Source organism: Cupressus sempervirens, chromosome 7, assembly GCF_028749045.1.
Source record: "Cupressus sempervirens isolate cs-2001-9-10 chromosome 7, ASM2874904v1, whole genome shotgun sequence".
Classification (NCBI taxonomy): domain Eukaryota; kingdom Viridiplantae; phylum Streptophyta; class Pinopsida; order Cupressales; family Cupressaceae; genus Cupressus; species Cupressus sempervirens.
Genome location: NC_143124.1, coordinates 124,408,434 through 124,480,522, shown reverse-complemented (window position 1 = coordinate 124,480,522; position 72,089 = coordinate 124,408,434).

Below are 72,089 nucleotides of genomic sequence, written 5' to 3'. Positions count from 1 at the left end.
GAAGACAAGACAAAGCTATCAGTTATGAAGCCTCTAGCAATGAGGGTTTTAAAAGAGGGTCAAGGTTTAATATAGACACAAAAACCCTAGCAGTGTGGTCTATGGCCCCTGACACTAAAAATCCCAAAGTGATGGATATAGAGGAATCTGCACAAGGCAACATGATTGTGTGGACGTTGGAGAAAACTACTGGGAAAGAAATCTTTAGCTTAGTCAAACACTTTGCTCTCATGAATGAGGTAAAGGTGGATGAAATTGAAGCCAAGCTAGCTGCAGTGTATAATGAATGTTTAGATACAAGGAAGTTGTATGAAGAAGAGCTCATGTTGAGCCATGTACAAAAACAAAATATAGAAGAGTTAGACTGGAAGATATAGAATTTAGAAGCAGAAATAGTAGCCCTCAAGTAACAACTCAAGGAAGCTTTCGAAGAAGAACATGCACCAAGGCAAGAAATAGAAGGAAGGCACACTATAGAAGCAGAGGCCCAAATAGAGGAGATACCTATAGAGGTAATAGTGCTAGTGCCTATGGTTAGTGTGGAGACAAGAGCTTCCCAATCTGATAGTGCCACCAAGAAAATTACTTTGATAAATGTATTAAATCATAGAATGAGCACTCTGAAAAGAATATCTCAAGATGCTTATAATGTATTCACCAATCTACAATCTACAAAACAGGTATCCAAGGATGCAATTGGATGGCTTGAGCCTATTTTTCAACAATGGGGGCCATATATGAAATTCTTTGATAGGTTGATACCCTTGTTAGCCAAGAGGCCAGATCTCCCAGATAAAGTTATTACTTTGAAGGAAAGTATGGATAAAGTGATAGACTTATTGCAAATTTTCACAGGGAAGCTGGTAGTAATTCAAAGCAAAATGAAAGTTCTGACAAATGGTTTTTATTCTTTAATTCTTTATGTTACTAATTCTGATGACAAAATGAAGGATTTCAATGAATGGTCTAATTCTTTTGACCATATTGTAGACTTGCCACATATGGCACCCATTTTTCAGAATGATAATGATGATTATGTTTCTAATGAACTAATTGATACCCTATTCAAGGTTGAAACTGAAATGAATAGGTTTTCCATAGAAGGAAGGGTGATTATTGATGCCAGGTGGCAGAAAACTGTTGGTGAACTAACAACAGTCAAGGAATGTGAATGGCCCACCAAAAGAGAAGTATTTTTCTGGGAAGCGATCGTAGAAATCAAAGCTATACCAATAGGGAGTAGTTAAAGAAAAAGAAAAAATTAAAGATTTTATGCTCCAGTTATCATGTGCAACTATTTTTTGTTTCTTTTTGAATTAATGTGTCCACATATTTTTGAAAAAGGTTGATGAACTTATTTTTGTAAAAGGATGCATGTCAATCACATTTGCCCTTAGCTTGTTGCAACTCATGCCTATATAAATGAGTTTTCAAGGCAATGTGAGGGTCTGAATTTTGTATAATTTTTAGTCTTTTGAGAGAATACAGTCGATCCAATAGTGTGTAGTTGTTTTGAGTTTATTTCTAGTTGTACTTTATGATGATATATAGAAATGAGAGAATTAGCAAGGTATTATAGGCTTTCCATTCTATTGGTTATTGTATTAATCATCTAAAAGGGTATTTACACTATATATGTGTCATCAATTTCTATCTCCATTTTGTGGGTTTATCTACTTGGAACTCATTTAAACAAGGTTTAATTTGACTGAATGCAATTTGGATGGTTTTATACTAATTTCATTGTTGCTTTTAATTCAAGGAATTATAGAAATGCTTCAGTGAATCAGTAGGGTTTATGATTTTATGAGAGGGATACTTCATAAGAATGGGAATGGGTGATTACAATTGATTAATTCATTTACAAGTTATTTGAATTAGATCTCCCGCCAATAGTCAATTTTCTACCCAATGGATAAGGCACTAGTCACATAAGTCAAAAGGGAACAAGGATGAATTATGCTGCTACATATCAAACCAATTATAAAATCAAAATCATTTTTTGTTCCATTTTATTCAAAGTTATAAATGATGGTCACTACTTGTTTATATCTATTCTCTAAGTCTTAGGTAGCTACTATTTCCATGAATATTTGTAAATCCTAGGAGAATTATGACCAGATCTACTAATAAGGGATGCATACAGGTTTGAGAACATTAAAAGAAGTGAAGTAAACTACTCATGTGTTAGTGGATAATAGATGAGAATCAAAATGAAACTAAAAGAATCTCTACACAACAGTTTGCATTAGAATCATCCCTAGGTATACCCACCTTGGTTTAGTAGAGCCTAGAAAACCATTTTTGGTTTTGTTGAAGTTCGGTCAAGGTGGTTTATTCATGTAATTGCTACTAGGAATTGGCTAGTCCTTAGATTGTGTGAGTAATGTCACTGTAATATTGAGCATTTTTTTTTCAGTAGTTTTAAACACCAACAAGTTGGATGTGAGCCTTGCTTGATGTGGACTGTAATAGAAATATGTCTATTTAAATGTTGGCCCCACTAGAAATGGGACCTACTAGAGGTGAACCCTTCTTGGAGTGGATCCCACTTGTTGTAGGACATTGTGGGTAGGTAGGCTGCACTAACATAAAAAAATATCTACTTGCACATTGTTCACAAGATCTAAATCCTTCAAAGTATTGTAATCCCTAGGTCAAGAAAATAATAAATATGGAAAAGATATTAATGGGCGTTCATAAATCATTTATGTTTCTCTAGTCCATATAGAAATGCAAGAGAAGGGCATAAGGTACTTTCCAAGACCACCAAAACTAATCTATTCTTTCAATAACTGCACTAATACTATGTTAGAATATGTGAAAACAAATATATAAACTAGAATCTAATGAGAGAGTTAGATCAAACAACAAGAAATGAAATTAACATAATAATTATATGAAACTAATTTCTAATATAAATGCTCAAAGGCATAATTGCATCAATATTTCCTAATGAGTTATATGATATGTTTGACATATATTTGAGATATGAAATACAAAGAGCTAGCCTATTTCTATAGGCATGAGATGATAGAATGCTTGGACAAGGTTGAGACAAGTGTCTCAACTTGGAGAAAGTAGAGTCCTCATGGACTCAGCTAGCTACCATCCATCTACAATCTAGAAGGGTGGTATCGAAATTGGAACTAAACACATGACATTTTACGAGTAGTTGGATTCAAAAGGATGACTCAACAATATCCTACTAATAATAATATCAAAAATATATAATTCCTCCTAATTTATGAGCTCACCTAAGTAAACAAATAGAAGAGTGAAATGGAAAAGAACCATTTACTCTAATAGAAATGAGAGAGGATTTACAATAGAAAGAGATGGAAGAGATTCAAATAGACAAAAGGAATCATCAGATCATATCCATAATTTATTCCTCTTCTATATCTTCTTGTATCTCTCATTATTTACGGTTGGTTCTAGGCTATTGAGAAATTACTCAAGCTATGGTTCCACCATTCTTTAGTATTTTCTTTTTGTATCAACATTAGATATATTTTTTCTTGAGTAAATAATGAATGAATAGTTTTAGTCCTATTTTATTGTGGTGTTTTTGCATGTGTCTTGATTTATTTAGTTTCAAAGAAATGAATATAAAGAAGCATTTATAATATTTTCATTTTGAATCTTGTCTATTGTCTTTGAGTTTTGTAACTTTTTGTATCTTGTGGGAAATTAACAAAGATCTCAATTATAGTATGGTTTGAGTTGCATGCCATAGTAAGTTTTGTTGTTGATTCAAAGAATCAAGTAAATTCTTAACATACTTTGACAAAATTGTAGATCGCATGGAAGGATATTGATGACTAGAGGATTCATAGTGAAAGATGAAGTCTCATTTACAAAGTAAATGGATAGATCATAAGAATTATGATGTATGTTTTTGGTTAATGTAACACCCAATGGATAGGGCACTTATCTCAGCTAAGAGGTTAGATATTTTTGTTTCATATTTTTTTCTTGCTGGATCTTTTAAAATAAAAAATTCATTTGAACCTTTTTATTTGTAGAGATTAAAGGAAGACCTTTACATAGCTTGTGAATCTCTAGGCTATGTAATTAGGTATTCCTTACCCATGTTATTGCATATGAATAGAAGAATCAAGGGTTACTCTACTTTGTTTATATTGATTTCTCTATTTAGCAATGATAATATAGATAAATCTAAGGTCTACCTACCTAGGTTTTGCTAAGCCTAAAGTGTAGAAGGAGTATAGCGTTATAGTTGGCCTAGATTATATTCAAATGCATCCATCATAGTAATTAGCTACCCTTAGATGTATTTTATTTCAGCTCCCTAGATCTTAAATAGCTGTTAAATCAAGAGCCAACAAAATGGTGAGCCTATTGGGGAAAAGCTTGAAGAAAATACTTGCAGCAATGAGATTTTGATGTTCTCCATTATCTTTATGAGTTGTATTTTTCAGAGTGTTTCCTTATTCATGAAAACAAGAATTAGGTAGATCTATAAGTAAATATAACTATAAAACCATATTTGAATTTATTAATTGGTTAGGATTATTGTGAAGTCCTTTTGTCCAATTTCTAGAGTCAAGAAGTATGATGTTTTAGCCATATTAAGAGAGTTAACATCCAGGGATATCAAGAAAGAAATTAGTCTTGATCTACTATAATTTTGGTCCAGCTTGTACCTTGTCTTCAAGTTTATCCTAATTATTTCTTATCAAGTGTGAATGGTGACTCTAATTGTAAATCTCTACACTAGTGCATTTTAAATAATGATTTGATGAGGTTCTAATAGAAGATAGAAGGTAGATTAGAGTTTGAATGTGTTCTTGGAAAGGGTCAAGGAGAAGTTTTTAGTGACTCATGAATTGTGTGGTATGTTATGTAAGAATTTATTAAGTTTTGATGAGATCTAAATCTATTTGTTTTTTTTAGCATTGAAGAAGTTTGCAGCCATCATGCATTAAGGTAACTTTATTTTCATGAATACCTCATTTCATGGAAATTACTTATGTAAGAACTATCTTCTCTATCAAGTAATCAATAGTATACTAGAGAATAATTTTTACAATGTTTCACATGGTTCATTGGAATTAATTTTATTGGTGTTCATTTGTAAGTGTTGGTGTATGTTTGAAGAGTGAATTGGTAGAAGATGATTTGGATATGTTCTATGTTTTAAATCTGAAAGTTATTTTGGTGAATGAGTTTAAAGTTTGTGAAGTATGGAAAATGTTATGTCACCTAGTATGCAACCCATTAAGATTGTTTATAGATCTCTCTCGACCAAGAGGTACTTTCCATTGTGTTTCAATGGTATCCATGGCTTCCCAAATGTTATTCCAAATGATATTAGAGAGAAATTGCCAAAATTTTGTGGGAAACAACATGATTTAGCAAGCTATCATATTCGTTTGTTTGTTAACTTGATGGATGAGTTTGAGATTTCTCATGAGGATGTTCACATGAAGTTGTTTGTTGAGACTTTGAAGGATGATGCTTAGGAGCGGTTTCCTTTTTGGTTAGCCTATTCAATATCTTCTTGAAGTGAGTTGTAGTCAATCTTAATTATGCAATTTGGTGAGAGAGTAAGTGTACAAGATGCATTTACTATTTTGTTGAAAATTAGAATTGGAAGTGAAGAGTTGGTTGCTAATTTAACATGTGATTTGGAAAATATTTAAGTGAAATCCTTGAAAATTGTAGGCTTAGTAATCAAATATGTGTATTCATTTACTTTGATGCATTTGATAGGTGTTGTAATGTGGAGCCTAATCAAACTTGGAGGGTTAAACTCGGTGTAGATTTTCCCAAGATTATTGCTGTGGGGGTTTGGGGGACGTTCCCTTGCGGCGTCCTAGGGCTATTGGATTAAAAATGTGTTAGCTACTATTTTTCTATTTGATGACTTATCCTAGGCCTAATTTTGTAAATGTAAAAAGAGTCTATAAAATGGCATAGGGTTAGGGATTTCATAATGTAATGGTGATAATGCAACTTCTTGCAGTGGTATTGAGCTATAAGAGATTTTGGATTGTAATCACTGGATAATAATAATATTAGACTTGTTGTTGGTGGACGTAGCCCAAAGATTGGATGAACCACATTAAATCTTGGTCTCTTGTGTACTCATTTTTATGTTTTATTATTTTATGGTATTGGTTATATTTCATGTAATTGTTATTTCTATCTATGGTTAATCCTAACAAGTGGTATTAGAGCTAGATGGTCATTGCCATTTTTTTAGCTATCCTCTGTAGGAAGGTCTCATGGTTGAGTGGGAGTATCCTAGTTGACTACAAGGAATGGAAGATAAGGGTAAGCTAAAGGTTGAGAATTTTAATGGGTAAAACTTTTAGTTATGGAAGATGTAAATGGAGGACTATCTTTATCAAAAGGATTTATGGAAGCCAATGGAAGCAAAAACAAAGAAATAGGGAACTGTGATAGACAAGGATTTGGATATTTTAGATAGAAAGGTACTTAGAAGCATTTGATTATGCCTAACACCATTAGTGACATTTAATACTACAAAAGTGAAGAGGATAGAAGAGTTAATGCAAACCCTAGTGAAATGATATGAAAAGCCCTCCATTTCAAATAAGGTATTTATCATGAAGCATTTATTTAATATGAAGATGGCAAAAGGTGGATCTATTGTAGATCATTTAAATGAGTTTAATATTTTTACTAGTCATTTATCTTTTGTGAATGTCAATTTTGATGAATAAATTAGGGCTCTCATGATTTTGTGTTATTTTCCTAATAGACGAAATGGCTTGGTAATGGCTATGAGTAATTTTATCTGTAGATCTAATATCCTAATATTTAATTATGTGATTGGTGTTATTCTAAGTGAGGAAACTCCTAGGAAAACCTTAGGTAGATCTACATTAAAAAGTGCTTTGAATGCACAAAGAAGACGTAGAATGATTGAGAGAGACAACAATTATCAAACTCATTAGAAATCAAGAGGAAAGTCAAAGGGAAAGAGGTCTCAATCTAGGGGACCAAGAAATTGTTGGAACTGTGGTAAACCAGGGCATAAGAAGAAACATTTTTGGACTCAAAAAAATAATGAAAGAGATAAACCAAAAGAGAACAAGGAGTCAAATGTGGTAAGTCACAAATCCAAAGAGGATGCTTTGCTTCTTTCTTTAGAAAGTGTTGATGATTCTTGGGTTTTAGATTTTGGGGCTTCATTTCATGCTACACCCCATAGAGGTTATTTTATTGATTATGTCCAAGGGGATTTTGGGCTTGTTTATTTGAGGGATAGTGAACCCTATCAAATTGTTGGAAAGGGAAAAATTAAGATTAAGTTGCAAAATGGGAATCATTGGCTACTTGATTAGGTAACATATGTTCCAAGGCTGAGTAGGAATTAAATTACACCAAGGTAATTCAGTGATGAGAGTTGTGTAGTTAGTTTTAATGATAAAAATTGGAAGGTTTCAAAAGGTTCCCTTGAAGTAGAAAAAGGTGTGAAATCAGGCAATTTATATCTTTGTACAAGTCATACTATTCCTTCTACTCTGATTATTTCAAAGAAAAATGAATGTTCAAGAACAGTTTCTATAATTGAGTAGGGAGAACAAATAAATTTTGTAGATTCTGATAAAGTGCTATGACACCACAAACTTGGGCACATGATTGAGAAAGGTATACTTACTTCATTCAAAGAAATTTTTACCATATCTGAAATGTGTTAATATGGATATCTATTAAAGTTGTGTGTATGGAAAAAAAAAAAGAGAGTGAGTTTTGTGAAGAGTGGGAAGGAAAAGAAAATTGAGAAATTAGAGCTTGTGCATACAGATGTATGGGGACCAACTCAGTTATCTTCCCTTTGTGTATCTCATTATTATGAGCTACATTTATTAATGATGTAACTAGAAAAATATGGGTTTATTTCCTTAGACAAAAATCTAATGTATTTCAAACTTTTAAGAAATGGAAATGCTTGCTTGAGAATGATACGAGTAAAATACTAAAATATGTCAGATATGATAATGGTGGTGAGTATTGCAGTCATGAATTTGAAGGGTTTTCTCCACCAATGGTATTCATAGACAAAAAATTGTTCCAAGGACTCCATAGGAAAATATGACAATAATGGAGCATGCAAGGAGCATGAGGTTGCATGTTGAGTTTCCCTTAGACATTGGGTAGATGTTTTAAATATTATTGTATATTTTATTAATAGAAGTCTCTCTACTCATTTGGGTTGTGGTATTCTAGAGGAAGAATTGATTGGTAAGAATGTGAGTTATTCTTTTTTGAAAACCTTTAGTTGTGAAGCATTTGCACATATAGATTCAAAAAAATAGAAAATAGCTAGAAGCCAAGTCAAAGAAATGTGTATTTTTGGCTATGGCATTGATGAATTTGGTAATAGGCTTTGGGATTTTGTCAATCATAAAATTGAAAGAAGTAGTGATGTCATATTCGATGAGAAAGTGTTTTACAATGCTCTATTGTAGCAATATGGGAAGAAAGAAAATGATTATTTAATGTTGGATGATACTCCAAAAGATGATGTTCTTGTAGTTCCTCGTGATCTACAACAACTGCAACAATAGATACCACATACTCCAATGAATATTAGACAGTCAAAAAGGCTACGTAGATCTCCAGAAAAATTTTCTCCTTCTTTGTATTATGTTTTATTTACTCATGTTGATGAACCTAAATGTCATGATGAAGCTATGTAGGTGGATACAAATATTCACTAGGAGTCTCCGATGAAAATAGAAATGGAGTCTTTGCTGAAAAAATAGACATGGGATTTCTGCAAGTTTCCTATAGGTAAAAGAGCTTTACAAAATAAATGGGTTTATAGGTTGCAAATAAGAGGATGGAGGTAAGAAAATATTTAGATATAGGTTATTTGTAAAAGGATTTGCATAGAAAAAAGGCATTGATTTTAATGAGATGTTCTCTCATGTTGTTAAAATGACTTCTATTCATATTGTTTTATGTATTGTGGCTACTGAAGATTTTCTTTTGGAGTAGCTTGATGTTAAAAAAACCTTTCTTCATGGTGATTTGGATGGAGATATATACATATTGGAAAACCACGGGCATTTGAGGTCAAAGGTAAGGATAACATAGTGTGTAGATTGAAGAAAATACTATATGGCTTGAAGCAAGCACCTCAGCAATGGTGTCTAAAATTTGATAGTTTTATGCATGAGAATGGATATAGTAGGTGTCACTTAGATCATTGTGTTTACTTTAAGAGGTTAGATGATGATAGCTATATTATTTTGTGTTTATATGTTGATGATATGCATGTAGCTAGGTCTACATGGATCACATTAAGGGGTTAAAAGAACAATTAGCACATTCTTTTTCTATGAAAGATTTGGTGGCAGCAAAAAAATCCTTGGTATGAAAATTTGGAGAGATGGGAAAATAGAAAATTAACATTATCCTAGGCTGATTATATTGTGAAGGTCTTGCAATGTTTCTCTATAGAGAATATTAAAAGTTGTGAGTGCACCTTTACCTGGTCATTTGAAATTGACCAAGGTGATGTGTCCAAAGAAACAAGAAGAGGAGGCTATGTTGTCCAAGGTACCTTATGCTTTAACTATAGGAAGTTTGATGTATGTTATGGTATCTACAAAGATAGATATTGCACATGTAGTGAGAGTTTTTAGTAGGTAAATGATTCATCCAAGATTTGACCATTGGAATGAAGTGAAATATATTCTCAAATATTTGAAAGGAACATCCAGTAAGTGTTTACATTTTTAGGGATCTACTACTAATTTACAAGGCTATGTTGACTCAGATTTGGTAGGGGATATTGTTACCAGGTGGAGTACTATAAGTTGTGTATTTATTGTTGGTGGGGAAGTAGTGAGCTAGGTTTCTTGGTTACTAAAGGTTAAGGATTTATCCAATATAGAGGTAGAGTATGTTGTTGCTATAGAGGCATCAAAGGAGATAATATGCCTTCAATTATTCATGGAAGAACTGGGACACCCACAGAGGGATTATTATTTTTTCACTGATAGCTAGAGTACCATTGATCTTGCAAAGAATTATGCTTTACATTCAAAGACAAAACACATATAGTTGTAATACCATTTCATTTGGTCAATTTTGGATGATGGAAAATTAAAGCTTGAGAAGATACATACAGATGATAATCTGACAGATATGTTTACCAAGGCAATAAGAAGGGAGAACCTAAACTCATCTTCAACTTTGGTTAATCTTCTAGACTGAACATAATAAATGAATAGGAGAGTCCAAGGTGATTTGATATTTCAGTGGGACCTATAGGTTCAGGAGTGCTATGATTAGTTTCCAAGTAGTAGGTTATTGTTGTGGATTATGATTAGTCTCCAAGTGGGAGATTGTTGTGATGTGGAGCCTAATCAAGCTTAAAGGTTTATTTAGCGCACCCCCACCCCCCCCCCCCCCCCGCCCCCCAAAATTATTTCTATGAGGGTTTGGGGATAGCACCCCCACGATGGGATTTGTATATGCTACTTTAGTATGTTAGAAACACTAAATTAAAACAATAAAAAAGTATTTGCACACTAATTTAACATAACTTCATGAGAGACAAAGTGAAGTCCTCAAATGAGAATATGAGCCATGGATAAGCTCTCTCAATGAGGATGATCACTTGATGTAGAGGTGTATCTAATAGCTAAGATGGCTTGATTATGTATGTATGCTCAAATGCTCAAATGGGCTTCAATGGAGGATTTTTGATGGATTTTGGTGAATGGATTTGATGTAACAATGGCTTCTCAAAATGGCATTATGGCTTTACTTTCTAGATTGTGTTGTTTTTGCAAAGGGGTAGGATCCAATTTATAGGCAAGAGGCTTGAGGGATGGAGGGCTAAGATGGAAGGAAATGAGAGCACATGGATTGTGCTTCCTTATAGCCAATCAGGGAGTGACACATGTCACAGGGGGAGAGGATGGAGGAAAGGGCAAGGATGAGTCAACAAAGGAGGCTCAAGGGATAGTATCTTCATAAAGACCCTTCATAAGTGCTTTGTAAGAGCATTGAAGGAGAGTGTAAGAGATATTTGAGGGTCATTTATGTTGGAGGGTGAGGAATTTTGACTTGGGTTGGATTAGGAAGGTTTTAAGCTTGCTTAGGATTGTGCAAATGATTAGAGGATGGATTAGGATGGTTTAGGATTAGCTTAGGGATAGGCAAGTGGATGGCAATAAATGAGGGTGGGTGAAGGAGGAGATATTTGTTAACTTTGGCTTGGGTTAGCAAGTCTTAACCCATGTTTAGGGAATGTGACAAGGTTAGGAGGGGATTAGGATTAAGATTAAAGATAAGGATTGACATCTTCTAGAAGAGTCTAGGGTTTGGATGAGGATGAAGACTTTCTAGAAGAGTCTAGAACTTCCTAGGATGAGGATAAAAAAGGTTTTTTAGAAAATAAATAAAGTTTTATTTATTTCAAGGGTTTGGGTTAAGGAGATATTTATTAAAATATTTTTAATAAACATGAGGATTAATATTTAATCTTAATTAAATATTTTGAGTTGGGATTAGGGATAGGAAATGATGGGATTAGCCTTTAATTGAAATTAAAGAAGGATTAGAAGATTTTGGAAGGGGTTAGTGGTCTTAAGGAAATTGGCCAAGTTTTGGGCAGAAAAAAAAATTATTTATTAATTTTGGGATTTTGGGTCAATTTATTAATTAAATAATTAATAAATAAGGAAATAATGTTTAAATAAGATTTAAACATTTTTGGGAGGGATTCCTTAATTAAATATTTTTAATTAATATAAAGGGATTTAATGGAATAAAAAATTAATTAATTAATTAATTAATGATGATGTCATCAGGGACCTTTTTCAGAAAATAAAAATATTTTATTTTCTAAAGGATTTTTAGGTGTCTACAGGGTCAAGGGGCAATGTCCTAGGTGTGTTCTCTATCATACTATAGGTTGTGGTCGAGGGGCAATGCCCCCATGGAGGGTTTTGGGTCCAGTGCACCCGAAGCCAAAAATGACCTTATATTGTAAATAGCTTTGGCTTCTATTTCCTATTGGACAACTTATTTTAGCCATGATTTTGTAAGTGAAAAAATCTTGTATAAAATGGCTTAGGTTAGGGATTTCATAATGTAACATTGGTGATATTGTAGGTTCTTGTGGTGGTATTGAGTTGTAAGGGATTGTGGATTGTAATCACTGGATAACAATAATATTGAACATGTTGTTGGTGGACATAGCCCAAGGATTGGGTGAACCATGTTAAATCTTGGTGTCTTGTGTTATCATATTTACACTTTATTATTTATTGATATTGATTATATTTGCATGTAATTTTTATTTATGTCTATGCTTAATTCTAACAATAAGAAAATGGGCTACTTGTTAAGGGATAAAGAACCTAAAACATTGCATCAAGAATTCAAGACAGCCATAGAAATTTAAAATAACATGAAATATGGATTGACTAAGAGTCGTTTCTAAAAGAAAGCCTATTGGCAAGATGAATTTGAAGGTAAGGAGTAATGTACATTGGAATTTTTTGGCATCAAATCAAACTATTGTTGTCCCTATTGTTGTAAATTGTCACGTCAAAAATTCAAATTAAAAAGTATATATTGATGAAGATTCCTCATTACAAAGTAAGGTTACTCCTTATATTGTTGAAAGTTCATGTGTTTATGATGCTATAGTAGTAGATAATAGATTTTATTCACTTCATAAGTTTCAAATGCATGAAGTGATTTCAACCATTGCTTTCTCCATTTGAGGAATTCCATTATGTTGAGAATGTTACTAATCATGAAGTTGCAGCATACACATCTCAGTTATATAAAGATGAAGGAAGTGAGGTTGAAGATAGGGAAAGTGTATGTTCATCTTCATATCAGTTTGATGCAACATGGGAAGAAAGCAAAGAAGTGAGCAGTCAGTCTTATGCAAGTGAAGGTATGAGCTATTCTTCTAAATCTGAAAATGAACTTCCATTGATTGCATTATTCAAATCAGCTTTTAGTTGAGAATATTGAAGAGGATTTATCTTCATAATATGAGGATAAATAAATTGTAGTTGAATACACTATACATAAGGATGATTCACTTAGTTGTGAAGAACACCATATAGATATATGATTATAACCATTAGCATGCAAGTCATTCCAATGTTGGTACATCAACACCTATAGATAAATTGAAAAATGAGTGGTGGTGTTTCCCTATTATTCATTTTGAAGAATAAAATTCAAATAATGTTGATTTGTGCGTCACATGCTTGATTTACAAAGTAGATGTTGTGTTTTCATGTAGTGGTGATTTTGATTTGTGTTCTTCATGTGCTAAAAGTATTTGTGACAGAGGTTTTGAAAATGTCTTCAACATATTTGATAATCCCTTAATGTACAATAAGGACTTTGATACTGATCAGCCAATTTTTTGTCATAATCTTTATAGGGGAACGTTGCATGGAATTAATAACCCACTTTTTGAAGAGTGCATTGAAGGTTTAGATTTGATTAGTTCTTATTTTAATGATGACACATTATCATGTTGTAAAAAATCAAATTACTCCTCTTCTCATGTTGAAAGTGAGATATTTTAATGAGATGTCTAACCAGATGTTTGAGAAGTGTGTTAAAATATTAGAGCATGTTGAGAAGGTTTCATATTTTGATGATGATGATATTTGTGAATACAATTTGGTTTTCTCATTTGTATGCCAACCAGTTAGACAAGAAGGTGTGATCAATCATGGTATTTGTGATATCCTCTATCAAAATTAGTATGGTTTTTTCACTTCTCATCTTGCTAGCATGCATGAATATCAGGTGGTTATCAATTTGGTTTTAATTTTCATTAACATGTTGATCCTTACTTTCGTTGTGTTGTGCACAACAATATGAAGTTGAGCCTAGTTAGTATATGCATTATGAAAGTTTAGAATTAACTTTCTTTTTCATAATGAGCTAATAGGAGATATTAGTATGATGGGTGAAATTGATGGAAATGAAAAAATTAGTCTACCTATGGAAGAAATAGAGGAAAATTAGGTGTTTGATAGAGGTAAGATTTTTTCATTAAGTTTGAGTGGACCCAAGCCATCATTTGTATAGTTAGGATGGGTTTCTTGTTTTCAATAAAAGTTGTTCAAAGATATTTTTTCTAGAGTGGTCTGGTTCTTCTACAGATTTTTGAATTCTTGTCATGCCCACAAGGAGCATGCCTCTCTAGATAGAGCCACTATTGGCACATAAAATTACAAGAGGAATTTGAGTACCATATATGAAATTTTTTTTCTAGAAATGTCCTTATGAATGAATTTTGTGCCTCAATGCCAAGTACTCATTATCTTTCATTGAGAATATTCATCCACCCTAGGTCACTACTATGAGGTTTCTTCCCAACCTACAATAGAGGCACATAATTTGGGTTATTTCAAATGTCCTCCACTTTAGCTAGTGATAAAATCTAATATGTTAAATTCTATGGAGAAATGGTGATCAAAATGAATACACATGAAATTCATTTCTCATTTGAAATATATTCCCCTAGTCTAATTGGTCAAGACTGATAGCAAGAGGCAAAGCAATCCATGTTTAATTTTAGATTGGTCAAGGTTGGTTGTGTAAAGGAAAATGTCAAAGGGGTTTCAATCCCACATTCATTGAGTTGAAGCTTATATTGGTATATTTAAGTAAGAGTATTCTTCATTTGAAATGTCTGTGTTACCCATTTGAGATAAAGTTTCAATGAGTTTGTGGGGCCCATGGATAGTCAAATGATGATGACATTATAATTTGAAATAGCCACATCCATTATGTCAAGATGATTGTGCAGAGGATATAGATCTACAACCAACCAATGTGAAGGTTCCATGTGCTACACATGATGAGGTAGATGACTATGAAATAGTCACAAGTGTTGCAACTTTAGGATTTTATCTCATCATTTTGGGTGAATCACCTTAAATCACCTAAAAATCAAAGGATTATGATGCATGTCTACAAGATCAATGGCCACAATTGATTTTAGAAAAGGTTGAAGGAAGATAAACTAGTGATGTCGCATGAGCCTAAAATGAAGTGCAACCATCAAATTTGGTTAGATCCAACAGTCATCATATTATCACAATGAAAATTTTCATGGAAGATAATCATTGTGACAATGTAAAAAGCCAACACATGTTTGCAGGGTCCAAGATGAGGTAGGTGATTTGAAGCCAGATTGATGAACGAGAAAATACAATGTGGAACATGTCCCAAGGTGTGAGATAAACTAGGTTGATAGTTATCAACATGATGCTTTCTCACAAGAGATTGGTTTTAAAGATGTGAAGAAACAAATGGGGTAGTCACACATGGCATCCGAAGGAAGAGGCAATGACATCAGCACATAAAACATAGTGGAATTTTGGGGTTTCCCCTTGGGTTTCCATGTGACTAACCCCAAATCACCCAAAACATATAGGATTGTGACACATGTCCATAAAACCTAAGCAATTGAGGTTATGGTGACAAGATCAGAGGGCCAGTGGTGATGTTACATATGGAAATGACTTGGCAGGATGCCCAAGTAGAGGTGAGGGATTTTGACTATGTGGTGACAAGATAGAGTGGACCAATGGAAGAAAACCACGTATGACATGTCAAAGGTATTGACTTGATGCAAGGAGGGGAGGGAATCACCAAGGCTAAAGGTACACCCAACTATCTAAACCACCCTACAAGAGTTACACAATAGAAAACACAATGAAAGGACAACACCAAGGAGAGGGAGAACAAGATGTTTATAGATTCATCAGATAATCAACATACATGCCCAGCTATAAGGCCTTCTAGGTTACAAAAAATTATAATATATAACTAACAGATTCATGATCCAACTTCAAGTTCACATTCCAAACTCATATCCCTTTCAATCCTCTAAGTTTTAAGTTCTACCAATATTTCTAAAACTAAATCCTAGACCTCCTTAAATATTTTCCAAAATAGTTTGCATAAGATTCTAGAACATAGGAAAGCCACAAGTTAGCTCACAATAGTTATTAATTACATGAATTAAATACAAGAAAGGTCAGCCCAAACTAGAACTAGACACAGACTACTCGACAAATGAAAGCTTTTCCAAAACTAGCACTTGGCATCACAAAGAGCTCAATGTCCAAAGGAATCACTCTGAAACTACTACGAACTTTGCATCCTCCAATGCTCAAAAATCATGGAAGACTTAGAAACCAAAGAAAATTTCTTGGAAACCAAAGAAATCACTCAGCAATAACTAAGAACTCGACAATAACTGGAGCTTGGGAGCAACTGGTAGAATGAACAAAAGTGTAGGATTAAAAGGCAACCTAGGATTCACCTACATTAGACAAAAAGGGTAGGAAGAAATGGTTCTCTTGAATCATCCAAGTGTCACAACCTTAAGCTAAATCCAACTCAAATTGAGAAATCAATATATATCATCTTCAACTGGTCTATTCTTCCACTTCACAAGATGCTCATAGTAATCTTTTCCTTTTGTTCTTTTATTGACTGTCTAATCCAATATATGTTCAACTTCTTCAATCTGCTTCTTAGGATAATCATCTAATACAACAACTTCATCATCTTATTCATGATACTTATATAAATCAACAACATTGAATATAAGAGATATATCCATGTCCTTAGGAAACTCAACCTCATAAACATTACCATTGTCAAACTTCTTCAAGATTTTACAAGGTCTAAACTTCTTCATATTTAGCTTACTGTATGTTCCAACAGGAAATCTTCCTTTCTTCAAATGAACCATCACCTCATCACCAACTTCAAAATCATAAGATCTTCTAGACTTTTCAGCATTGTAATTATACTTCTAATTACTTTGTTCCAACTTCAACTTCACTTCCTTATGCAAAGATCCCATAAAATCAGCAAAAACCTTCTCCTATAGCACTTCTCTTTTCCTCACTAGCAACATCCCTTAAATTTGATACTCCTCTAGGATGCATCCCAGTAACAATCTCAAAAGGCATCCTCCTTGTAGTCTTGTTCATAGAATTATTATATGCAAACTCAATTTGTGCTAACACTACTTCCTAATTACTTGTTTTATCTCCAACTAAACATCTTAGCAAATTACCCAAGCTTCTATTCACAACCTCTATCTATCCATCTATCTGTGGATGGAATGTAGAACTAAACTTTAACTCAGTACTCATCTTCTTCCATAAAGTCTTCCAAAAATAACCAATAAACTATTGTCTTTATCAGAAATAATGCTTCTTGGTAATCTATGCAATCTCACAATCTCTTTAAAGAAAAGTTCAGCAATGTGCTCAACATCTGATGTCTTCTTACATGGAATGAAATGAGTCATTTTAGAAAATCTATCCACCACAACAAATATAGAATCATACCCCTTCACTGTTTTAGGTAGTCCAAGAAAAAAATTCATACTGATGTCACTCTAAGGTTTCTCAAGAACAATAATAGGTGTATACAAACTAGTATTTTGACTTACTCCTTTTGCAACTTGACAAACTACCCTTTATAAATTTTTGAACATCCTTATACATTTGGGGCCAATAATACTTCTCTTTTAGCAAACTTAATGTTTTATCAATTCCAAAATGTCCAACAAATCCACAACTATGCTTTTCCTAGACCAAATTGACTCTCATAGAACTTCTAGGAATTCACAACTAAAAACCTTTGAACAAAATACCTTCTTGAATAAAATACTCATCATACTTACTAGTGTGATCTATTAGATTTGGAGCTCTACACTCTCTCCACACCTCAGAAAAAATAGGGTGAGTATCATACAACTATTTCATTTCATCAAAACCAAGAAATTTAACCTTCATTTCAGTCAACAAAGAATTTCTTCTACTTAATGCATCAACAACTCTATTATTAACTCCACTCTTATGCTTGATCACAAATGTAAAACTCTGCAAATATTTGTCTCTGATTCAATTTATGTTGACTTCCCAAGTATTGTAAAGCTTTATGATCAGTATACGGCACAAACTCCTTAGGAATCAAATAATGTATCCACTTCAAGGCTTGAATAATAGCATAAAATTCTTGATCATACACAAAATACTTCCTTTTAGCATCATTCAACTTTTCACTAAAGAAAGCAATAGGTTTTCCTACTTGACTCAATATAGCTCCTATTGCACTACCACTTGCATCACATTCAACTTAAAATACCTTGTTGAAATTAGGTAAAGCCAATACAGGTAACTTAGCAACCTTTTGTTTCAAAGTCTCAAAACTCTTATCAGCTCCATGTATCCACTTGAATTCCTTTTTATCTCCTCTCATTGTCTCAATCATTGCATTACAAATAGCACTAAAATTTCTTATAAACTTTCTATAAAAACTAGCCAAACCATGAGATGATCTTACCTCATCCACATTCTCAGGTGTAGGCCATTCCAAAATTACTTTAACCTTCTTTCTATCCATTCTCAAACCATCAACTGAAATCATAAATCCCAAATACACAATCTCCTCTTGCATGAAGGAACACTTTTTCAAATTAATCAACAACTTTTCTTCCATTAATCTCTATAATACTTGTCTAACATGCTCAAGATGTTCTTCCTTAGTCTTACTAAATATCAAAATTTCATCTAAATAAACAATCATAAACTAACCCAAAAATATTTTGAGAACTTCATTCATCAACCTCATAAAAGTACTAGGTGCATTAGTCAAACCAAAGGGCATAACCAACCATTCATACAAACCATCCTTTTTCTTGAAAGCAGTCTTCAATTCATCACCTTCTCTAATTTTGACCTGATGATAGCCACTCTTCAAATCAATCCTTGTAAAATACTTTTCTCTACTCAAACAATCCATTATGTCATCCATCCCCAAAATAGGAAACATATATTTCACTGTGGTCTTGTTAATAGCTCTGGAATTAGTACACATTCTCCATTCTCCATTATTCTTAGGTGTTAATACAATAGGTATAGCACAAGGACTCAAACTTTCTCTAATCAATCCTTTCTCCAATAATTCATGCACTTGTCTATTAAGTTCTTCATTCTCTATAAGTGTCAATCTATATTTTTCTTTATTCGGCAAACTAGCTCTAGGAATCAGATCCATATAATGACTTATGCTACTCACTAGTGGTAAACCATTAGGAATATCCTCAGAAACAATCTCTTTATACTCATTCAACAATTTTGTAATTTCTTCTGGTACTCAGGTACCACTATCTATTGTCACTCAGTCATTACTAGCTTCTACTCCTCTGTCATTACTACCAACACTCGGTCCTTTATGAACTATAGTGAAACAAACTTGATTCTTCATTACTCCCTTTTCAAATTGTTTTCTATTAACCATGCAAACTTTTATTGTTGTACAACTGACCTCATCTAGACTTTCAATCAAAAGTAGCAATACTTGTTTCTTCCCATTTACCCAAAGAGTATATTGATTCAATCATCCATCATGTATAGCATATCTATCATATTGCCAAGGTCAACCCAATAGAATATGACAAAAATTTATAGGCATAATATCATGCAAAACTTCATCAAAATAATGTCCAATCTTGAACTTCACAATACATTGCTCACTTACCAATATTTTATGCTCATCTTTGATCCATGAAACATGATGGGGTTTACAATGCTTTAGCCTCTACAACTAAAACTTGGTAACCAACTCCTGATGCCAAATTTGTTGAACTTCCACTATCAATGATCACTTTACAACATTTTCTAGCCATTTTACATCTATTTTTGAAAAGACTTCTTCTAGGAACAAGTTGCTCATTGCTTCCCTTATTACATTGGGTTCTTCTCACCATCAAATTTTCACCAGCCTCAAGTCCAATTGGTGAACTCTCAATGGGTAAAAGTACAAATTTGTGTCACCATTTAGGATACCAAAACCTATTTTGGTCAAATCTCATTTCTTTATCAAAACTCTTTAACAAAAATTTAAAATACCCTTTTATAGATCTCGGATTCAATATCAGTATTTTATAATTTTTTTAGTGTTTTGATTAGTTATAATATGTTATAATTTCAAAAAATTATAAGTAGATATTTCAACATTTCAAAAGATGCTCCCTCGAAAAAGGGGGAAAAAAAGTAAATCATAACAAAAAAATCAAAAAATTATATTTATCTCTAGAGGAGAGAGTCCTCTTCATGAATATGTAAGTCTTTTTCAAGAAGATATAGATTTGATGGGGAAGTTTTGACAAGAGAAAAATATTGTTGAATTCTAATAAGGTCAAGCTTAAGTACTTATAATAAAGAACATATACATCAAAAATAATTATTTCTTTCTTTGTTCCCTAGCTATACATGTCATCTATAAGATATTTTCAAATCAAATCAAAAAAATTATTTGCATATACTTGTTTGATGGGAACTACAACCTATATTTTTTACACTTAAAGAGGGGACTTCAAATTAAAATAAAATGAATAAATTCTTACTCAAAAAATTTATAAAAATTATATGCATAATATTCATCCAATTCTACACATTTCATTAGTTTACATCATTTTCAAATTCTAAACACAAATACCATTTTTTTGTCATTAATGTTGAACTGTAACATTATGATATCCCTTTTTTTTATAAAAGGTGACATAGGTTTGTGCTTTTACCCCAATTTCTCCTTGCATCACAGCATTTCTATTATTCTACCTACTTTTAGAGGATCTACATTCAAAATATCTATGTCCCTCTTTACCACATCTAAAACAATTACCACAAAATCCATCTCTAGAATAAAAATTACCTCTTCTTCAGTAAGGACCAATACCTCCTTGGTAAGAATCACCACCTTTCCACTCATTCTTGCCTTTGTCATCATTCTTCCATTTACATTTGCCTTTATCTTGTACAAAACTTTCAAATATGTTGCCTTCTCCATAAGATCTACCTCTATCTCTCTGGAATCTACGACCTCTACCTCTTTGTCTTTGTTCATGCTTCTTTATCAAGATCTCCTCAGCCTTCAAGGCATATTGATATGCTTCCTCTAGACTTTCCAATTTTAGAAAACTTATTTCATCTTGAATCTAGATCTCAATCCATTTATCTACCTTACAATTTTCTCAACATCATCATCCACATGTCCAAATCTAATGTCCAATCTATAGAATTCCTCAGTATACTCTTTCACACTCATATCTCTTTGCCTCAAATTTTGCATCTTTCTCAGCAAGCTAACTTGGTAATTAGTAGGAAGAAATTTTTTCTTTACCTTGTTCACCATTTTCAGCCAAGTTCTAATCTTCTCCTTTCCTCCCCTTTGTCTATCTATTTGCAAATGCTCCCACCATAGTGAGGCATGACCTTTCAGCTTGGTAACTACAATCTTCACTTTCCTATTATCAGGAGTGTTTTCATACTTGAAGAACTTCTCCATTTTAGAGACAACACAACATTAGTGTCCAATTTTCCATCATAAGGAACAACTTCTATAGTAGTCTTTGAATTTTCTCTAGACAACACTCTTAACAACCTTGCTTCATCTTGATCTTCTTCAAGTTCTAGATTAGGGTTTGGTACTATTGCTTCATCATCAAGATATGCTCCTCTCCTTTGGGATGTCTCCATGAGATCTAATCTAGTTGTAATTTGTCTCAATGTATCCAATATTGCATTATCAGAATTTCCTTTACCTCAAACCAGCTTCACAAATCGGGTTCCTACAAGATCATAACCCTCTACAAGTTATAGGTCAAATCCATAGATCTGAATCAAGGTTCTACATGATCTGAGGTCCTAATACAAACTACCTCACACTTCAATGATCTATTTGCACAATTAGGAACAACTAGGCTTTGATACCACCTGAAACAAGGAGGGGAGGGAATCACTAGAGCCAAAGGCGCACCCAGCTATCCAAACCACCCTGTAAGAGTTATACACTAGAAAACAAAACACAAGGACAACACCAAGGAGAGGGAGAATAAGATGTTTATAGATTCATCAAATAATCATCATACATGTCCAACTATAAGGCCTTTTGGGTTATAGACAATTACAATATATAACTTACAGATTCACGATCCAACTTCAAGTTCACATTCCAGACTCATCCCTTTCAATCCTCTAAGTTTTAAGTTCTTCCAATTTGTCTAAAACTCAATACTGGACTTCCTTAAATACTTTCCAAAATGGCTTACAGAAGATTGTAGAACATAGGAAAGCCACAAGTTGGCTCACAATAGTTATTAACTACATAAATTAAATGCAAGCAAGGTCGGCCCAAACTGGAACCAAACACAGAATACTCAACAAATGAAAGCTTTTCCAAAACTAGCACTCAACATCCATATAAGCTTGGTGTCCAAAATAATCACTCAACAACTACTATGAACTTGAAATCCTCCAATGCTCAGCAATCATAGAGGACTCGACAACCAAAGGGTTACTCAACAACCAAAGGATCACTTGGCAACCAAAGGATCACTCAGCAACCAAAGAAATCACTTGGGAATAACTAAGAACTTGGTAACAACTGGAGCTCAGTAGCAATTGGCATAATGAACAAAAGTACAAGATTACAAGGCAACCAGGATGCTCCTACATCATGACTAGTCAACAAAATGGAAGGAATATTAAGTATAAAGAAATTGATGACACAAGGCCTAGATGCAAGATAAGCCTAGCCAATTAGATTAAAGATAACTATTAAATTTAGAAAGGATTTTGAGGGCATGCATGCCTTTTTTTATTGATTTAAATAAGATTTACTTTATATAAATTTGACTATATTTCAAAATGAAATATTTTCATATGTTAAAGGTCTTGTTCAGTATTTTTTGTCTGCAACTTCAATCAAGCATCTTATGCATGGTTTTAATGAAAATATAGGGATATCATATACTATTGGAAAAGGGGAGAAATCAAATTTTCATTTCTCCAATTGTATCAAGCGCAAGTATCAATGGGTGTAAATTATTCCTATATTTGTAAAGCAGTGCATTCTCAAACTGTATTTCTTGTTGCTTTCCCATGGAAACTCAAATTTGGTTTTTGAGCAAATGATGGTCTAGGTTGTCTCCAAACTTGGAAAGTGCCCTTCCACTAGTGCTATTTTGATTTCTCATCCATTTAGTGGGCATTCTAGAAATTATTTTAGTATAAGATCTAATTTCTTTTCAAGGAGAATTTTTCTCATCATTTGGGAGGGATATTTTTGCAAGTTTGTTGTGCCAAATGGTGAGATTCAAATTTCAATTAGGGAGATATAAGAGAGGCTTTGTAACAACAATAGATGGAAGAGATTCAAGTAGGAAAATGACATCATTAGATTAGATCCAATTTTTTTTCTCTTTTATATCTGCTCCTTTTTCATTGTTTAGGGTTGTTTCTAGCCTACTGAGCAAATTCTTAAGTTGTCATTCCACTATTCTTTAGCATTTTCTTTCTATATGAATATCAGATGTATTTCCTTGAGTACACAATAAATGAATAGTTTAAATCATAGTTTATTGTGTGTTATCTTGAGATTTTACATGCATCTTGATATCTTTGGTTTCAAAGAAATGAATACAAAACAACATTTACAATATTTTCATTTTGAATCATGTCTCTTGTCTTTGAGTCTTGGAATTTTATGTATCTTATGGTAAAAGAACATAGATCTCAGTTACAACTTGTTTTGAGTTGCATGCCATAGTACATTTTATTGTCGATTCAAAGAATTGAATAAATTCTTAACATATTTAAACTTAATTATAGATATCATGGAAGGATTTTGATGAGTAGAGGGTTCATAGTGAAAGATGATGTCTCATTTATAATGTAAATTATTGTGTATGTTTTTGGCATATGTAATGTTGATCTCATAATGGTTTTGACAAATTGACTGTCAACACAGTTAAGCTATTTGCTAAGTTCATGATAAGCTAGCAACATATGTTGAGTATAATATTTACAAGTGCCAAGTTGCAATATGTGCCGAGCCAAAAATACAGTAAGTGTTGAGTCACTCAGTGCTAAGAAAATCAATAGTGTCGAGTGAGTATATGTGTCGAGTGAAAAATAGATGTCAAGTATGTTCAGGTGTCGAGAAAGACATAATTTTAGTAAGTGTTGAGCATCAGTAATAAGCAAGTGTCGAGTAGCACACAATCAATATAAGAGTTTGTGCTTTCACAAACTAAGATTTAAACTATTTTGCATGCTAGCTAATGTATAGATCTTGAAGCTTAGAGATAAGATCGAATCTATTTGATTCCCTATGTAGTCAACATGCAACCAATCAAATTATTGGAATGCTAAAGAGGTAAAATGGATGAATCTTAGCCATAGATTCATACCTAACCCTAAGTCATGAAATATTTTTTAGGAGATTGAAGCCCCATAATTCATGTACATAGAATGATGAGAGTGTGATGCACGTGAGCAAAGAATAGAAAGAGAAAAATGGGTGAAGTGATAAGAGGACATTCAAGGTAACTTAGTAGAGTAGGAGTATTGCAAGATCAATTAGCATAGTAGAGAATTAGAATTGTAAGAGGTTCATATCAAATCAATGAGGATCAGATAGAATAAAACTAGGATTTGAAATGAGCAATATCAGATTGTAAGTGATCAGATCAAACATTTTATTGTACTCTCTAAAAATTGTTGTAGTAGAATGAAATCCTATGGAATTAGGTTGGTTTAACATCTATTTTATAAATCCTTTAATAGGGTGTCATTCCAAGTGAATGTCTTGCAAATCCTTTAGATAGGTGCATTTCTAAAAAGGTGTAAAAGCCTTGAATAGGGTAGGCCTCTCATAGGGCAGACCATTGCTAATGGTCAAACATTGTAACCTTGACAAGTTACATTATTGTTGCAGTAGTAAGTTGTGGGTGTCATCCCCACCCCAGTTTTACCTTCTCATTTTGGAGGGTTTCTACGTGATCAAATATGCTATCAAATGTTTTTCATGCATGCTTTTACTTTCATCTTATTTCAATATATTTTTATGCATGTATTGATTTAAGTTAACAATTTTAAAGGTTGAAGTGTAGTACTACTGATTCACCCCCCCCCCCCCTCAGAAGTATACTTCCTACTTATAATTCCAACAATCAGTATCAAAGCCTAGTTCTCATCAGGAGAAGCCTTACATCTTGGAGAAAAGATCTTGAGATGGAAGTTTACAAGTTGGGAAAGACCATTGAGAATTAGGAGATTGAGATACATCTCCTACTACAACAACTAAATGAAGCCAAAGATTCCTTGAGAAGTTTGCTAAAGAGAAGAAAAGAGATTGCCATAGCTGAAAATGACACCCAATACAAAGAGATTGACACCATAGACTTATTTGTAGATGGTAACTCCTATGAATTTGATGCAGCAATTGTAGATCTCATGGACAAGAACAAAGCACAACTGAAGAGATCAGAAATCTCATGTTGGAGCAAGAATCACAAGCAATATTGCTATGTGAGGTGGCTGAGAAAAAGAAGAAAGCTATAGAGGATAAGGCCATGATTGAAGAAGACAAAAGAATCTTGTCAAATAGACTAGAAGAAAGATTAATAGAGTTGTCTAGAATCTCAAACATGCAGTTGGACACCCTAAGCCAAATAATGAGTGCTCATCATGAGTTGAATGTCAAGGACATTGAGATAACTACATTGAAGTTGCAAAATGAACAACTACAAAATGACCTAAAAACAGAGAAGGATTTTCCTGAAAGTTTCAACAAGCCAAATGAAGCTATCAAGTACATTGAAAAATTCTTGAAATCCCCTAGATCTAGCAAAGACACATCAGGATTAGGGTATACAAGCACTGAAGAAGGAGAATTATCCAAAGCTACTAAGGAAAGAAGCAATAAAGGTAGGAACTCTAAACCTACTTGTCATCATTGTGAAAAGAAAGGACATATAGCTGGACATATAGATAATGTTTGTAGGAGCGAGAATGCTAGTTAGAATGCCAAGCCAAGGAACATGATCCATTGTTACAAGTACAACAAACAAGGTGACCAAGCACATGAATGCAGAACAAAAACCATGCATGCACCAATATTTTAAGGACACTACTACAATTATCAGAAGTATGGACATAGAGCCTTTGAATGTAGATCTAAGCCTATGTCATCAAAAAATAAACTAGCAAAGATGGGAAGTCATGGACACCACTATAATTAGGACTACAACACTAGGCGGAGCTTCCACTACTATCAAGAGTATGGACACATCCCTGAGAACTACATAAGAATACATTTTAGTGGTAACTATAGTAGATGGTTAAGTCAAACCACCTATTTCAGCTGCCTAAAGATAGGTCACATCAACAAGTATTTCCCAACAAGGTCAAAAGAACCCAACTCTAAGTTCAACAAAGGAAAAGGAAAAGTAGATGTTGAACACATCAAAGGAGAGATGAATAAGACATGGAAGAGAAAAGATGGAAGCAGCTCATGAAATGGAGGGATCACTTCACCTAAAAGGTCAAGTGATCACACTTCATCAAGCTAAGCAAAAAGGTATGTGGGACTGATATTTAAATGCTTTATCATACATTAGTTGCTAGATAAGTTAGTACTGAAAAGAATAAATTAGCATGAATAAAGATGCAAGATTAAATCTTTAAGCTTTCATCCTATTGTCGAGTGTGAAAAAATTCCTTCTGAAGCTGAGTAAAATCCTAGCGTGTGTCGAGTTGTTAGCCAAGACTAGTTGGAGCCGAGTGAGTTGTAGCTACTAAATAAAATAAATAATAGTTGCTACTGAGTAAAGACAATTTCTATTGAAGCTAAGTAAGGGCAATTCTAATATCTATTGAGTGATGGGAAAACTAATGGAAGCCGAGTGAAATAGAAATTGCATAGGAGCCAAGTGTACAATTGTATATGTAGTAAGCATTAAATACTATGTTTTGAAGGGTATAAGGTCAATTTTTTTATAATTATTCATCATTCAAACATAGCAGAAAGATTGAGCAGAGCAGAAAAGCAATTTCCAAGCAAAGACAAAATATTTGGAAAGATTCCAACAAAGATTCAGCATCACCTCATCAATCTAAGGTATTTCTCAAGTGCTAAGCTACATTGTTTCAAAGTTTGTTAAAACCCTAGTTTGCAGAGATGGCCTCTAGTTCTAGAAATCTTGAGGATAAGGAATTGTTTGAGGTTCAACTAGTTAGGAATGAAGTTAAGCAACCAGATTTTAGGCCAATTCTAGAAGTTGCATATAAAAACAACCCTACTGGCATGCTATCCATTATTCCACCAAAAGTTGTAATGGTACAAGATGTTAGAAAATGTTACAATTGTAAGGTTAGAGGGATTTGTGGCATGGAGTTTTTCTAGGCATATGAAAAACTATGCGAGAATGGGGTATTGAAAGAAGAATTCAAGATTTTTGAGAAAAAGGGACTAACGTATATCCTAGATTTCCCTACAGCCTTCAAAATAGAGTGGATCATAATTGTGTTAAGTAGAATCCATGATGGATGGTTGTGGTTGGAAGGAGGGCCTATCAAGTTTTCAAAAAGGATTGTGCACAAGGTTATAGGATTTCCAACCCTGGAATGGCCCAAAACCCTAAGGAGTGATTCTAAAGAAGCCATTGAGAAGAATATAGGGGCAAAGTGGAACAAAAGGGGCATGACTATTAACACCATCAAAGATCCACTCATAGAATTTGCAATGAGGGTTATATCTCATAAATTGTATAACTCAAGCTGACTGAACAATGTGCTAAGAATTGTAGTGGATGTAGGCTACAAAATTGTTAAGAAAGACCATACACAAGATCTAGTAGAACTACAACTCAAGAAAATTATGGAGAATTTGGGAGCAATAAGAAGATCCAAAAGTGCTCAGTGTAAGTTTGGTTCAATTTTGATATGTATATTGTTCTATGTTCAGAATGAGTTTCCTTCTTTTGGTAAGGTAGGTGGAAGACCAATAGGTCTATAGCTGTACAAATTATTGAGTACACAGAGTAGATGGGAGACACTATTGAAAGCAAAATGACTAGCTATTTTGAGGACTTTAAGAAGTCCATGAAGCAAAGATTGAGAATTTCAGTTTCCCTATTAGAGTAGCACATTGATGATATATGTTTCTTAGTTGATATTGATTATACTTATCTTCAAGAAGTAGTACCAAGAGTTAGATGGCTAAGGCCATTAGTGTTGGATAATGTTGTCCTTAATGTCACACAAATGTCATATTAGTCATTAGTCTCAAGTTCACTGAGCTCAGACAGTCTGCAATGCAATCTACAGTACCAACCGAGCTCACTCAGTCATTGAAGGAAATGAGGAAGATAGTGTTAACCGAGCTAACTCGGTCAACAAAGGAAAGGTGAAAGATAGTGTTCATTGAGCTCACTCAATCAACAAAGGAAATGAGGAAGTCAGTGTTAACCAAGCTTCACTCGGTCTCCAAAGGGTAGTTTCCACCGAGCTCACTCAGTCATCAAAGGAATCATGGAGAAGTCAGTGTTAACCGAGCTTCACTCAGTCTCCAAAGCGTAGTTTCCACCAAGCTCACTCGGTTATCTCAGGAAACTCAGTACTTACTGAGTTCTCCCGGCGATTGAAGGATTGTCACGAAGTTCACTGTATTAACCGAGCTCAATCGGTTAAAACACAGGAATTATTTTCTGAACAAAGTTTACTGTGCAGGGTCAGCCAGTATAGGGATTTGCAAATTAATTACTTCTAGCTAACTATTGTAATCGTTTGTTTAGTCAGTAATTTGAGCCGACTAAGATCATCTGAAAGGTATATATGGTCATTCTAGTTATGAATTAAAGGGTGTGATTGTGAAAAAGAAGCTATAAACGCATGAAATGAAAAGGCGAATGTTGAGCAAAGTCTGATGAAGGATCAAATGTGTTGAAGGAGCTGTAAAGTTGTATTTGATCAAGTAAGGATCTAGTCAAGCATAACAGAGATCTATAATCAAAAAAGATAAGTTGTACATTATATCAGGTCACTTCATTGTTGCTTTTTAACCATTGTAACAGTGAATTCAAAATCTCTTACCAGAGTGTGTTTAACAGCCATTCAATAAATCCTCTAACAAGGTGACAGTTCAATTGAATTGTTCTAAAGACCTCTAGCAAGGCCACTCCTAATAGGGTGATTAAATCCTTTAACAGGGTCACACCTAACAGTGTGTTTTTGTAACCTTTAACAGGGTTGGCTCCTAATAGGGCTCACTGTAGAAGAGTGAAAAACAGTATCTAGTTACATTGGTGGTTTTTTCCATATTGGGTTTCCACCTTAAAACTAATGTCTCTTGTGTTCTTAATTGCTGAATTACTTTGTGCATGATAACATATCAGTTCTTAATATTTATCATTTATTGCTTTATCATGTTTCAACATTTTATATTAATCAGATCAAGAGTATATTCAGACATCTTAGGGATTGTTAAAGAGTTTTGTAGTAACTGATTCACCTCCTCCCCCTCTCAATTACTCTATTCTCTTTTCAACAATTAGGATATGAGATAAACATTGATGAGGCATTAGCAACAATCACAACATTTCTTGTAGAGGAAATTGATAAAAGTGCAAAACTTTTTGTCACTTATGATGTTGTTAGATCAAAAGTAGAAATGGACATGAAAACAACATCCACACTGAAAAAGAAACAAAATTTGGTCAAGAAACTCAAGGCTAAATTTGGAGAGGGAACTATTGAGGAAAAAGAAGATGATGATGAAGATGAAGAAGAAGAAGAACAAGGCTACAAACCACTTGCCTTGACACAAGGCATGGGTGAAGATGAAGAGAAAGAATGTGTCAAGGAGGAACAAGCCAAGGAAGCACCAACTAAGCCAAAACCCAAGAAGAGGAAAGCAAGCACACATCCTACAACACAGACAACAAGAAAGAAGGCTACTCAACCAAGCCCTGTAAAGCCTACTACAAGAGCAAGCACAAGAGCCACAACTCAAAAGGCTAAGGAGTAAGAAAAGAAGAAGGCAATATAATAGCAAGGTCCAACAAAGAAGAAATTAAGAAGAAAATATGTTGCTCAACCTGACTCTAATGAAGAAAAGACCAACTTAGAAGACACAAGCCAATTCAAAGTGGTAAGTCATGCCACCAAGTCTAATTTAGAGAATATTTGTGACAATATTAAAGATAATGCAGACTTAACTAGCTTGAAAAACATCGATTTCAGTAAATTAAGTAGGGAAGAACAAAACATGGTTGAGGAATTAGTCTATACCATGATGGCTAAGTTTAAGAACACCCCACTTGAACTTGATAATTCAATGCCTAAAGATTTATATTCTATTGTTGAAAATAAATGTCATTATTGCCTTAACATGGAGAAGGAAATAAGAGAGTCTACATTGGCTCAAGTAATGCCAGAGCTTACAAAAGGACAAATAACTAAGGCTAACAAGAAGCATGGGAGCAAATTTGTCCCCAAATATAGAGCCTTCAACATTCTCCAAAATAACATTGAAGATGTTGTTAATAAATCCACTAATATGTGGAAGTTGATATATGGTTTAACAACTATTAAGAAAGAAGAAGAGGATCCCTTTGAGGAAAAGAACGATGAGAAAGAGGAGGAGAATGACAAAGAAGAAGAAACTGAGAAAGAAAAAGGAGATAACAAAGTGGAGAAGACATAACAGAGAAAAGATGAAGTGGCAACAGCTAAGGAGTAGCAAATAGAAGAAAATGTGTCAAACACACAACTACCACCTTTGAGCTCTCCACATTTCCTAACAACTTTGGTCAGAATATCAATCCATTGACTATAGAGGATCTTAAGAAGATCATTGACCAATCGAAATTACAATCTCAATTATGCAATAACCTTGTATGGTAAGTGTAGATGAGTTACAGAAAGCTGTAGCTAACTTAACAAACGATAAGGTGGATCCACAAGAACCACCTTCTATTATTCCTACAAGTACCAGTGGACAACCTACAATACAAACATCAATAGACACATGTACAAAGGTTGACTTCACAATCAAAGAATGATGATTGAGCACAAGACTTAGATTGTAGAGGAGAAAGAGCCCATAAAGGAACAAACATGATAGATGGATACTTCTACCTCTATTGCAGAAAGACAGGGTGCACCACCACAAATAATTGTTATTGATAAAGAAAAATTAGAAGAGGACAAGGAAAGTCCAAAAGAAAAAGAGTAAGAAGAAATTCAAATAGTGGTAAATCTACCAACTACTAGGACTCCTACAAGAATGCATCAAAAGTTGAGCACTGATGATATGCCACTACAAATCTCAGCACCAAGCTCAAGCTCCACAAAAGTTACAAGGGACCCTACATTAGATGAAGAGATAGTCATTCTAAAATATGACTATGACACTATTACACTTGAACAGATAAATCTAATGCAGGAGGCATTAGAAAGGAAGAAGAAGTAGGAGATACTCAGAAATGGGTATAAACAAAAGAAAGCATTACATGATATTAAGGACATCTTCTTAGATGCTTTTAGCTTGTAATCACCTAATGAAACAAAGCCCATTTTGGAGCAACTCTCAAAAATAGTGGACTACGTGCAAAGTGAAGACCATGACACCAATGTAAAACTAATGGAATGGTCAGAGAAGAAATTTCAAGCAAAGGTCAATGAAAAGATATCTATTAAAATAGAACTATCACAGGTAGAGCTAGCAAAGAAAATTGAGAAGGTGAAGGTAGTACTTGAGAATATATTCTCACTATACATAAAATTGTGTGATCCTTCAATCTTCACACAAGATACTAGCCAAAGAATAATGAGATTGGAAATAAATCTAAAAGTATCAGGCATGCAACTGCCAAAAAATCTAGCTCAAAGTGAGAAGCACTTTCATACGATGCTTCATACACAAAAGGAACTAGCTGTATTGATAGAAAAAGAGGATAATACAAGCCGCCCTAACCCTTCACATGGAGATTCTACAAAATGAACTTGCCTATGCAGAAAATGTATTGAGGAAAGATCCTAATCTTTTAACATTAGATGGCTTAGTTCACCTTGTAGCAAAGACAACAATGCAAATCAAATCCCTAGAAGTTGCAATAAAAAATTGGGATGCTACTCTAAGAATTGTGATAGAGGTAAACAAGACCTTCTTGGAAAAATACTTAGTGTATAGACCATTTGACATTAGTGTTAAAAAGGAGGAAAATTTGTTAAAGGGGGAGATAAATCAAAAGGCTAGAAGAAGACTTAATTTGCAAGGAGAGACATGTTAAAGGGGGAGCCAAAACAAATAGAATTGGGCAAACAAAGGGGGAGTCAGAAAGAAAAAATAGGGTATATTAGATCATATTAGATCAGACAAAGACTATCCATATGAATCAACATAAGGAAAATCCAATCAGAGAGATTTTAGATACAAAAAGAGAAAAAAAAAAAAAACACATCAACTCAGGGGGAGTTACAACAATTTTAAGGTCTGTAATCCTTCACAAAATTTTGAAGAGTTTTGAAATTTTGTATATATCCCTAATTTTTATTATATTAAACTTAAGGGAGATAGATTCATCATTCATAGTTAAGTGTTTTTGACACTCATGTCAAAGGGGTAGATTGTTGATCTTAGAATGGTTTTGACAAGTTGTCAGCACACTTAAGCTATTTGCTAAGTTCATGTCAAGCTAGCAACATATGCAGAGTATAATATATACAAGTGTCTAGTTACAATATGTACTAAGCCAAAAATAGAGTAAGTGTTGAGTCACTCAAGTGCCAAGCAAATAGATAGTGTCGAGTGAGTATATGTGCCAAGTGAACAATAGATGTCGAGCATGTTTAGGTGTTGAGAATGACAAAATTTCAATAAGTGTTGAGCATTAGTAATCAGCAAGTGCCAAGTAGCACAAAATCAACATAAGAGTTTGTGCCTTCACAAACTAAGATGTAAACTATTTTACATGCCAACTAATGGATAGATCTTGAAGCTTAGAGATAGGATTGAATCTGTTTGATTCCCTATGTAATCAACATGCAACCAATCAAATAATTTGAATGCTAAAGAGGGAAAATTGGTGAATCTCAGCCATAGATTCATACCTAACACTAAGTCACAAAATCTTTTTTAGGAGATCGAGACCCCATAATTCATGTACATAGAATGATGAGAGTTTGATGCATGTGAACGAAGAACAAAAGGAGAAAAAGGGGTGAAGTGATAAGAGGACATTCAAGGTGACTCAGCAGAGTAGGAGTATTGCAAGATCAGTTGGTAGAACAAAGAATTAACATTATAAAAGCTTCATTATTAGATCAGTGAGGATTAGATCGGATACAACTAGGATCTTAAATCAGCAATATTAGATTGTAAGTAACCAGATCAAACATTCTATTGTACTCTCTAACAATTGTTGTAGTAGAATGAAATCCTATGGACTTAGGTTGGTTTAACAACCATTGTATAAATCCTTTAACAGGGTAGCATTCCAAGTGAATTTCTTGTAAATCCTTTAGAAAGGTGCACTACTAACAAGGTGTAAAATCCTTTAATAGGGCAGGCCTCTCATAGGGTAGGCCATTGCTAATGGTCAAACATTGTAACCTTGACAAGTTGCATTATTATTGCAGCAGTAAGTTGTGGGTGTCATCCCAACCCCAGTTTCACCTTCTCATTTTGGAGGGTTTCTAGTTGATCAAATCTGGTGTCAACTATTTTTCGTGCATGCTTTTACTTTCATGTTATTTCAATATATTTTTATGCATGTATTGATTTAAGTTACAAAATTTAAAGGTTAAAGTTTAGTACTTTTGATTCAACCCCCCCCCCCCCCCCCCCCCCCCCCCCTCTTAGAAGAATAATTCCTACTTGTAAATTCCAACATGTAATACCCAATGGATAGGGCACTGATCTCAGCTGGGATATTACATCTTTTTCATGTTCCATGTTTGATTCTTCTTGAATCTTTTAAAATAAAAAAGTTGTTTTCCTTTTTGTTTGTAGAGCTAATAGGAAGACCCTCACTTATCTTGTGAATCTCTAAGTTATGAAATTAGTTATTCCATACCAATGAACTAATTCATAAGTATGGAAGAAGCATGGATTAATATATATTTTTTAGATTTAAATCTATATTTTAGCACTAGTAATATGGATGAATCTAAAGTCTACATGCCTAGGCTTTACAAAGCCTGAAGTGTAGAAGGAGTATATCCTTAGAGTTTCCCCAAGTTTTATTCAAATGCATCCATCATAGGAATTAACTACACTAAGATATATTTTGGTCAACAATTGGTTATTCAAACATTGTCAAATTAGGAGCCAACACAAAGCTTTATATGGTCTCAAACAAGCCCCCAAAACCTAGTATGAAAGATTGCATAGTCATCTGGTAAAAATTGGGTTTCAAAGGACAAATGACAACAATAATCTATACATTAAGGAAGGACCAAAAATGAAGTTAGTGCTAGCAAAAATCTTTGTAGATGATACATTGTTCACTGGACATGATGATATATGCAAATCCTTTTTTGAGGAAATGAGTAAAGAATTTGAAATGTCAATGTTTGGAGAGATTAAATTTTTTGTTGGCTTACAAATTGAACAGAAGAATAATGGTACCTACATTACTCAATCAAAGTACATGAAGGAGATATTGAAGAGATTTGGAATGGAGGATTCTAGACCAATTGGAACACCTATGTCTAATGGATATAAGCTTTCCAAAAATGATGATTCCAAAGAGGTAGATCAGACTACATATAAGTCATGAAATGTGGGTTAATGAGTTTGACTCAAAATCACACAATTAAATCCTGATAGCAATATCACAACAAGACTACATATAGATCAATGATTGGAAAAATTCAATATGTAGTACACACAAGACCTAATATAACATTAGTAGTTGGTATGGTGGAAAGATTTTTTGCTAATCCAAAGGAAAATCATATGACTGCAATAAAAAAAATTATGAGCTATCTAAAAGGTACTAAAGATTATGGTTTGTGGTTTAAGAAAGGAGGCAACTTTGAATTGAAAGCCTTCATTGATGTTGATTGGGCAAGAAGTATGGATGATAGGAAAAAAACTAGTCATGGAGAATTCTTTCTTGAAAAGAGGCTAGTATCTTGGACAAGCAAGAAACAAAATTTCATTTCTCAATCTATAGCAGAAGCACAATATGTTATAGCAATAGTTAATTGTTCGAACATTATTTGGTTCAAACAACTATTGTCAAGTATGAAGGAGGAAATCAAGGATCCAATAGTTATCTACTATGATAACACCATTGCAATTAACATATCTAAGAATCCAATGATGCATACCAAGACAAAGCACATTGCAATAAAGATCATTTTTTGAGAGAGTTATTGCAAGACAAAGAGGTTAGATTAGAATATATGAATACAAAGGAACAAATTGCAGACATATTCACCAAGCCAGTACTTACAGATGAATTCTTGTATCTAAGAGGTCAGCTAGGGTTCATTCCCCTATATGAAGATCACTAAACAATATTTAGTGATACATTAACCAAGTATTTTGAAGATTAGTCAAGTTGATTAAGTATTGTTAGAGAAAATTCCATATGAATAAGTACATCAGGTACATATAAAATACATTTATTGTTGTCTATGGTATGAGATGTCAATGAGGGAGAGTTTGTTATCAATATCAGAGAAATTTTGTATTAGCAAGTTCATTTTGCATACAAAGAGATTTGTAAGTCAGAGGGAGAGATTTTAGTTAGAGAAAATTATTCCAGAGGAAGAGATTGATGTCAAAGGGAGTTCTCACCGATAGAGGGAGTTCTCATGGATGAGAATTGGAATGAAACTAAGAATATTATCCTTACTTCTAGTTTTCTCTAAAATTTCGTAATATTATGACATGTTGTGTTACCATCAATTCCAAAGAGGGAGATTGTTGAAAACAATTATTCAATTGTATGTTATCTTTGGTGTTAGACAAAATGTCATGCCTTTATCGAGTAGTCATTGATAGTCAATCTCACTCGAGCATCGAAGGCAGTCTCCTATGTATGTCGAGCATTTAGTTATAACCAATTTTAGAGACTATATTGATCAAGCTTAGTCAGTTAATGAATTGAAGTATGGATTGACTGAGCTCAATCTGTTATCAAAGGAAAGTCATCATGAAGTTAACATTGACCAAGTTGGGTCAATTAATGAAGGGATCCTCTATGTTGACTGAGCACTTAGTCTTGTATTAGCCGATTGTCAGCATATTAGGTTTAATAAATTTATTGGATAATACAAGCTTACTTAAGGGATGATTTGTTTTTTATTAAAAGTGTATTCAAGCCAACTTGACAAGGTGGATCATATATATGAAAGGTCATGTTGAGGATTGAAATATAGAATTGAAGAAGAAGAATCAAGGAAGAAAATTTGAAGGATATCTTTAAAGGGTGGATCATTCGAGTTGACCAAACTAGAAATAACATTTTGATTGAGGAGGATCAAGTAATCAAGCCAAAATTGAGATCTAAATCAGAAAAGTCAATTGCATCAATAATCAGGTCAGGTCATTGTTAATCTCTAATAATTGTAGTAGTGAATCAAATCTCCTAACAAAATTAGCCTAACAACTATTTAGCAAATCCTCTAACAAGGTGGCATTTCTAGATTGAAATATTTGAAAACCTCTAACAAGGCCACTACTAATAAGGTGAATTAAATCCTCTAATAGAGTCACAACTAACAATTTGTTTTGTAACTTTTAATAGGGTTGGCTCCTAATAGAGCCCACTTAGAAGAGTGAAAAACAATAACTAGTTGCAACTGGTGGATTTTCCAAATTGAGTTTCCACTTTAAATCTTGGTGTCTTTTGTGTTCATATTATTTCCTTTATATTTCTACAACTAAGTTAATAGAGACTGATCATATTAAGATCTTAAGATCTAATTATATTCAATGTTAACTGAGTTACAAAAATATTTGGTTTTATATTGTGTTGACATCTTAAAAGAGAGTTTGAATTTGAATTTATAGTAATTGATTCACCCCTCCCCTCTCAGTCACTCCTTTCCATTCCCAACAATTGGTATCAAAATTATTGGTGCTTGTAGATAAGGTTTCAAGGACCTAAGCTAAAGATGAAGATGTCTTATAGAAGAGAAATTTCTAAGTTGAACAGAGTTAACTTTCGAGCATGGCAGGAATTCATGAAGTTGCGTTTGGTAACCATTGGAGACACGGGCCTAAAATACCAAGAGAACAAGTATGTGGCACCTTTTGGACCTTTGTATGTGGATCAAATTATGGAAAAGAAGAATCACAACATAATGATGATTGGCATTGCCTCTACTCTCAATTATGTTGAATTTGATGAAGTCAAAGATTATCCTACTACTCATGAAATGTAGATCAAGCTACAAGATATCTATGGAGGAGATGACAATGTGAGGAGAGCTAAGGCAGAAAGTCTAAGAGGTCAATTTGATCAAATGAAGATGAGAGAAGATGAAAACATTACACAATACAATGAAATAATCAAAGTAAGTGATACTACAATCAGAGCCTCGAGAGGAAAATTAGATGATGTAACAGTGGTTAGCAAGGTACTAAAAAATCTTCTTCATATTTATGCAATTAGAGTTTCAACTATTCAAGAAATGAGATGTGATCCCAAAAATGATATAACCTTGGACACACTAGTGGGAAGGTTGACAGTCTTCGAGTTAGATAACTTTGATAACTATCTTCCTAAATATAATAGCATTTAGTCTGCATTTCAAGATAAACTATCACTCAAGAAGAAAGGTGGAAAATTTGAAAGCAAAAATTCTGACTGTGAAGATGAAGATAATTCTAATGATGACCTTGAAGTCATTGAAGCCTTGCTTGCAAGAAGATTCCCTAAAGGCAAAGGAATGTATGAAAGTTAAATACCTCTAATCTATTTTTCTTGTGAAGAAGTTGGTCACATTTCTATAAGGTGTCCAAACAAAGAAGGCAAAGAAGAAAAGAAGCATGACAAGTACAAAGGCAAGAAAGATTTCAAAAGCTACAAAGACTACAAAGATAAAGGTATAAAATCTTGTCACATGGCTAAAGACTCTAATAGTAGCAATGAAGACGAAAGTTTTTACATTGCTATTAAAGATGAATTAGATGATGAAAAAAATAAGATGGCCTTCACTTCTCACATTAGAAAGAATGACACATGGATTATTGATAGTGGTTGTTCTCATCACATGATTGGTGATCAATCAAAATTTGAGCACTTGGAACAATATGATGGTGGGAGTGTTAGATCTGGAAGTGATGACCCTTGTTATGTAAAAGGAAAAGGTTGCATCGCATTAACTGATGAACTCAGATGTGACAATGCTTACTGGGTTGAAAGACTAAAACACAATCTACTTAGTGTGGCATAGTTGAACAACATTGAATTCAAGGTAGAATTCATGAATGGTAAGGCCAAGCTGCTAGATGGGAAAGGAAATCTAAATGGGACTGACAATCAAACAAAAGGTAACCTATTCTATTAGATCTAACTGAAAGTTGATGTCTCCTAGCTCAAGTAGAGTAAAGTTGGTTATGGCATAAAAGGTCATGTAGTGTGAATTTTGATAACTTGGTCAACAAGGTTACGACATTAAAACACACTTGAACAAATTCATCAAATTTTGAAATGTCTGATATCAATGGTATTTTGATAATAGATTTTAAAATGATTATTAAGAAGAAAATAATAGTTAATTTTTTTAAATTATTTTTATTAAAAATCTAAATTTCTATACTTATAATCAATATCTTTAATTAAAGTGTCAATAAAAGAACTAGTTAAATATTTCATTAACTATTAAAACTTAATTTTTATCCATAAACATATGATTTTAAAAACTATTAATTATTATTCACAATCAAAACCTATTTCAGGAAAACCCTAAATTATATAAAATTTTGATCTTTTACAACTAAAAACTAAAGACTACAAACATTCGAGTATATCAAATTTAGTCACCAAAAAATCTCACAAAACTTATAATCATTCCAATTTACCAATCAACTTAAAAGCCATAAAACAACTAATATTTTAAACAAAAACTATAAAACTACAAACTATCTTTATCTCAACTCTCAGATTATATAATCATTCCACTTTTTCAATCAACTATTAGTCCATGGAGCAAAGTTACAAACAACAGTTCAAAAAAACATCCTGTAACGATTGAGAAGGAATCCACTGGTTTGAGAGAGACTTTAAAATTTAATAAAAAATAATGTCTGAACCAGGGAAAGCAGCCGACCTACCATAACTTGTCATGTTGCTGTCGAGGCTTCTGCAAGTGTTCAAATCTATGAAGGCACCCCATTAACCCTACGTGTGGGCCATCTACTATTACATTATTTTGGTCGTAATGCTTTGGTAAACGTTTGAAGTATAAATCCTTCCTTGTAGACGGACTGCTGTAAACTTGTCTTTCTGGAAGGACAGACTACATTGACATTAGTGCCGATATTTAAGGTCCTGGGTGTCCTTTTCTTTGGACTTAATGCGGTCCATCACAAAGCATGAATTCTATGCTTGTCTGTTAGTACATTACTAATAAACTACAAAGTATGCCTGCAGTTTGACAGAGAGTTAGCACAACACTGGGATTTTTTTAATTGTTTTGCTCTCCAATTATTGTTCATTTAATAGATTAGAAGAAAGCATGAGTTCAAGAATCCATGGATTCTTGAACGGAAATGGATACAATAGTGTTGTTTTAAATATTTTGATTAAACAATTCTTATAACCACATTATTGATAGGATGGATCTAATATAAATATTTTTCTTAAACTTTTTAATGATAAAAAAATAAACGAACATAAAGTTAAATTTAGTAATTTTCATCATTTCATATGAATCTTCAAATAACACTTGTGCAATCTTATTTCATATTATTTATAACAAATTTCCTTTATAAGAATATTTATACATCATCATATTCTTCTAAAATTCTTCTTTATACTTATAATCTACTATATGCACTCTTAAAAAATTAATTAATAACATCATATACATAACCATAGTCTTCATTAGTATTAGTTACTAATATTCCTCATTCCAATAGTAGTGTTTAAAATATATTTGATAATGTGTTAGCCATTTTCTTCTATTTCATTTGATATATCATTTGCGTTCTTGTCTATAACGTTTTTTATAGACACAGCTGGAGACTCTTTTTAAGATGCAAAAGAAGAATGCACAAATAAATGAGCCCTAACTGACAATAAAAACTAAATGAAACATGAGACTCCCTGGAAAAATTCTTCAATAAAGAGAAACAACCCAACTTCAATAATATCTCTCAACATATTGTTGACACCATCTTAATAATTCTAATTTCTTGTGGGCTGCATAGTTAAACAGTCCTCCTTGAAAATCTCTAACTTTGTTTGCATATTTTCAAACTAATAGATGGTTTTTTCACTTCTCGATGATGACCATAATACTCTGATTTGTCATTCAATTCTTTCATTTATTTCATTGCTCGGGAAACCTTACAAGGTACAAGGTAATAGGAAAATCCTAACAATTGAGTTGTATTATCTAGCTCGTGGTTAAACAGCAAAGGATTTGCATCAGACGTGACATTTTTCTCAATTAAATAATTAATTTATAAATCACATAACAACTGTTATGTGATTTATAAATTAATTATTTAATTCGGAAAACTCTCACGTCTGATGCAAATCCTCTGCTAGATAGACATCTCCTATTATCTATGCTCTCGAAGGAAATAAAAAGACAGAGAAACACAAAAAGATATCCATGGAGGTGACATCAACGTTAGATATGCCCGTGATTGTTGCCATCATAGGGAATATAAAAGAATGAATATGCACAAAGTACAGGATTGTATATGCAAAAGAAAATACAGGGACAAATTAGCTAAGAAACACCATAGATAACCGTCTCTTGGAATAATGATTTGTAGAGTATTATGTTGTAGGGTGAAATTATCCCTATGGATAAAGTTTTGAGTCTCTTCTTTTAGTCATATGCATCTATGAAAATATTGGAGTTGGTATATGTATTGTATTTTTATTTTTTTCAAAAGTGTCATCATTTAAATTAATTGAAAAATATAATTATATATAATTTAACAATTAATAATGGGAGGAAAAGTTGCTTCCTAAAATTCATATGGACTAATTATGTTACCATGATGAATATACCACATGTGTTACTATTGGTACCATTACATGTGACAAATTCTAGCCAAACATATAACAACATTGACATGAAAACCCATTCCAATGCATACCTATTTTACATTAATTCCAACTAACAATCCATAAAATCTCTTTATGTCAATCATGCAAACACTAGCAACTAATAGTATATAAATTTGTCAAGATTTCATATATATCAATTTTAAGAGTCTAGAATTAATGTGTATCATTTATTAAGGTTGAACTATGTATCGAAGTGACTTAGCCCTACTTAGAAAGTGTTTCTAAGGGGAGAAGAACAACTAATTAAAAGTTGTCTATCAGTCAAAGTATTAGCATACACTATAACAAAAGAAAAATTAAAAATTTGAATAACTATTATAGGTTCTTAAAGGCGTATACAACCTCTTCCTCTAGAACATTAAGGTTTGGATACAAATTTATGATATCTTACAACTCACACTTGGCCAAACTAACATTCTTCTTCATATATTTCCCTGTAGACAAGTGCATGATCCATTTTCATTTGTAGCTTGTGAATTATTGTTTACACTCTTCAAGTCCACAAGTAAAAGAGCTTGAAGCCTCTACAATTTCTATTTTAGAAATTTAATTCTCTTGGAACTATTCCATATTATCATGGCACTTAGATTGATAAGATATACCTAGTCATCATTAGTCTTCTCCATGATGTACCTAGTTATTATTAATCTTCTTCACCATGGTCTTGAACCCTTCAATGTGTCTCTCATAGTCATTTTTTTAGGGAATTGACTTAAACAACCACATTTTCAAGAATGACAAACACATACTTTGCATAATCCTTTGATCTTGGTGTGTTATCTCTGTTTTGTATGGAGATAATTTTATTCTAAACTTGTTAAATTTTGATATAAACCTAATTAATCTCAAGGGAAAGGCATTTAGAGAAAAAAATTGGTCGATTGTAGCATCTATGGCTATTATCATTTTAAAACCTCTAACTCCGCCTTGTTAGTAGACAAGAAGGGAGAATCATTGGTAAAAAACCACAAAAGGGACGATGAGCTTCTCTTTATTCAACGTCAATAAAAGGATAGCTGGGGGGGAGGGGGGTCAAATTTTGGATACCCTCCCCAACCACCATTGTAATTCTATTTCCCTAGCTCCGTAAGATTCTCACTTCCTTGCAAACATATCTCCATAGAACCCTTTTTAGAAAGTCCCCCACCCCTAAACACACATATCATTCTCTAGATTCAAATATTCCCCTTTCATCATTCTCCCCTTCATCTCAACATTATTTACTAGATAAATTGAGAATTTACTCCACCTAGGAGTCCGAATCCTCACCATTAGTATGTTATTCCTCTATAAGAGTAGTGGTGTCATTGCACCAAAAGATCAATTTGTCAATGCCTAATACAACCACTCAGATTATTGTACACAAGAGGAGGTTAAGCCTTTGTCACAAATCTTGAGAGGAGTATTGATCCAATTTCCAACAATCTTCCTCTCAGCGTTACCCAAGGGTCTGAGGATTCAAACTTGTCACCAAGCTTTGATACCACTTGCTAGAGTGGGGTTGTCATTGCACCAAAAGATAGATCTTTTAATGCTCGATAAAACTACTCAACTTATAGTACAAAGTCCAAGTGGTTAAGCCCTTGTCATGAATCTTGAGGTGAGAGTTGAACAAATGTCTAACATCCTCATTCTTAGAGAGTTCATCACTAGAATTTGTACTCATATCATCCCTTGGAGCAAAGCCTAAATTTCTTCCTTCATCAAAATTACATAACATTTGTGTTTGTTATCTTTGGGTAGGATTGGAGTGATTAAGCATGCTCCATTATCAAGGGAACCAAACCCTCATGCATGACAAGATTTCCAGAATTTTTGGAATGTTGTTTTACCTAAATTTAAGAGAATAAAGTAGATAATATGGAAAAGAAACATTATGCTTATGATTAAAATGATTCAACAAGGAAAAATGGAAACCAAAGATAGTAGTCAATATTTCATCTAATAAGAAATATTGCATGATTACATTTACTAGGTCACATTCCAAAGTTCCTTTAAGGATTTAACTTGGTAGCTATGTTTGGATTTATTTACTATATTTTTCCCTTATTTTCCTTGGGGAAATTTTGGAAAACAACCTTTTTGTGGATAAATATTTTCCTCCTCTTAGTTGAGAGTTCATTAAAATGGATGATGAGTTCCTTTTTACTTTCATAGTCTTACCATACATAGAGAGAGCTTTATTTTCCACACATTAAAAATATTTTGGTGATCATTGAGTCTTTTGGTCTAATTAAGTATTTACTAATTACACTTTACTTAAGTTTACTTAGGTTAATGCATTAGCATATTAGTTGTCATGTAGACACCTATGAGTTTGTAGATTCATATGAGTTGTAATGTTGACAACATAGTAGTTTGCACTCCAATTAAGCACATGGTGTCTACTACATCTCTTTATGAGATACACCTTTGCATTCTTATCCTCTCATTGTTGCAGGCACATTCACAGAAAATGGAGGATAATTCACTCTTGGTGGACATATTCTTAGTTGTTATGCTTATCTCTTTGTTGACTCCTATTTATATCAATTTCCTTTATATACAAGGTACTTCTATAATGTATTTATCAAATTTTCTAGATATCCAATCATTTGATATCCATTCTCATTTGATCATCATTTGTCTCTCTTGTGCTATCTACTAAGCTTGTTGATCTTCACATTGAATTATTGCCTTAGGAAAATTCTTACATGGTATCAAAGCTATAGGAGTTTCATTGCATAGCCATTAGAGAATTTTCTTTTTGTAGGTAAAGATTGGAGCTTGCTAGTGCAAATCAGATATTGGTATCACATTCAAAAGGTCAAAAAATCCCCAAATCAAAACTTTTTTTTCATCAAAATCAGACATTTGAGGTGAAATCTAGAGTCATTTGATTTTTGGAGGTGTGACAATGGAAATTTAGGAAAAATAATTACAGAGGTGATTTTCAAACAACGATATCTCCCTCATGCAGACTACTTTTTTTGAGCAATTTTTTTTCCTTGTTTTGGGGTAGAATTTTGTGATCTAAACATTGGTGCAGGTTGTTTGTGATCTCTATTTTTGAAATTTTATGAAAATTTCCAATCCTAGTTTTTACAACTTCAAAGGCTTCATTTGGGCTCATATAGACACATATGCAAGTGCTCTTTTTTTTAAAGTGCATAATTTTTTTTCTACTTTCCAAATCTAGTATCAGTTTGGAGTAATTTTGAGTGGACATAGTACTTTCAGCATATGGTCATTTTTGGCCTATTTTGGCACTTGTAATTAATTAGATCCTTAAGAGATCTTGTGTCTTATCTTTTTGATTCTTATATAGCTTCATATTTGTTGTTGTAATCATCAAATCAGAAGTTCACTTTGGTTCATTTTGACAAGTGCCAATTGTATAGGCACTTAGTATAAAGTGCCAAAAATCTATTTGGAGGGGGCAGGGGGGGGGGGGGGGGGTGGTGGTGGGGGTGTATTGATTAGTACATCATGGATGAGGAAGATATAATTACATTGACAACACAAAACTATAAGAAATAGAGTGAGTTCCTTCTCACTTATCTTAGTGAGCATAATGCATTGCCATATGTGAAAGGAATTTCATAAAATGGTGACATTACAATCATTTTCCATGCACTCTTTCTACATATGGATATGAAGGTTATGGGCTCACTTGATGACATGAAGTCAGCTATTTTTTATGATATTTGGATCTATCTTTGGGAGATGTATGGAGATCCACATGCTCCTCCATTCCCAAAAAATCTTTTACCTCCAATTGTAGCTACATCCTCTCCAATTGAGATCACTATATCAACTATTTCTATTGATGATGCTTATATTCACACAGTCGTTGATTCACATGATTCAGTGTAGCAAAATATTTGTTGTCTTCTAGACTTAGTTCCTCAAGATGACTTCTTGATAGACATTGTAGGTTTTCTTGTGGAGTCCTACATTGATGATATAGGAGACACTATTGATGATATACATCTTCTCTTTATTGAGGATGATCCTTCTTCAATTATTGTGAGGGAAGTCTCTAACCCTCTTGATTCTCCACTTGATCTTTCTTTCAAGTTTGACATGATTGTGGATACTTTCTTACAACATTTGCAGGATGTCTCTTTCACTTCAAAAAAGACATTTGAGTCTTTGGACATTGTTTTACATGAATCTCAAACTTCACTTGAAATGTCAAATTGCATGGCTGATCATACTCATCTGTTGCAAATTCCTTCGTAGTTTCCTAAGAAAAAATATATTATGAGAGTTCTTCTTATTGATTGGGGAGGATTATTTTGTACACCCATGGCACCATTTCTTCCTCAAGGGAGAAATATCATTCAATTTTCATGGTGCAGCTTCTACATTGAGGGAGGGATTCTTTGTTTCTCTTCCTACTTTTGTTAAGGATGCATCTTGGTCTTTGGAGTTTGATCCACATTCTTGTACAGCACATTTACCATTGGTTCCTTGTCTATCACCTTCTTCTATTGGACTTGATCTTGATTGGTTCATGACATCTTCAATATTCTAGGACATGGTGACACATCTTTAGACTTTAGAGACAACATGCTTCATATGGATTCCCCTTCCATCTTCCTATCCACAATGGAAATCTTTCTTACATTTTTATTTGGTGTATCTTCTTCCTAAAGGGAGAAATGTTGTTTATAGGCATTGGATTCCTTTTTGTCTTCAAGCACTCATCGTTAGGAGATCATTCACTATGGGGGGGATTTCATTTCTCCCTATTTTCTTCTTATGGAGGGATTCTCTATTGTATACGCATGATGTACATGTCATAATTGGGGGGTCTTGGTTACTCCTTCCATACATGCATCTTACTTTATTATTCTTCTCTCTTTTTGGGGGAGGGTTTTTTCCATGTGGTTTTTCCTCTTTCTCCACTTTATGAGACATTACATTGCATGTCTTGTGAACTTTCATTTTGTACATGGGTACCTAACATGGCCTAGTAGCCAAGACCCATCTTGCATTATCATTTAGCTTTTGTGAGCTTAAGTATATTTCCCTAAGTTGCACTTAGGGGGGGTGTTGGTGTAATTAAGTATTTACTAATTACACTTTACTTAAGTTTACTTAGGTTAATGCATTAGCATATTAGTTATTATGTAGACACCTAGGAGTTTCTAGATTCATATGAGTTGTCATGTTGACAACACAATAGTTTGCACTCCAATTGAGCACATGTTTTCTGCTACACCTCTTTATGAGATACACCTTTGCATTCTTATCCTCTCATTGTTTTATGTACATTCATGCACAATGGAGGATAATCCACTCTTGGTGGACATGTTCTTAGTTGTTATGTTTATCTCTTTGCTGACTCCTAATCATATCAGTTACCTTTATATACAAAGCACTTCTATAATGTATTTATTGAATTATCTGACACCCAATCATCTAATAGCCATTCTCATTTGATCATCATTTGTCTCTCTTGTGCTATCTACTAAGCTTCTTGATCTTGGAATTGAATTATTGGCTTGGGAAAATTCTTACATGGTATTATAGCTATACTAAATTCTTAAAGAGTCAATGTTGAAGTTGATGAAAGTCCAACCCCACAACTCCCAAGAATGCAGTATAACCACCATAACCCCCCCATAATGTTGAGAGGTAAATGAAATTTAATAATTACTAATTAATTATTAAATGGAAATGAAAGGTGCATACAGTGAAATCTTAAGAAGAGAGAAAAGGTACTAAAATAAATTAAATTAAATTAACCTTTTTCTCTAACATCCCCCTTAAGATGAGCAAAAATGTGGCTACAAACAATGCAAGGAAACTACAATGCTACAAAAAAAAAATTGGGTCCTAACAACAAGGCCTAATGAGGTACCCAATCACATCAAATATCTATGAAATAGAGAAATAGAGAAAACTCAATCAAAAAAATCCTCCTCTAAAAAGAGATAGAAAAGGATGCACAAATGAAACATCTCAAGAGAATCTCTTAAGACCATAAGTAAAATGAAAACCTCCATGATAGAAGCTTGAGACTCCATAGCCCCCTAGAATGGTAGAGCTCCTATATCAATGCACATACCAATGTGGCTCCAATCTAAATGAAACAAAGGTAGTGGACAAGGATGATACAACTCATATATGTAAGGTTTGGTTGGAAGCCCTAGCTAATGCTCAAAGAAGAAAGCATGAGAATCTTGAAATGGGATCTCCAATGGAGGTGGGATAATATGCATATTGAATCTATCATTTGAGAGGAGATGTGTTCCTCTGATATATCCTCAATAACTATAGTAGGTGGCTTGATGATTGATGCTGCAATAGTAGGAAATATTGAAGAGTAATCATGTGCAAGAGATGGAATTTGAATAGGAGGTGGAGGTGTAGAAGTCACAACACTAGTCTTAGGAACAACACATAAGTTCAAGAGACCTAACTTCACCTCAATAGACTCTCGTGAAAAAAGAGAGTGAGTCTTCGATAGTGGAGATGGTGAACCAAAATGTGAGAAGGAATATAGGTGGGAAGCATGATCAAAAATCCCTATAGCAATAATATTACATGTCTCACAATATTTTATATGCACTAAATCTTGTGAAAACTCGACTATCTTCCCTATACCACTGTGTGTAATTCGATAAATAGAGAGAATTTTATAGGATAAATATAGAACACAAAGTACATTATGAAATGTACCGTCCTCAATTTTTCAATAGAACCTTTCCTAATAGCTCCCAAGAAAGCAATAGAGCCAACATAACCTCCCCATAACGCTGAGGGGTAAATGATATTTAATAATTACTAACTAATTATTGTATAGAAATGCAAGGTGCATAAAGTGAAATATTAAGGGAGAAAAGGTAATTTAATAAATGAAATGAAATTACCATTCTTTTCTCTAATAGTCAAAACCATTAAGGTGTTCCAAATAAAAATTCACTCTGCTCCTTTAAAAAAACTTCACACTTTTTAATTTCCATAAATATTATCATAGGTAACGGGCTTGAGTTTACTTATGTGCAACCCATAGCCAGTAAAATGAGTGGGTTATATAATTATCCTACCCCTCCACAACACAACTTTCTTCCTTTCATTAACATACACCCTAGAAATGTCCATAGTTTGTGTTATAATCATGACTCTATAGAGGTTGTTAAATTCATGAAGGGTACTCCCCTTATCGACACAAACACACAAAAATACAAAAATAACAACAAATTGCAAGAATGAGAAATTGGTTCCTTTTTATCACCAATAAAATGGAATTAAAATATTTAAAAATGTGGCATGTAAAGCTACATGGGAATTTTTCTTAAAATATTCTGAAAGTTAGAGTTACCATATACAATCGAAAATCTTTCCAGTGCTCACCTCAAGATTTGTGACAAGGGATTAACTACCTCTTGTATACTATAACTTGAGTGGTTGTATTAAGCATTGATAGATCGATCTTTTGGTAGAATGGAAACCCCACTCTAAAAAGTGCTATCAAATCTTGGTCGTAGGTTCGAATCCTCAGGCCCTGGGGTAATGCTGAGAGGGAGATTGATGGAATTTAGTTCAACATTGCCCTCATGATTTGTGACAAGGGCTTGACTGCCACCTATATACTATAAGTTGAGTGGTTATATTGGCCATTAACAAATCAGTCTTTTAGTGCAATGGAAACCCCACTCTAACATATGCATCCCCCATAACTATCTTAGACAACCCTACAAGCTTTCTTTATATAGGTAATTTTAACCAACCAAGAAGATTCTAGAAATTTTAACCCTAGAGTTTGAGGTTAACCAACCTTAAGATATTATTATTCATATTTTGTTACATTGTAGTGTGTCCAAAACAACTTCAAAACTCAAAAGAAATTTTGAATGAATTTTTTTTTCATCCATTTGAGGTAGCATAGTGTTTGAATACCATAACTCATTTCTTGTTACTCCAATTGATTATTATGACACCATTTTAGAAATACCAAAATTAATCTATAGTGCATGTCTTATGCAACCTCCATTCAGCCATAGTTTGACCCCTTTTTGAAGCCTCTAAAGTCTTCAAAATGGAGTTTAAATTTTTAATAACCTTCTACCAATACCAAAAACAAATCTTTAAAAATAGACGTTGATCATGCAATGAGACTTTACTAGCAAGCTGATATATTCAAAGTCAACACCCAAGGAAGAAATTCGAATATTCTTATTTCAAATGACCAACTTACTAAAAATAATAAGATTACAAAAATAGAAACTCTGCACTAAGATGGCCTTTTTTAACAAGACAAACCAAATAATATTTTTTGGTGATGCAAGATGCCCTTACACCATGGATGCTCAAGTGCATCATTATTATTTTATAATAATTTATAGCCTTACAAACTCCAATAAGAGGTATTGGAAAAAAAAAATTTAAAATCTGAAATAGTGTTTATGTTTTTTATTAAGCATTTTCAGCCTTATTATGTCTTGACCATTTAGTTGTATGGGGTTATTTAGTTTCCAAAAAATATATTACCCCTAGAACCCCAATATTGGCTAAAAAATCTATTATAAATTCATCTTTCTAAAGATATAGGGGATAAAGTGTTAGAATGAATGCTAACGGTATTCCTTTGGGAGAGTATTCTAAGCATTGGAGAGATTATTAGCATGATTGATATGTTGTATTCATGATTGTTTTTTTCATTAATATCAACATCGTATCTAGTTTATGTAAAGACTAGAAGAGTAGCACACAAAGAAAAAGGTCATATGGACTGTGTTTTGATGATGAGGTCAAGCATAGTTGAGAACATATTCTACATTGTTTCCTAATGTCATAGAAATGAGTGTGTATAGAGAGTCAAAGACATGTGAGATTTATTCAAGAGTTTCAGAAGACAATGTGCAGATAGAGTACTTGATAAGTAGTTTCTAATATTTCAATTGCATCTCTAAATAGGGATAGAGTCATTATGAGCAAAGCTAGATAGTGAGAACATACAACCTGATGATGATGTCAACAAGTGTCCAAGGTTAGAAGTCACACATGTGAGAAGTTTTATTTATTATGAGCTGATAGCATTTTGTAATTGCAAAAAGATGTATTAAATTATAATATATTAATAAAGTCCTATTATAATTAATTTGGAAAGCCACAAAGATAACTCACTAAATTATTTTGAGTATATGGTATAAAGGAAGGTTATATTCCTTGTGATGAAGTGTGGATTTTTTTATAATTATACAAGTGATCTGTGAAGTTGATAAATGTGTGTAAGTGATCAAAGGGATCAATGTGTTGCATGTCTCAAGATCTTGTATTGAGATCTGCGAAGGTGTTTGGTGAGGTATTGGCATAGTAAGATGACAAAGAAAGAGATTGAGTTGAAAAGTTAAATTTCAATTCTATTATTCTACAAGGAATAATATAGAGATCAATTGGACTATGTGTTTGGTGGTTTTTCCCTAATATTGTTTGGATAGTGGGTCTTTCTGCCTTCTACAACTCCTAAACTAGTTAGCACAACTTCTAATAGGGTTGGAATATCCCAATAGGGAATCAAAGTCTTGTAACAGGGACTCATAAGTACTAAATTTAATTCACTAACTCCTAATAGAGTCCATCATCTTACAAGGAATTTTTATATTAGTACATAATTCTGTGAGTACCATCCCTACTAGGGTTTTCCTGGTTTCCCTAGTTAAAATAACTAGTGTTATTGTGTATGTGTATCTTCTTATGGTTGCTGATTATATTGTTCACATGCTTAAGGTTTAATAAGGTTGAGAAAGGTTTTATTGATCTTATAACTAATTCAATCACCCCCCTGCCCCCCCTCCCCAAAGTTATCTTGGTAAACTTTACTTTCTAACAATTGGTATTACAGCTTCAAGTCCTTGAAGGAAAATTCTTATAGGTTAAGGAGATCAATGGTGGATGACTTTAGAAAAGAAATCCCTAAATTTCATGGATTTAACTATGATAGTCAAAAAGTGAAGATGAAGAAACATTTTCTATGCACGGGTCTAGGATATTGGTTGATGACAAAGAATAAAAAGAAGATTGTCAAAGAAAGAAAAATTGAAGAATGTAATGAAGTTGAAAGAGATCTATTTGTTGGCATTATGATTATTTTTGTCATTAGTGAAAATACTTACTCAATTCTATATGCTTACTTAGCATCAAGTGGTTACCTTGTAAACTTAGCAGTTTCGTAGTTTACACCGAGCAGATAGTGGCTACTGAGCAAATACGAACCATGTGAAGTCTAGTAGTGTCTACCGAGCTTCTCAGTATTTACCATGCTTCATAGTGTCTACTGAGCAGATAGTTTGTGTCATGAAGATTCAGTGCAAACTGAGCGATGAAAGATTTAGTGTTTATCGAATGTAGCAAGGTAAAATCAGTCTATGGTATCCACCAAGTGACACTACATCTATCGAGTCGCCAGTGGTTACCGAGTTTAGAACTACATTGAGTGATTAGTATGGACCAAGCCTTCACTTCTACCAAATGCATGACAATGCCAAGTAATGCAATGGATGTCGAGTAACAGAATTCCACCAAGTCAATTCAGTGAACCTGAGTTATTTACTATTGGGCTGACTCTGTAATGTATTTGTTTACTTGTATTTTTGTGAACCTTGTAATTTTGTAAGTTTGAAAGGTATATATGTAAGATGTATTGTAAGATATCATGTATGAATGAATGTATGATGCATCGAATGAGAAGGAATTGTGAATTAATGTGAAGTATATGTGAAAGATCATCAGTAGTAGTTCAAGGAACATAGCAAGGTCAATTCAAAGACTAAAAAGTTATATCCATCACATAAGGTGATTAGTGCATAAGGATCTTATCAACAATCAGTTGCAAGAAGATCTACTACTTCATCCTAACAAGTGAATCAATTTTTCAAAATCCTCTAACAAGGTAGACTTAATAGTCTTTGTACAAATCTCTTAACAGAGTGCATACATCATTGTATGTTTGCAAATCCTCTAACAAGGTGGACCTAGCAGTCCTTTGTGCTCCTAATAGGGTAGATCACTAGAAGTGGTCAATGTTAGCCTTAATAGGAAAACTTTATACTACAATATTGAATTTTTGTGGGTATCATCCCCACCCTAGTTTTACTTTCTATTTAGAAGGTTTCTGGGTCACCAAAATATTGTGTTCTCTTGTGTAATGATTGTTTTATGTTTCAGAATTAATGCATGCAGTAGCATAGATGGATGTGTGGTAAATTAATAAAAAGTTTTAAGGTTACTGATTCACCCCTCCCCTCTCAATAACCTATCATATCTTGAATATTTCCAACAATTGGTATCAAAACTTTGTGGTTCTCAGGATAAAAGTTTGACAGCTTAAGCAAAGATCTAAAAAACAAATGGAGATATTCAGACTTGACAAGGCAATTGAGAATGAAAAGCTAGATCTAGATATGGCCATGACTCAACTCAAAGAAGAAAAGTAGCATCTTTCCCAATCCCAAAAAAGAAGGAAGGAATTTGCAAGACAGCTGAATGACCATCAGTATGTTGAAGAAAAGATTGAAGACCTTTTACAATCAAGTAGCTTAGATGAAGCTAATGAGGCAATCAAGGAATTCCTAGCAAAGAATGGATCTCTATAGGAAGAAGTAAGAAAACTTAAAAGAGAACAAGAAATCCAATCAATCAGGCTATGTGAAATTTTAGAACAAAGAAACAAGGCAAATGAAGACTTGGAGGCAAGAAACAATCAATCTAATCAGCATGAAGACCTCATTGATCAAATCTCTAGAGAAAATGAAGAAATAAGGATTCTCAAAGCACAAACTAAAAGAATAAGAAGTGATCTAAATTATGAAAGGGAAATTAATGAAAGAATATTGAGAGAATTGAGATGTGAAAAGAAAATTTTTGAAAAATTAAAGAGTGATCTAAATACCGAAAAATAAATTAATGAAAGAATGATGAAGTCACAAGAAGACATGAATCAACTGATGCAGCAAAATGAGCAGAATCTTCATAGACAAAAAGGTAAAGTAGGACTTGGATATAATGAAGAATATGGATCTTCCAAACAAGGTGCCCAAAGCAATCCAAAACCCTCATGCAATCATTGTGGAAAAATTGGTCATACATTAAAAAAATGTTGGAGCAATGGAAAATGCTACAACTACAATCAGCATTGTCACAAGGCTAATGAATATATGGAAAAACCAAAATTTGAAGGCAAATGTCACAAATGCAAGAAGCATGGTCACAAGGCATTCCAATGAAAATACAAATCATTCAATCCATCTGAACAACTTGTTAAATCAATATTTGGATGGGACTACAATACCTGGTGCAGATGTCATTATTGTGGAGAATATGGACACATTGGCAAAGACTACTCAAGGCATCACTTTAAAAAAAAAATACAACAGTAAGATGTTATACATGCACTGAACTCGGTCATATAGCCAAGAATTGCATGAATACTGGAAGAATTGAAGATGAAAAGAAAGCTAAAGCTGATAACATTTGGAAGCAGGTCAGACAACAATGGATTCCTAAATCTACTGAGTAGAATAGTTCAAATGATTTCCATGTCACTCAAGAAGTGGGTGACTCCACCATTTCCAATTAGATTCATGAAGGAGGATTTGGAACTATACCATCAAGCTATATTTAGATTAGTTCCAAATGTAAGGAATGAAAAATGATCCAATCAATATTGCAGATAAATCAAGATCATAGAAAGGTTATCTTTCATTGAGTGCATTAGACTCTACCGAGGAAAAGTGGTTAAAGACCTTACCAAGCGAGGTCAAGAATAAAAGGAATTTTGTTCATCTATCAAATTGATACTCTTGCCAAGTTAGGTTAGTGGATGACAGTCTATCATGCACTATGACAACATGGTACCTAGCATTAATGGCAAACTTTTCATCAAAATGGGGAAATTCAACTTCATTTTTCATCATATTCTCAGAGCTAAAAGATTTCCAGGTGCATTCGAGCAACTTCAAGGTGATTTCGAGAAAATTTTTTGTTAACAAATTTAATCAAAGATTTCCATCACTTACCGAGCAATAATGGCTTCCGCAAGCACAAGCACCAGTAAGGCAAAATGTTGATCAAAAATGTTGGTCAAGGGTACAGAATGGACAGCACCGAACTTCAAGTTGGTTCTCGCAATAGTAGAGGCACTCGACCCTAATGGCACATAGTCAAAAATTCCACCAAAGGTACTTTTTATCAACGATATCCAAACTCATTTTAAATTTTAAATTCAAGAAATAGGAACCCTAGAAATGGATAGTGCATTAGAAGAAATGTGTGTTGATGGCTCACTGAAACCCAAGCATAAATATTTGGAAACAAAAGGGTTGACCCACATATCTCATCTGCCAAGAAGTTTTCAAATAAAATGGATTAGGTATATTCTCAGCCATGTTCACAATGGTCAGTTATGGTTGGAACAACCCATATTAATCACCAAGAAGATGATTCACATGATTACTAGATTTTCCATTCTCAGCAAAGCCAAAACTACCAAAATGCTAGGTCGAGATTAACTAAAAAAGAAAACCCTAGCCGAGTGTGATGGTAGAGGCTTAAATATTAGCACCATTACTGACATAGAATTGAGATATGGAATTCATGTAATTTTTCACAAGATTTATAGTTCTAGTTGTTTGAACAGTGTGACGTGTGAGGCCGTAGACCTAGCATTTAAGGTTGTGAAGAAGAATTTGGAATATGACCTATCTGAGCTATTGCTAAGGCAACTGAACAAGAACATGGATAGCATCAAATCATCCAAGAATAACCCTTATAAATTTGGATTAGTGTTGACATGTTTATTCTTCTATATACAAAAATTGTTTCCCTCCAAAGGTTCTATTGTATGGAAAAAGGATGCCCCCATTCTATATTAGATTAATGAGTTTATAGTAGAAATGGGTGTAAATTTTGATAATATAATGGATAACTATTTTGAAGACTTCAAGGAAAGGATGAACAATAGGTTCAAGATTCCTCCTAAACTTGTTGAGGATTAAAAAGATGATGTGTGTTTCATGGTAGACTGAGATAGAGTATACATTCAGGCAATCAGGGCCCGAGTTGCATGCGTGAAACCTCTACCTTATGAGGTAAACATTGATGAAACCAAGGATATTATTGAAGCACTAGTGAATGAGCCAGTAGATCTCAAGCAACCAATTTTTGGTAGCTATGATGAGCAAAAGCCAAAATAGAATTACAGATTAAGCTTCACCAAGCAATTAGCAAAGGTAAAAGAAAGATTGTTAAGATGAAATCTACTATCGAGCCTTTAATGATTACCGAGGGAAAAGGTGAGGACAAAGAAGAGGAGCAAGAACTAGAAAATGAAGAGGAAGAATCAGAGAAAGAGGTAGAACTAGTTAAGAAGAAGGGCAAGGTAATCATTACCCAGCCACCCAAGGCCTCCACAACTATTTTCACTAGGAGAGGCAAAGGTGAGAATAAAGATGAAGTAGTATTTAATAAGCCCCAACTTACCTTCCAAGAAAGATTGAAATAGATGGAAGAGGGAGATGGCATCACAAATTTCAAAGCTTTAAAATTTGAAACAAGGACTGATGCAGAGAAGATGCAGATTGAGGAACTGGTACTTAATAAGATGGGAAAATGGAAGTATTCCCCAAACCAGATTGCCCCTAAAATCTCCAAATATTTGTTGGTAAGATCACAACCAAGGTGGGATTCAGCCACCCAAATAGCCAAGGACATATATGAGCAATCCTTGAAGAGTCTTCTACCGAGTCTTACTGAGGCAAAAAAAAGGCAGCAATGAAGAACAATGAAGGATGAATGATGATTAGATTCCATACATGTTTGATTTTAATCAAAGATATTGAGCATGTTTTTAATGATGCAACAAACATGTGGAAGGGCATCTATCATCTACATAAGCCCAGTGATGATCCTGTAGAAATCAAGGATGATGAAAGTGACGAAGAGGATGAGGAAGATGATAATACTCCCTTGGTCATAGTAACTAATGAAGATATGAAAGAATTGATGAAGGAGAAGGAAGAAGAGGAGAAGGAGGAAGAAACAGTGGAGGAAGAAAAGGATGAAGATGATTCAGCCAGGATAGAAGAAGAAGTCATTGCTTCCCTTCCTCACTCTCCACCTACAAAGGCCATATCATTAAGGTTGGAGATATCTTCAACAGGATTGACCACATCAAAAACATCATCTACTTATGCTTCCCCATAGCTCCAAGCATCATCTATGGAAGTAACCATTACTTCATCTACCGAGCTACAACTTTCTTCATCAGCACCTAAGCAATTAGTCATAGTAGCATCAACTATGTCTACCTCCTCTGATAAATGTACAGTAAGTTCTACAGTTCTTTCTACAATTTTTTCTAGTCCAATTGTGAATATTCCAGTCTATACACTACCTATTTGTACATCATTTTTGGGAATCACACCAATTTTGGATTCAGTCGGTACTTCTCTCAACTTTCCTCTAGTTGCACCTATTCAAGTATTTTCTACTAGTCCATCCATGTCAACTATTGTTTCTGTTTCTAAATCCAAGGAAGTAAGCATAAAAGTAAAGCCTAAGACTCCTCTAAAACTTCTCCTTACGAGAAAGCAAATTAATGAAGACATAGATTTGGATACAGAAATTTTTATTCCAAAGATAGACTTGGATAATGCCTTAGCTAGTGAGATGAGAATGGTTAGTCAGCTTCTAGAGCAGAAGGAAAGACAGAAGCAACTCATAGAAGAGAGATATAGAGAATATACTATAATAGAAAATGCTAAAAACATAATTATTGAAGCTATTGGTGTTGATGTTGATTCATCTCAACACATTTTGTTGTAATTTGAAGAGGCTGTAAATAAGTTCAATGAGGACACCTCTGGGCAAGAAAAAATTATTGAAAAAGAAGAGAAGAAATTTGACAATAAAGTGCTTGGGCACATTGCTTAGCACATTGCAATAAAACAGGTTGAATTAACCTCAATTTTGAGCAATCTTGAGCAAGCATTCACAAATGTAACATCACTTTTTGGCAAGCTTTGTGATGTTACCGAGTTCATTAAGGAAGTTAGAGAAAATTTGAATAAATTAGATGTGAAAATGAAGGACAGTGCTCAAAAGTTGCAGCTTGACCATAGTTCAGGCTCATCACACCACACAAAGGTGAAATTTTTGTCTAAAATGCAAGCAAAGTTACTCAAAGAAGAAGCCAGAATCTGGTCTACATTATTTGATATTCAAAATATGATTCTTCCAGTCATGGATCAAATGCAAAAACACATTGCCTACTCATAAACATTGAATCATGATAGTAATTTTTCAATAGCAGATCATATGATTGAACTTTCTTCAGAAGTTCAAGTGGCTCTCTCCACCTGCAAAATTTTTTAATTTAGTTGGGATCAAACATTGTCTCTTATTCTCATGGTACACTTAGATTTTCTCTCACATTTTGGTGTCTCAATTTAAATTTATTGTATATGCATTCTTTGGCATTATTGTCAAAAAGGGGGAGATGAGATCTTTTGGCATGGGGAGATAAGATTGTTGACATTTGGAATATGAGAGATAGATAAGGAATAAGAGAGACATTGTATAGATAAATTCTATGCATACCATATGTATGGGGGAGACATGTGAGACATGTAAGATATGTATATAGCAGATTTACAAAGATCAATTTTGGTAAATCAGAATGTTAGTTTTGATTCATAAGTGTTTTTGTCGCTAATTCCAAAGGGGGAGATTGTTGGCATTATGATTATTTTTCTCATTAGTGACAACACTTAATTCTATATGCTTACCGAGCATCAAGTGGTTACCTTGGAAACTTAGTAGTTTCACAGTTTACACCGAGAAAATAGTGGCTATCGAACAAATATAGACAATGTGAAGTCCAGCAGTGTCTACCGAGCTTCTCAGTATCTACCATGCTTCATAGTGTCTACCACGTAGATAGTTCATTTCATTAAGATTCAATGCAAATCAAGCAATGAAAGATTTAGTGTTTACTAAATCAAGCAAGGTAAACTTATTCTACAGTGTCTACCGAGTGACACTACATCTACCGAGTCACCAGTGGTTATCGAGTTCAGAACTACATCAAGTGATTAGTATGGACCGGGCCTTCACTTCTACCAAGTGCATGATGATGCCGAGTAATACAGTGGATGCCAAGTATCAAAAGGTCACTGAGTCAGTTCAGTGAATCTGAGTTATTTACTATTGGGCTGACTCTATAATGTATTTGTTTACTTGTATTTTGGCTAACCTTGTATTTTTGTAAGTTTGAAAGGTATATATGTAAGATGTATTGTAAGATATCATGTATGAATGAATGTATGATGCATAGAATGGGAAGAAATTGCGAAGTAATGTGAAGTATATGCAAAAGATCATCAGCAGCAATTCAAGGAACACATCAAGGTCATTTTAGATACTAAAAACGTATATCCATCACATAAGGCGATCAGTGCATAAGGATCTTATCAACAATCAGTTGCAAGCAGATCCACTGCTTCATCTTAATAGGCGAATCAATTTTTCAAAATCCTCTAACAAGGTAGACTTAACAGTCTTTGTACAAATCTCTTAACAGAGTGCATACTTCATTGTATGTTTGCAAATCCTCTAACAAAGTAGACCTAGCGGTCCTTTGTGCTCCTAACAGGGCAGATCACTAGAAGTGGTCAATGTAAGCCTTACCAGGCCAACTTTATACTTTAATATTGAAGTTTTGTGGGTATCATTCCCCCCCCCCCAGTTTTACTTTCTAGTTGGAAGGTTTTTGGGTCACCAAAATATTGTGTTCTCTTGTGTAGTGATTGTTTTATGTTTCAGAACTAATGCATGCATTAGCATAGATGGATGTGTGGTAAATTAATAAAAAAATTTAAGGTTACTGATTCACCCCTCCCCTCTTAGTAACATATCATATCTTGAATATTTCCAACACTATTTATGTGCAATATGCTTTCCAAAGAAGCATTATTGTCAGCTCTTCCTAAAAATGAATACAGTCAAGTAAAATAATCATAAACATCTCACAAAATTTGGATAGCTTTGGAATATACTTTTGAAGGTGATAAGCATGCTAAGAGAATCATATTACAAAAAGGGATATGTTTATTTCAAGATTCTAATATGATGGAAGATGAATCTATAAGAAGCTATATTATTAGAGTATTACAAATAATTGAAGGATATGCATTTGAAGATGAAGATGAGATTATATGGAAGATCTTTAAAACCTTGAAACCACCATTCAAGAAGACAACACAAATGATTAAGCAAGTGATAACTTTCCCTAAAAATTTTACTAAAGTGACACTTCTTGGAATATTGGAAGTAGTAGAAGTGTTCTTGAAGTAGACTAGAGATTTGCCTAGACTAGAAACTACTTTTAGTACATTAAGTTTTCTCCCTTCCTTGTTAAGAAGTGGAAGCACCAGTAGAGCCTATGCTAGTACCAGTAAATCTAGATCTAAGGATAACAAAAGGATTGAAGAAGGAATTTCCTTGCTTGTAAGGAGAGAGCCAGAAAGTAAGAGAATATCTAAATGTTGGACTTATAATGAATTTGGTCATTATTCTTCTAAGTGTCCTAAAAAAGAGAAAAAGTATAACAATAATTTTAAGTCTAGAAGGCATAAAGATTGTTTGTATGCAAATGAAGATCATATGTCTGATGAAAGATTTTAAAGTGAAAGAGATGATGAGTTAGGATTTGTAGCTATAAAAGAAGAAGTCAAAGAAGAGAAAACCATGGTTTTGCATGTTGAAGAGAAAGTTGATTGGATCATAGATAGTGGTTGTTTACATCATATGACAGGTGACATGAATAATTTTTTTATGTTCAACAGGCATGATGGATGGATTGTAAGAGTTGATAACAATGCAACTTGTCATATTAAGGGGATAAGATCTATTACTATTGATGGAAACACTAACATAGATGGTGTTTACTTTGTTGATGGAATAAAGCATAACCTATTGAGTGTTGGAAATTTAGTTGATAGGGGATATCAGTTACAATTCACAAAGAACACATTCATTATCAAGGATAGAGATGGTAAGTTGATAGGAAATAGTACAAGATCTAGAGGTAATGTTTTTAAGATGGATCTTAAAAAAATGACATGGTTCATTGAAAAAGTGGATAATAGCTAGTTGTGGCATAGAATATTATTTCATATAAACTTTGATAATATTATGAAGGCTATTAAAACATTTTCTATTAGAGATTTACCTAAAATTGTAAAGCCTATTAATGTTGTCTGTAAAGAATGTGTTATGGCTAAGTAGAAGAAAAGCTTCTTTCCTTACAAGAAGTTATCTACAACAACAAAATTGGAGTTTGTTCATACAGATCTAAGAGATCCTACTAGGACAAGAGGATTCTATGGTGAAAGGTGCTTCTGTTAGAAATATATATATGATAGGCTAAGTTATTGAGAGGGGAGAGGTGAATTAGTAACTATGAAAATTTTATTCTTTATTTACCAATTAATCTTTCATGTGTATTCTAATCTAATTGCATGCATGGGAAACTGAAAACATTTAAGCATTCAAAACATTTTGACACACAATTTTGGTGACTCAAAAAACTTCCAAATTGAAAGTAAAATTGGGGTGGGGATGATACCCACAAGCTTTAGTACTATAGTATAAAGTTGGCCTGTAAAGGCTTACAATGATCACTTCTAATGATCTACCCTATTAGGGGCTATAAGGACTACTACCTCCACCTTGTAAAAGGATTTATAAATATACAGTAAAGTATGCACTTACCAAAGAGATTACAAAAGACTATTAGGTCTACCTTGTGAAAGGAATTAACTAATTCACCTCTTAGGATGAAAGAATGACTCATCTCTGATCTGCAACTCAATTTGTTGAATACATACCCTTGAGTGTAATGATCACCTTGTAGTGATAGAAAAATCTTTGCTACTCCTTATACTACTTGTAGCCTTTTATTTTTCTCTTCTAGTATTTTTTTCTTGTTACATACTGCTACACATTACATTGGATGTGATACAATACATTTCATATATACCAATCTAGATATAAATCAACAAAGTCAGCTACAATACAACTTTACACAAAATACACAAAGTCGGCCCAAACTGAAGGAACTTGGGTTCTAAAGAATAGCTTGGTGAGGTTTTGATACTCAACATCCATAGTCAATACTTGGCATCATCATGCATTTAGTAGACATAGAAGCTCGGTCCATATTGATCACTTTCCACGTAGTCTAAACTTGGTCTACATTAGTGACTCAGTGAATACTATGAAACTCAACATATAAAGTGAATCACTTGATTCATACTACATGGCTTAGTAAATTCTATTGCTACAATCTTAGTATAAACTAAATCACTTGGTTAACACTAAGTGGCTCAGTCAACACTAGATTCACATTGTTATAACTGCGAACTTGGTAAGCATTGCATAACTTAGTTTGCATTTACGAACTTAGTAAACCATATGATGCTCGATTTACACTGCTAATCACCATTACTCAGTACAAACTAAATACTATATTTTGGATTTGGTAGCAACTGTAGAACTTGATAGAGATTGAAATGCTTGGTTAACTCTTTTAACTATACAATATGCTTTGTAGATACTTACAATCTGAATAAGTGTATGTCACTAATAACAAACATGATTGTAATGTCAACAATCTCCACCTTTGGCATTAGTGACAAAAAACACTTATCAGCCAAAAATATATGTCAAGAACACCATTTATTCATCACCTTGTGTCTCCAACTTGATAGAGTACTCTGATTTTGAGATTTCTGAAAATTGTTCGTGTAGAAGATTTTTTACTAAATATCTATACATATAATGCTCCCCCATACATATATACAATATACTTTACATTTATTTATTTTATTTTATTTTTACATCTAATATATACATTTTCTCCCCCTTTATATATACATTTTCTATACAATATACATCTTCTCCCCCTTTTTGACATTAATGCCAAAGATGTATGCTATTTATTATACAATAATGCAAAAATATGACAACAAACTTGAATGTACCTTTAGGATTAGTGCCATTATCTTCTCTCAATTCTCTTGCAACACTTTACATGTATGCAATGCAATCTGCACTTCTGCTAATAGTTCTATCATGTGATCTATAATTAAGAAGTTATTATCATGGATGTTGTTTTAGCATGTGCAATGTGTTTCGGCAATACATCCATGTTCGGAAGAATCATGCCCTGAATGTCCACCAATGTAGTTCTTATTCTAGCATCTTCTCTAAGTAATTTTTCCTACATATCAGTTAGGAATATGATTTTTGAATAGTGTGCAGAGCTATAACTTAGTTCAAGTTGTAGTTGATGTGCACTTGCCTGCAAATCTTCATCAATCTTTGACAATTTGTCTCTATTTTCATTGGTAAAACTTGATGTATCACAGAGTTTACCAAATAGCATAGTTACATTGTTGCAAGAGGTTGTATAAGTTGATGAAAGCCAACTTCATAGCTTGCCAATATCACCTACATACAAATAACATATCCAAGAGAAACCAAAGAAGGAAGAGGTAGAGCTTGGAAAAACTAAACAGACTAAGAGAGAAGATATTGAAAACAAAGAAAAATGTATTGCCATACAATATTCCTTGAAAATGAGTTATGAAATACAATGAGAGAGCCTGAATATAAATTCCTCAAGGAGCCTTCTAGAACAAGCTAGAAGGTGCTAGGAGATAAGTATGACAACTAAGCATGCGTCCACAAAAGGTGGGATATCCTCACTCAAGGTGAGAGGATAAGTATGACTTTAAATAGAAACAAACTCTCATGTTGTCAATAACTCCTAAACTACGACTATTAAATAAATGCATTAACCTAAGTAAACTTAAGTAAAAGTGTAAATAATAATTATTTACTCTAACACCCCCCCTTAAGTGCAACTTAGGGGAATGCACTTAAGCTTACAACTGCTAACATGAAATGCAGAATGGGTCCCGACAATAAGGCCATGTTAGGTACCCATTTACAATGCAAAGAAATGCAACTTCTAAAAATAGGGAAAGAGAGAAAACCACATGGGAAAAGCCCTTCCCCAAGAAAAGGTAACAAAATCAAGTGAATGACTTAAGAAGCCTCCAACTAGAGGAATATCATAGAAATAGGAATAAAGAAGATCATTAAGAACATCAGTGAAGCATGAAGAAGATACAAACTTTGTCAGAAAGAAACTACTGATCTGAAGAACCTCCATAGAAAATAGAAGGCATGAACTGAGAGTGTCTATATGGTAGATGATCCATCTCACCAAAATGCATATGTAGCCAACCACTACAATCACCTAGTATATAGGATCAACCACTGAATACATAGTTCACACTATCAAACCATCAAACCAAGGAAGCATTAGAACAATAGAATAACCCCCCTTAATGAAGATGGGGTGAGGTGATAGGCAACTGAGAAAGTGGGCCAAAAATCCTCTGCAAAAAGAACCAAGAACGATGAGAGTTGAAGAGGTACAAACACCTATAAAGGCATGGTCACCAACTCTACATGGGGTTAATATCGTGGAAAGGACACTCACTTGACAAAGGAAGAGGGCACAAAAATGGCAACAACTAACTCCCCCATGGTGCTTTATAAAATAGTTCAAGTACAACTATCTCAAAATAATGTTCATGAACCCAAAATGCAAGAGTGGCTCTTTATCTTAGTGCATTTGGATAAAGATTCTTACATATGATATCAGCAATGATTAGAAAGGGAAAAAAGCTGATACAAAAGTTAGTACAACCCAAAATCAAAGATCCCATGCCATGAAAATGATCATCAAACCTGGAACACCCAAGATATCCACCATAGAGAAAAAATGCCAAAAACCTAATAGAAAGAGCATGGAGTAGAATATGAAGGAAATGATAGCATTTCTAGAAAATATGACAAAACCAACTTTCCAAAAATATAATGTTTTCAAAAAATAAAGATGGGACACAAAAGATAAGCTTGCCAGAGTGAAAAACAAAACTTTAGACTTTGACTACAAAAATGATCCATAGAAATGCATCAAAAAAGAAAAATACCTACACCAATGTCTTCATCTTGGAACTAGCTTTCTGACACTTCTTTCAAATCATAAAAATACCTTTGAATGCTCAAGTTATGGCCAAAAAATGTGAGTAGCTAAAAAAGGGACTAGAGTGCTGGCAGGGGTAATGATGTAGGCTAATGTCATGCTGACATCAGTAAACCACTAGGTTGAAATTGATGGCCATAGGGTCGTCATAGAAAAAAATGAGGACATGTAGCACCTGTGCCATGTAGCACCCACAGACTATACCAAATTATCACTGACTATGTGGAAAAGCCATGCAAGCTAGAGGTGGCAATGGAGCCAAAAAAAATGAGCATGCCACTACTGGCAATGGTTGCGGAGTAGTGGTCACAGGCAGGTGGTGTTGTGGTAGCTTTGTGGTGTTGCAGCCGATGGAGGTGGCTCCTAGGTGGTGTGTGGGCAAGGTTGTGTGGTGTAGTGGTAGTCACCAGGCAGCCCTACAAAAAATGATTTTTTTTCGTCCGTATAGTCCATACGGCTACCTGAACAAAAAACATTTGCCTCTCAGATCAACTATGTTCAAAATGGACAAATTTTATATGGATCTTGACTATAACAGGCCTTCTAAACTCAATGGTAGCATCTGATTAAGCCCACAGTGCTCTAAAAAATCACTCTTCCTCCTGATTGAAGAAAAATGCGCAAACAAACTAGGGTTTGTGTCTCTGAATCGTGGCTTCAAAAATCCTTCAGTCAAGAAGCAATAGGGAGCCTATGATACCCTATAAAAGTTGATGAAAACCAATTTCATAGCTCACCAAGATCACCTACATACAAATAACTTGTCCAAGGGAAACCAAAGAAGGAAGAGGTGGAGCTTGGAAAAACTAAATGGACTGAGAGAGAAGATATTGCAAACAAAGAAAAATGTATTTCTATACAATATGCCTTGAAAATGAGTTATGAAATACAATGAGAGAGCTCAAATACAAAGGTCCCAAGGAGCCTTCTAGAACAAGCTAGAAGGTGCTCGAAGATAAGTATGACAACTAAGCATACATTCACAAAAGGTGGGATATCCTAGATCAAGATGAGAGGATAAGTATGACTTTAAATAGGAACAAACTCCCATATTGTCATCAACTCCTAAACTAAAACTATTGAATAAATGCATTAACATAAGTAAACTTAAGTAAAAGTGTAAATAATAATTATTTACTCTAACAAAGGTCTCCAATGAGCCTAGAATAGTAGATAGTTCTACTTAATGAATGGTAATCTTTTGAGCAATAAGTTCCAAAACTTTATTCTCAATCTTCTTCTCAGCTCTCTACAACAATTTGTACTGCCCATTCAAATCTTCATTGAATTTGTGGACTACCTCTACTAACTGAATTAAAATTGGTTGAGAAGTGTCAACCTCTGTATTTAGTGCCTTAGTTAGAATGTTCTTAGCATCTTCAATTATTTGGAATTCCCCATTCCTTTATTTTCTAAGCCTCTACTGCTTAGCTTTCTTTTGAAGAATTTCTCCAAAGGTTTGAATTTGATCAAGGTTGAGATTTGAGATGTCCCAATTAGGAATAACAATCTCCTCATCAAGATCAATTTCTTCTTCCTTCAATTTTCCTTTACTCAAAAATTTTGTACTCAGTTGAGACTTGATCTCAACTGTCTTTGTACTTATTGTTTGCATGATAGGAATTAAAATATTTGTAGAAATGGTAGGACTTGCTAAAAAAATTAGATACAACACTCATTATTGAAATACTTGAAGTAACCAACACTTTTGTAGAGGGAGGTGTTGTCTACTTGGTAGATGAAGTGATTGTCACTTCTGTCAATGAAGTACTGAGCTGGATAGGTGCAAAAATTGATTGAGTGCTTGTGCTTTCAGTGTTTAACACAATCAATCCTGCAATGGACTTATCTAGGCTTGATGTTTTCAATGTTTGGCTTGGAGAATGAGGAAGTGAGGCTATGACCACTAGAACAATTTTCTTTGGGTTGTTCTCCTCTGTGTTTTGAATTTTTAGTAAGTCTTCCTCAATAGCTTCATGTCCCTATTCCTCTTTCTCAACATCCATATTGTTTGGTCTACTTCTCCCAAAAATTTTGAGCCCTCATTTGAATCCAAAGAATTCAATGTCCCCAGACAAAGCCACTGTTGGTTTGACCTTTTGAATGATAGAAATGCTTTGTCCAGTTGTAGAAAATTTAGATTGTACCCATTTAGTGGTGAATAGGGTTTTTAGGTAAGTCATATGTTTGTTCCCCTTTTATTAAATTTTATGAAAATCCTACTTTTCTTTCCATTTGTAAACTGTCAAGTGCGAAGTGTTTAAATTTTAAATCGGGTGAATATTCTTTTCCTTTTATGTCTTCCGCACCCCAAGCTACTTTCCCTCTCAGTTTTCCTGGTCATCTGATCTAAGTAAATCCATCATTGTCATTTTCTCGCTATGAAAACATGGGCACTCTTTATGTATAGCAAGGTAGCGCATGTTAGTAAATTTTGAAATAGGACTGCAAGATGAAGACATGGAAGGTGGAAAATTTTAACTGATCATTCAATCATAGACACCTGGCAAATGCTGTCGGATCAGGAAAAGGGACCCAGTTGGAAACAATTAGAAATCGGCACTAGAATGATGATTTCTCTTATATCTCACTATCTCACTATCAGAAAAGTTTACCATATCGTCGTTAGTGAAGTAGTGAGGTGCCGCAAAATAAAAAGCATGGTGGCCTTGAAATTTATTAGTAACTATGGTATGACCAGGTGGCATAACAAGCAATAATTGGTGTCAGAAATAGTTGGCATGAACGATGATGATTTGATAGGACTTTTTATTTCACAGCACCGAGTTCTTTTCAAGTCATCGGAGCTTGCTACCTCGCTATCGGAAAAAACTTGATTCTTGGCCATTAGCGAAGTAGCGAGGCACCGCAAAAACCAATAGCCGGTGGGACCTGAGGAAATGTGGATGGCTGACCAGGCTTGAAGCAAGGTTTTGTTAATTGCCAGCAGTGCAATTTCTCCTATGTCAGCAATGTCTTGGACCCGTAAAAGCATTTGAGAGATCCCAATTGCCAGATCAAGTTGCAATCAACGATCCTCGCCATCATGCTATAAAGAGTTGCACAATGTTTAGTCTTTGCGACATAGCGAGTGTAGCGCTAACCACTTTTTAGAAAACTTCATGAAGCTTTCCCACCTTTGATTTGATCTCAGATCAATGGCCATCGTCTTCTCGCCATGAAGGATTGCTAGGGAGATACGTATAGTGACATAGCGAATAAGTACCCACCACCATCTTTCTAAGAAAGTATAGTAACATATCATCTGCTAGATTAAGATCAGATTGATGGTTGTCATTGCTTCGCCATGGCAAGGTGCTCATTCTTTATGCATAGTGAAGTAGCGAGCTGCTAACACGTGTCCTCAGTTGCCAGTGGATCCAGGCAAAAGTGCCATCAAGGAAAGAGCTGTGTACGTGGGAGATTCTCATTGGATTAGAGGGCCAACTTGTCAAGTTTGATACCTAGTTGTCTCTCTCTATACCCCATGATTGTATAATTTTAAGATTGACAGCAAAGTTTTAAATACTGAAGGTGGTGGCATTCTACACATTAATAAGATGTGAAAATTTTCGCATGTGAAGTTAATAACAGAGTATAATAGGCAAAATTTTCTCAATTTCACCTTGCACGAACAAAGATTTTGAAATATTTTCTGAACAAAGATAATTACTAAAAGGACTAAGATAAATCTGTCATGAGTGTGAAGTGATTGGTTCAAAGATAAGTTGCAGAATTACAAAGAGCAAAAAACTCCAAGTAAGTTCTCATGCCATAGTTTTCAAAAAAAAAATTTAGTCTTGTATGGTTTAATCAAAGGATGGTTCCAAAGCGTTCACTAGATCCTGGGTTGTGGATAGCATAGGGATTACTAGGCAAAAATACTTGGACCTGGGATTCTAATATCTTGCATACCAGTTCAAACTAGTTTGCAGAAAAGAAGTGTTTGGTCCCATGTAGAAGTATTTGGATTTTTGGTAGAGGAAAACTAGTAATCCTGAGTGTTTTCTTAAAGTTTCATCTCTTTGAAACTATGGTAGGATGTCGTAGTCAAATAACCAAGGTTTTGAGAAGGATAATGAATGACCCTAGTAAGATAACAACCCTCTTAGTGGTAACATCATCCTTTAAACAAATATTCAAGATATCATAGCCTGACACTAGGGTAGCAGAAATGTGTGGGGTCCTATACATAGTTTTTGAGGAAGATGAGGAAGATTTCATACTCACGGGTATGATCTTTCTCACTTTTTTTTAGCTTGCACCCTTGTTGTATCAGTGGATGGAAAATTTTGGTCAAAGGGTGGTTAAGAAAGCAGACATGGCTAGGGAACAGAAGTTACCCATTTTGTTATATTTGACAACCACATCATCTCCCTGCTCCAAGGTTGCACACTAAGTAACTTTTCCACTATTTCTGAAGCCTAGCATGATCAGAGAAGAGTGGGAAGTAAGGATGAATTTCAAAAAGTAGTTATCTTGACAAAACCCATGGGTCAAGGATAGAGTGCAATCATCAGAATGGATTTTTTCAGGCACAAGCTTAGCAGTTACATATATGACAGAATCACCGTTGGAGCAAAATCGATGAAAGAAGGTGATAGGCAGAACCTTGCAAGAGAATGTGTGATTGGCATAACTTCTTGTTAGTCTTTTTGACAGATGTCTATGTCTTCCTTTTGTAAAAGACACCTATCACTTTCTCTTAGCCTAAAGCTTGTTGCATCTCACACTATTTAAGTGAGATTCCAAGGCTAAAGAATGGTCTAAATTCTATTTTTCTAAGTGATATGCTTAGTCTGTCTTTGGTCCAATGTTTTGAAAGCAAGTTTTTGATGCATTTTATCTATCATTTCTCTAAGAATACATGAATATGGAATGATATGTGTTTCTTTCTGAAGGTCATTCTGAGTCTATTGTAAATTGTATACAATTTTCAAGGAAAATGAATACAAATTTTGAACTGTCCCCATATCAGTTCTTTCTAAACTTTGTCTCCTTTTGATTACTTGGTTATCTTGATGTTGTATAGGTAAAGGTCTATGCAATTGAATGCAATCTAGTTAGGTTTTATATCTATTTATCACTATTGTTGATTCAATGGATTAAGTAAAAGTTTTGGTGAATGTGATAAGGTTGCTATAGTAGTGAAAAGGGTTTGGAATGATAAAATTCAAATAAGAATTTTTGATAAAATTTTTTGTAAGGCAAAAAATCAGATCTAAGGATTTTTTGTAGACTCTGAACCCCAATGGATTAGGAACTGATCAAATTTGATCCAGCGGAAAGAGGAATATATCACAAATGGTTATCAAAAATGCAGAATTAAATCAATTTTACCTTTGTTTCTTGTAAATCTTAAAAGTTGGCCTATACTTGTCTACATGGAATGTTTTAGCTTCAGCTAGCCACTATTGTTGAGAACATCTATAGATCTATAGAAGAATTTTTGGCCATATCTATTATATGGGATGTGTTTATCAAGTTATCAAGAATTGTGTATGTATTCGAGGATTTGAGATGAGAATCAGAATGAAACTAGAAATAATTCTTATATAGTTTTCCTAGTCTTGAATCATCCCTAGGTATACCCACCCTACTTTTGCAAAGCCAAAAGAGTAGAAAACCACCTTTGGTTTTGTTGAAGTTGGGCCCAAATGCTTTGCACATGCAATTGTTAACAAGAATTGGCTAGTCTTTAGATTGTATGAGTACTGTCATCTTGGTATTAAGCATTTTTCTGCTTAGTAGTTTTAGTCCTTTTAAAAACACCAAAAATGTCCTTGGTTTCGTCTATGATTACCTCATAACCTAGAGGTTTGACCCATATAATTCTCGGTCTAACTGCCTGAATATATACCTTGTCACTATCAACCATGAAACAAATATCATCTTTGTAATTATCAATGAGTTTCTTCAGTATCCTAAATCTATTATTCATCTTATGTTTGAATGCATCAAAATAATTATCCATGATACTTCCATAGTTTTCTCCCATTTGAGTTATATATTCATTAATCTAATAAAGTACAGGTGCATCCTTCCTCTATATGACTGTACTTTTGATGGGAAGAATTTTTGAACATAGAAAAATAGACAAGTTGAAAGTGAAAAAAACTTACAAGGATTGTTCTTTGAAGTTCTTATGCTCTTCATGTTGTTGTTGAACTAGTTTAGCATCATCTCGACAAGGTCAAGTGACAGGTTATTCTTGACCACTTTGTATGCTAAATCCATTGCTTTACATGACATGTTATTGAGTCTACTCAAATTGTAAATCTTGTGAGCAATGACATGTATCCTAAATTTCAATTCCATGTCTATAACACAACTAATCTTCATTCCCCTTCCTTCCCACTTGGCAAGAATTTTCTTCTCAAGTTCGACCCAATTTAGAGTTTTGGTCTTTTTTTTTATTTTGCGAACATGGGAAGACCAATGATCCTACAAATCATTTTCTTGGTTATCAAAATATTTTATTTCAACCATAGTTGACCATTATGCACATGGCTAAGAATAAATCTTATCCATTTAATCTAGAAATCCTATGGCATATGTGGAATGTGAGTCAAACCTTTTGCCTCAAGGTGTTGATGCTCAAGTTTTAACATGTTGTTCCAACTTTTCCAAGGTTTTGTCTATTTCCAAACTTTTGATATCTTGAATAGCACACTTCAAATGTGAATGAATATCATTGATTAATAGTACCTTTGGTGGAATTTGTGATTGAGCTATGCTTAGATCTAGGGTTTCTACAACAGCAGGACTCAGCTTAAAATTTAGTGCCTTCCACTCCACACCTTGAACTAACATGTTAGATCCTTTTTTTCTCAATTTACTTCTAGTGGATGCCATTCACTTGGTAGGGTTTTGTGAAAACATGAAAATCTCCAATAGTGATTCACTTAGGTTGCTTGGATGCATAGAAGTTGCCTTGCACAAGTAGCTCTATAAAATTTATGGTGACAAATGATTTCGATTTCATTCTTTTAACAAATTTTGCCTTTAGATCACCATAAATACCTAGTATGATTATTCACTCAAATGACAAATTTGTATCCACTTTTCTTACATTGAAAGCTTGGTACAGTCATTCATGACTCAATAACCATACAAAACTTAGTTACTCCCAACCTTGCTCGACAGAGTCTTGTAACTCAACCTTGCTTGGTAAGGATAGTAACTTGACCTTACTCGGTAATGACTTGCATTTTGAATACTTGGTGATCCACTTGCATCTTGAATGCTAATTTGGATCATTCATTCTTTGAACTAGAACTAATGTGAGATATCTTCCTTAGATTCCTAGTTCTCCTTTGAGAGATCAAGTGGAAATACTTGAGCCACCCAATTCTTGAATGACATGATCATTACTATTCAGACTTACATTTTCAAAATATCTTGGAATCCATTATTGTTTCATCTACTTTTTGATGTTATCAACTTTTGTCTCCTTTTCATCTTCAATTCTTCTAGTATTCATACAATTCTTAGAAAGATGACCAAGTTCTATACAGATAAGACATCTTTTGGTGGTGTCTCTTGTCCTCATGTGATGTTTTATACAATTAATTCCAATTTGTCCAAATTCTCCACAATAATGACATTTGCACCAAGTTTTATAGTCCCAACCAAATATAGCTTTTACAATATGTTCTACTAGTTTCAGTATCTTAGTTTTTCATTTTGAGGATTTGTGCCCATGTTTCTTACATTTGTGATATTTGGCTTCAAATTTAGGTTTTTCTTTGTATTCATTATCTTTATGACCATGCTGATTGCAATTGTAGAATTTACCATTGAATTTAGCTTTCCCATTACTCC